Here is a 72,089-nt window from a genome sequence, read left to right on the forward strand (position 1 = left end):
AACAGGTGGGCTGCTAAGGTATTTAAATACTTGTACACAATGAGCGTTGGCTCACAATGGTGGAAAAGAACTAGGAAACTAACCAGTAAGTATGCCACATATGAGGCCAGAGAAAGAAAAAGCACTAAACGACAGATTAAAAACGTGGAAGGTAAAAATTGGATTAATGCAATGGAAAAGAAACATGGTCTAGCACTATATCGATACTGGAAAAGGCAGATCAGGAAGGAAGCATTCTATGATAATTCAAGAGGCAGTGCCCTACTTTTGGAAGCTAGGTGAGGATGTCTTAGAACACGCAGCTACAAAAAGAAATTTAACGAATAAGATGACACATGTGCTGTGTGTGGTAAATCTATAGAAACAATTGAACACCCCATGTGATGGCAACCATCCGGATGTCAATGCAGGCACACTCACTCTTCCTGAGACCCTAAGGTTTAGAGAACAATGGTGATGTAAATAAATCTAAGGTGGAAGTTAGCAAAAAGCAGTTGGAAGATTAGTGGCTTAAAAGCAGAGAGTGACATAAGGAAGAGGAGTACGAAAACGTATTTAAAATAAATGGCGAATCTTAAGAACAATTTACAGCACAGTTAAACAAAAATAAACAACAAAGATGAGCACGGTGCAACTGCCACCACCCCTTGTCAAAGGGAACGTCCCTACCTTCCATCCATCCATTCATACATTCAGAGTGACTCTAGTGCTATTTAGTGCTACCAATCCGCCGCCTCTGTAATGTCAGGGCTTGCAGACACCAACTACCACAGGAATGCAGCATTCCTCTCAAAATTACATTTCAAACAGTTCTAGCATGTTTCTCGGTTTCAGAGCTGTGTATACGTTTATTCAAAGCAAAAAGCGATCGACTACGGCGAATATAATATCGTCGATAAGCCAGTGTTAATGGGTCCTTTCAGCGGCCTGGGGTCCACTTTGCGTATCACTTCGCCTAGGTTCTGCGGGCACATGCCAATGTATGTTGACTTGGTCATTCTGTACTTTAAATTCATAGATCGCCGGGAGTCCTCACATCACTCTTGGCGCAGCTGTGCAGCAACTAAGCGATGCGCCACTGCCCCGGCAGATTGCTGCTTCAAACAGAGCCACCGTATGGACTTGTTAGACCCAGGTTGCTCTCCCTGAGCAACCTTCGTGACCAATCATAACTGCCAACTGTCACAGTGGGCAGATTGTGATGACATCACAAGTTGTGACCTAGGTGGCACGAGGGCCACTTTTTTTTACGCTTAAAACGCCGACATCAAATTTTTTCCAGAACTGAAGCATTAACGCTTACGCGCTAAGTCTGTAGACTGTCCCTTTAACCACTCTGAACAAGGCCACTGACTAGAAGCAGCAGCTCAGGAGTGCACATTACAATCAGGTACAGACTGAAGTAGTCCGAAGGGTCATGCAGTCCGATGAACACTTTATGGTGGAGGTAGCAGAGCAGCTGTGCCTACCATCCTGGTGCGGATGTGTGCCAGCTGAGTTCTCCTCGTCTGCAAACATTCATTGATGCCTAAATTGTCCAAGATGGTGTACGTAACCTGAGTCTACGAATGCGCGATTACAGTCGTGACCTCAGGAGCACTTGCACTTTCACTAGACGCGTTTTGGAGCGCATGTTTGGATCGCATGTGGTAGGCCAGGTTGGACCTCCTGGCGAGCCGTTTATTGCAGATGCTGCACTCGAACGGTTTCTCGCCCATGTGGGTCCGCATGTGGCACCGCACTCGCGTTCCGACGGAGAATTTCTTGTCACACATGGGGCAAGTGACCAGCTTGCTGTGAGTCCTCTCGTGGGTGTGCAGGTTCTGCGGATGGGCGAACGCTGCCGGGCACATGCTGCACTTGAGCGGCTTCTCCCCCATGTGCGACCGCCTGTGGGCATCCAGCGCCTGCTTGCAAGCGAACGCTGCAGGGCACAGGTCGCAACTGTGCGACTTTTCACCTGTGTGCGTGCGCATGTGGCGTACGAGGTTTGCTTGCTGGGAGAACCTGTAGTTGCACAGGGTGCATCCGAAGGGCTTCTCACCCGTGTGCGTCCGCATGTGGTTGTCGCGTGTCTTACTGTCCCTGAACGCCGCCGGACAGGCGCTGCATGCAAACGGCCTGTCGCCTGAATGGGTGCGCATGTGGATGCTCAGGGTGGAGCTTTGGGCGAATCTCTTGTGGCATACGTGGCACTCATGGGGCCTCTCGCCCGTGTGCGTCCGCTTATGCAATAGCAGCGTGTGCGGGTCCACAAACGCTGATGGACAGAAGGGGCACGTGTACGGCTTCTCGCCCGCATGGACGCGCAAATGACGTCGCAGCGGTGTGCGCTGCGTGAACGACGCGTCGCAGATGTGGCAGGTGTGCGGTTTCTCGCCAGTGTGCGTCCGCCGGTGAGCCCTCAGCGATTCGGCCCTGGCGAAGGCCGCCGGACACATGGAGCACTCGTGAGGCTTCTTGCCGGAGTGCACCACCCGTAAGTGGCGTGTCAGCGCATCCCTGTCGACCAGTGTTTTCTGGCAGACGGGGCATTTCTGTCGCCTAAAGTGGGGTGGGACCAAGCTCAGCTGGGCCATATTCTCCAACAGGGACTCTGCAACCGCGGCGCCAAAGCCATGCTTGGAGCCCTCCTGGGAGGACCGCGATCGAGTCAGCATCGTCACAGCAATAGCGTACCCCTCGGCCGCTGTCTAACAGACAAGGACGTCAGCCTGGTTCACGAAGAAAGGCACCGGAACTTGTCCAACATCTTCCGACAAATCTATGGCATGGTGCTGCACACCCCGCACATGTCTTTGTCTTTCCTTGCCCTGATGATCACTGGTGGGTCCTGCACAAAAAATACACTTTGCTGAATGAAGGTAGTTTAACGAGCAACTAGCAAGTTTGTTTAAAGCATGTAAAGGTTAAAAAAATTGCTAATATAGGAAACGTCCCCCACACATTAAACAGACTACGGGCACAGAGCTTGGCCTGTATCGATACATTACCACATTCTGATCAAAAACAGGCTACTTGAAGAAAAAATAAAGCTTTTACAAGCTAAAAAAATGGCTGGGGTTCAACATGGCCTCAACCTAGTTATAGGAGCAAAAGCTCTAAGCACGGTCTCCACTGTCTGAAACCAAATATGATCACATACATGGTCATATACTACCATAGCTGGGGCATACCACCACACAGTTAAGTTCTGTTTGACCTTGTGAGGCATTGAAGGTCATTGTCTCATCCACATCAAAAATGGAAACTACCCTGAGGATTAGAGCTCTCGCTCTAGAAGGTCAAAAAATGAAATACAGGCACCATCCCCAGTGGCAGTTTCCGCAAGCCACTAGCTGCATGTGTCAAGACATTTTAAAAACTTCTTTTAGTTACGGATCCCAGAGGCTAGGCTGTGTCGCCACTAATTTCAAACGGCATTTAAGGAGTTCTTTCTGGCCATGACATCACCAATTCGAATTAGGTGGTGGAAAAAATTTTAAACCCAATTTTCTCAGCACTAAATCAATGTTTTACTGCCAGACAAACACGATATAGCCAGAAAGGGCCGTAAAGCCAACAAAATTTGGACACAGGTGTTCTCACCGTCCCTACCAACCTTTTATTTAAAAGGCGCAAGTTGTGTGCTTGTCTGACATGCACACAGATGGCAAAATTTCTCTCCAAGCTACTCTGGGAACTGAATGACATCACTTTCAAGCCGTTTCATCAAATAGTTTTGTGGAAAAAAGGGGCGTACAGTAGTTTATGGGGGTTTAACGTCCCTAAGAGACTCAGGCTATGAGGGACGCCGTAGTGAAGGGCTCCAGAAATTTCGACCACATAGGGTTCTTTAACATGCACTGACATCGCACAGTACACGGAGCTCTAGAATTTTGCCTCCATCGAAATTCGACCACTGCGGCCAGAATCAAACCCACGTCTTTCGGGTCAGCAGCCGAGCGCCGTAACCACCGAGCCATTGTGGCGGCAGGAGCATACAGTTGTACCAAATGACTGTAAACAGACCTACAAATCCTTACCTCAGTCTTTTTCACATATTAGAATTAAAAATTGCTTCAAGAAGTATTATGAGGCAGTTTACTGCCAGAAAAGGCCCAAGAGCTCAACAATTGTTCAAACTTTTTTTTCCCACAAGATGGGTCTTGTGAAGCTGTACACACGCACTCATAAAGTACATAGAACATCAAGGAGGCCTATTAGGAGACCATAAAAACACACTGGTACCATTGGAGAAATGGTAAAAATGTTCACAGTTTTACGTTTGCCAGCACATGAGGCGAGTGGAACATGTGTCCCGCTGCAGCACAAAGGGCTAGGGGGACATGTCAAATAAAATAGTCAAAGCGGTTAAAACTTCCTTTTTCCTCAATCCTCAGGTCTAACGCTGTCTCATGATGAATTATTATAACAGTATAAATTTAGAAAATTAAGTTTTTTTTTTATGTGTGGCACTTAAAAATTGAGCGAACTGCACTTCCAATGGTACCGGTGTATTGCAGATTATGCAGGTTTCTGATGACTGACCACCATCATCTTAGCACCACCATGAAGAAGAGAGATCAGATGGTTGCAACTCCACTACTTCTTTTCCATGATTGCTATCACTCATTCCCTCAGCATTTCATAATGAGTGATAGTAGAATGATCTTTTTAATGCAGAAGGAATCCTGAGACGTTCTGTAATGCAATAATAAACTCTAGATAAACAACCATGCATAACTGGCAACAAGGAAGCTATACACATTGTAAAAATAAAGTCAGCCACCTTTCCTGTTTTAGAAATTCGAAAGTGATGTTGTCATTCTTTGGGCCAGCATGGCCGTAGACGATGTAGCTGGCCATGCACGTACGTGTTCAAGCAATAGAAAGCCTTCGTCTGCTTGATGGAGCTCACTGTCAAGGTCACCCCCACTGGAAGAGTTTTTGGCTTCAAGCCACAACAACGGAGAAGCCACGCTCCAAGAAACAAAAGGCAGCCATCTTGCTTCAAGTCGCCAACCCTGAAGCAATAAACGTTTGCAACATTTTAAAGTGTGACCAAATGGAGAAAAAGGATTACGACGCACTCACAGAGATGTTCGAGAAATGAGACATACGAAAGGTACATCTTCTGCGTAAGGACCAAAAAGGAAGGTAAGCCGTTTCAAAATTTTCTACGAGATCTGCAGATCGAATCCCAAACTTGTAACTTCGGCTGCCTTGTGAACTCAGTAATATGGAATCAAACTGTTTAAGGAATCCCCGAAAACAAGCTTAGAGAACGGTTGCTATGTGAAGAGGACTCAACATTAGAAAAGGTTTGGTTTGGTTTTATGGGGTAACATCCCAAAGTGACTCAGGCTATGAGGGACGCCGTAGTGAAGGGGTCCGGATAATTTCAACTCCCTGGGATTCTTTAACGTGCACTGACATTGCACTGCACATGGGCCCGTAGCAGTTCGCCTGTGTCGAAATGTGACTGTCGTGGCCAGGATCAAAACTATGTCTTTCAGGTCAACAGCTTAACCACTGAGCCACCGTGGCAGCTTGTTAAGAAAAGGCTCTGCAATTCTGCAAGAAAGCTGAACAGCACAAGAACAGCAAGAGGCGTTGGAGACCATTGAGCAGTTGGTCGAACCGATCTGCAGTCAGAAAAATGCAAGAGCAAGTAAGTGTGGCAGATGCAACAGGCACCACGAGCCAAAGAGGATAATTGTTCAAATAGCGCAGGCGGTAAAAAAATTCCGATAAGTCACCCTCCCATTTCAGGAGTATTGCGGAGATCAATGCACGATTTATACTGTGATCAATTTTGTTCCCGTGGTAATCACTTGTCGCGCATACTCAGTAGTGGCTAACCACAGGTCATGGTTCCAGCCAAAGTAAACAAGCTCTGAAAGTACGCATGCAAGAACATAGGTGGTTGTTCAATCAAATCGGTAGAAATCTTGGGCTCTTAGAGAATCATATACGTATATCACCTTTCCAAAACAGTATGTAGCGTCGACACCTTCAAATATTACTGACGGATGCCTAAGCAAAACACTAATTTCGCTACATAACATATATGGTGCAGCAGATCGGCCCGTAAATAATTTCTTAAAGCGGGTGATTTCCATACGCTGATGATATCAGGTCAGTGATGTCACGTTCAATCCATTCAAGTTTCAGAAAAGAAAACGAGTACAGTGTAGACATTGCAGGGATAAATTGGTTAAACCGACGATTCGCACTCTTGTAAATTTATATCGCACTGTTATCACTTGTCGCGCGTTCTCAATGAAAGGACGCAGAGGGAACAGACAGGGACGAGCGCTCGTCCCTGTCTGTTCCCTCTGCGTCCTCGGTGTTTTAGCACTTCTGAAAATGTCAAATCTGCACCAACTAGCCCGATCCGCTACCAATGAAAGGGTACTGCAGATGGTTGTTCATGGCGGAGTGGATGTAAGCACGCGTTAACTGGTGGATGGACACTCATCATGGCAAAATTCTAGGTTCCTCTCCAGCTGAATCACATGTACGACCTTTTTCAAAATGCATGTGGCGTCGGAAGCTATTAACAATGAATGCGGTAGAAAGCAATGAATTAAAATTGCATATGTGGCGTAGGTGAATTTGGCACGTAAAATGTATGTAGGTGTATGCTATAAACCACCAAGGATTTAACCGAACTTGAGTTTTCTGTCTCCTCCTCGTATATTCAGTTTGCAGTCCATATTTTTTCTAAATGCTGATGAGGCTATACAACAGCAGCCTATACTTTCGTACTTTCTCGAAATTTGTTAAACAATGCCTTCAATATTTCCATAAATTAGTACCTTACCATTTTCCAATATTCAAAATTTTTGTTTGAGAATGTTAAACATGTATATTCGTGCATAATGTTAACTAACATAATTTTATATTCAAGGAAGAAAGGACGGGTCTGGGCTGTGAAACTGATTCCAGCTACGTGCCTTATTGCATTTTCTGTATTACAAATAGTTTATTAAGGTTTTTTTGATGTTCCCAAAACCAGATGGCAGTAGTCTAATTAGTAATTAAAGTTGGAATTAAGTAGGAGTGCATTCTTAGGAGTTAAGTTGAAGTAGAGTGAAATAAACGGTAAGTTTTTATAAACTAAGGTTGCTCAAATGCAGGCGAAGTATAACACTTGGGAAGGCGTATCTGTTTCATCTTGAAGTCTCTTAGCCAATATAACTGTATGATAACAGAGCTAATTTTATTCTTGTTTGAGTCGTGTTCATGGTTGCATCTCACTCTGCCAGCCAGCTTCATTAGTAGTTGAACGGGCAGTGCACACCCTTTGTGAACAGTGACCATGAGCTGTTGCGAACATAAAAAGGAGTATAGTTGAGATATGCGGCAGAATATTACTATACAGTACTAATTCACATCACCTTTGTTCATAAACAATATGCAACTGGAATACATCAACGCACTAGGATGTGCAGGCCTGCGGATTGAGTATATACTAGCCTGAATAGATTCAAAATATTTTGCAGCACTTCAATAGCGCGATTAGCCAGCAAAAGCGCCCACGCGCCATAGCATTTCACATACGAGCGGCCAGTGCACCAGATGAGGAGCGGTTGGGTCGCAGTGCCACAATCGCGCAGCGGAGGCAGATAGGAAACACCCTTGGTGCGCAGGCCGTACAAAACGTGCACCGCTGCCGCCACTCAAGCCCGGCCGTGACGGAGCGTGGCCTTCGCGATCTGCACCGGCGGCGGCACAGTTGATCGTGGAGGCCACGCACGGATTGGCAAGAGAGTGAGGAGGGGAGATGAGTTGCGAGGAGGGGCGGGATGGCGATCTTGGTAGGCATGTTGCGGGGGCGGATGAGGCTCGGGAAAACATGCCGCGCGCACAAATCGGTCGGAGGCAGGTTATCTCGCATCGCAGCGCTGGGTTTACGCCGTCCGTTTGCTATAACTGATCAGCAAGGCTCAATGACGTTCGTTATACGTGTGATTTTTTGCCATTGAAACAATGTATATTTTGACGGTCGTGCAAGTCTCGTTCGTTATAAGTGAAAGTTCGTCTTAAGTGGGGCCATTATATGCGGACTCGACAGTTATATCAGATTCGACTATCTTCAAACATTTATTTAGCAAGTAAACGAGCTAGCTGTTGTGACGTTCCTTGTGTGTGCTACGAGGGTCCACGTTCGACGGCGCGGCGTAGACGGAGCCCCCAGTGGCGGCAAAAGCACTCAAGGGAAAGCAATTCAGCTGGAAGAGAGGAGATCGGCGACAGCCGGTCTCGTTTTGGAAGCAGCCAACACACATGTTTCCACTGTATATGGCTGCAAGCAACTTGAGTGGGATTGCTTTCGGGCCTGCCGCCATGGACCGCACGGAGAAGACCCAGGTGACAGCTGCGTCCAATTACCGAGCCATACTCGTTGAGAGTGAACGATTAAAACGAAGGGGTTTAAGCACAACCGGACCCCTTTCCATAGTGTCGGCGCGTGTCGAACGGCGCCGCCGCCGCCGCGGGGAGACGGGCGTTATCTTCCCCAATTGCCGTGATCGTGCCGGGGACAAAGGGCCTCGTTTCGGCGGGCCTGGCCCCGTGACAAGACGGCGGGCATCATCACCAACACTCCCGAGCACATCCTAGGACAAGGGACCACTTTCCCGGCCTTTTAGTGACCTCGCGTTCCGGCCTTGAGTGGCGAGTGTCATTTGATGGAGAACGGAGGTCGGTGACCCGCGGGAACCGTCAGCGGGCCAGAGACCGTCTACCACAGCCGACGCTACCTCGACGACAACCTTCTTTCCCTCGGACTCAACACGTGACGGGGGCGAGACCATAAGTGCGGTGGTGTGTTTGTGCGCCCAAGTGAAAGCCCTAGGCCCCTCCCACTCCGGCGGGGGCGTCCTCAACCTAGGGAATGTGGGGAATAAGAAGGATATAAAAATCGACAAGGAGTACGGAAGAAACAACGCTCAGGACGACATCGTTCGCCAAGGGGGCCTTCAGCGCCGAAGCCCGACGGCGTGCAGCTTCTGCCAGCAACCGTTCGAGCTCAACTCCGGAGCCCCTCCATCGTCCCCATGAAGTCGTCGGCACGTAAGCTCGGACACCCCAGCCTCTGATGTATAATCATAATCATGTATAATTATTGAATATATCTGTTTGTTTAAACTGAGCCATACGGTGTCTCTCTGCCTCTCCGTCCCGAGTGGACCAGCGCATTATGCGGGGTCGTCACACTGGTGTCACGAGTGGGGTCTCAAAAGCAAATGTCCTCTGAATGCTGCAACATTCATGACTTCAAAACTGTAATCAAAAGGGAATCACGGGACTGATTGCGGGACTTTTACCCCCATTTGAGAGGCTTGAGGCACCAAAGGGCTTGAGCGAAAAAAAAAAAAAAATGTCTGCATCTGAGGGAACTCCCACTCCACAGCCGTCGCTCGGAGCAAGCATGCTGGCATTAGGAAGCGTCATTCCGACGTTTACGGGAGATAAGACAGGGGTTCCAATCTGCGATTTCTTTTCCATGCTAGAAGAGATTGAGAAAATGGGGGGATGGTCCGATGCTCAAATGCTGGGAATGGCGAGGTGTAAGATGGCAGGAGCTGCTCATGATTTTGCATGGCGAGACGAAAAAGTAAAATCCACAAAATCATTTGCGGGATTTCAGAAGCTCGCGTTTGAGCATTTCGACACTGAACCACGTCACGTGCGGGTACAGAGGTTCCGTGACGCCGGACAGATGGTAGGGGAGGACGTGCGAACGTTTGCGTCGCGGCTTCAGCGCCTAGCACGCGATATGTTAAGCAAAGAGGAGGAAGGAGACCAGCTAAAGAAGAAATACGCGGAGGATCTACCTAAAGAGGAAATGACCGCTTTGTTCGTGGCTGGTCTGCAAGACCCTGTGCGCCGGTTCGTGCTCTCGCGCAAGCCGAGCAATTTCGACCAAGCCGTGGCGGCCGCATTGGATGAGGAACGAAATGAGGCGTTAACGACAGCCGCAGCAAGAGTACGCTTCATAGAGAGAGCGGTGCTCAACCCTGAGGTTGCTCTCTTGACAGAGCGGTTAGATCACTTATAACAGCTGCTATCTCAGCAGGTGGAACGCCAGGTTGAAGCGCGCGCTCAACAGCGCCCATTCGCTAGAAACCGGAGACCGCCACAAAGCTACAGGCGCGGTATGCGAGATTTTGAAGAAATCGTATGCTTCGCTTGCCAGGGTCGCGGACACATCGCCAGGTTCTGCCAAAACGTGCGCCGTGGGGAGCCACAAAGAGAAGCAGGCGAGACACGCCCTAAGCAAGCCTACAGCGGGGCTCCAGATACCAAGACAAAAAACTAGATAGTCCTCCCCATCCTGAGGAGCGTGGGGAGGGAGCAGTGGATGATGAGGTGGTGGTGGTTTGTGTGGCCGACGAGGCACGCCCTGTTGTGCGTTGCAAGTTAAATGGTTGTTGCATAGAATTGTTGATAGATACGGGGTCAAAGGTGACATTGCTTAAGGAGAGCAGTTTTAACACGCTTCGAAGGAAGGGGGACTGCGAGGTGTTGGAAGCGTCTGGTGGTATGGCAACCAAATTTGTAGGCATAACGGGGGATCCTCTTGGCATAAGTGGACTCTACCGGTTACACTTCTCTCTCGGCGGAATTGCATTGGAGCACCCCTGCTACGTATGCCCGGACACGGTGTCTCTGCCAAACGGAGTGTCAGATATATTAGGGCAGAATTTTTTGAGAAAAGGGAAGGTAGTAGTCTCATTCTCCGAGGAAGAGGTTAATGCGGGCGGCTCAAAAGTTCCGTTTTTGAACAGGAGAGGGGCTGAGATTCGCATTACCGATATTGACACCCATCAAACAGTGGGATCATGGGAGAAGGTATATTCGCGGGTTGCCGTGAGGCTGGTCGATGAGGCGGTCGTCCTTCCTTGGTCGGAGCACATTTTGTACGCGTGTGTGCCTTCAGATGTAGAGAGCGGCGCCGTGGGAGTGCTTGAGCCGGTCGACTCTCTCAGCAATGGCCTGAAGGCAGCCGCGTGCCTCGTGACAGTTAATGACGCCCACAGAGTGCCCCTACGGGTGGTTAACTGTAGCCAGCAGCCACTGAGCCTTCCCAAGAACAAAACATTGGCTTTCTTCACCTCTGCGATAGAGAAACGTGAGCCCACCGATACGGTACTCGCAACTGTAGAGCATGCTAGTCCTTCGGCTGCTCCAAAGGCGTCGTTCGATCTTTCTCACGTAAAATCCAGGGAGAGGGAGCCTCTGGCTGGTTTGCTGAACGACTACTCGGAGGTATTCGCCGCGTCCAACCTGGATTTGGGCTGCTGTGGCGTTATAAAGCACAGGATAGAAACCGGCACTTCATCGCCCGTTTACCAGCGTGCGTACAGGATTCCTTACTCCCAACGTGAGGAGGTGGAGCGGCAGATGCAGGACCTGATTGATCGCGGCATTGTCGAACACTCAAAGTCACCCTGGGGAGCACCAGCACTATTGGTGGAAAAGCCAGATGGCTCGTATCGATTGGTAGTGGACTACTGGAAACTAAATGCCGTAACTCGCATCGATCCATACCCCATCCCCAATATACAGGAGACGCTTTCTCAGCTGGGCTCTGCCAGGTACTTCACGGTAGTGGACATGGCGGCGGGATTCTGGCAGATAGCAATGGATCCGGCAGATGCCGAGAAAACGGCATTCAACACGCCCTCAGGGCACTATGAATGGAAAAGAATGCCGATGGGTCTGGCCAAAAGCCCTGCTGTCTGGCAGAGAACCGCTGATGTTATCCTGGCAGGTCTTCTGGGGAGGCTGTGCTTCGTGTATATGGACGACATAATCATATACAGTGATAGTTTTAAGAACCATTTGCTCGATATTGAGCAGGTTTTGGTGCGACTAAGAGGAGCGGGTCTCAAGCTGAAGCCATCTAAGTGCCAATTCCTCAAAAACGAGGTGAAATACCTCGGGCACGTTGTTTCAGCTGACGGCATGCGACCGGACCCTGAGAAACTAAGGTGTGTCTCGGATTTTCCATCCCCGACTAGCGTCCGCCAGGTCCGGCAGTTTCTCGGCCTGATCGGTTACTACCGAAGGCACATAGAGGAGTTCGCTAAGCTCGCTAAGCCGCTCACCGCCTTAACAGCCAAAAATGTCGCCTTTCGCTGGGACGAAAACGCGGAGGATGCTTTTGGGGCCCTGAAAAGGAAGCTAATGAGTGCACCGCTGTTGCGCCACCCGGATTTTAATTTGCCCTTCGTTATGGCCACAGATGCGTCAAAGTTCGCAGTTGGTGCCGTGCTATCTCAGGTTATCGAGGGCAAAGAACATCCCGTTGCTTTTGCTAGCCGACAGCTGAGCCCCACAGAGCAAAAGTACGGAGCTACGGAAAAGGAGTGCCTCGCCGTTGTCTGGGCAGTAAAGCACTTCAGCTGTTACATTTACGGCCGCAAATTCAAGCTAGTCACAGACTGCCATCCTCTGAAATGGGTGATGAGTGTCAGGGACCCTAGCTCGCGACTCGCTAGATGGAATCTACACCTGCAGGAATACTGCTTTGAAGTGGAGCACAAGTCAGGAAAGACACCTGAATGCTGATGCACTCAGCCCGCACAGCTGCCGTGGCAGCTATAGATGAGTTTGTCCCCGTAGTCGACCCCGCCGAATTACGCACAGAGCAGTGCAAAGATCCTGACATGAAGCGAATAATCGAAAGCTTAGAGGGCGCACCGTCTCACCCCGAACAGCTAGGTTATTTCATTGGCAAAGACGGCACCCTGTGTCGGCGCACGAGGCCAACCAGGAAAGGGAGACCAGAGAAAACCGCTTGGGAGAGAGTCGTCATACCTCGGTCGTGGACAGAAAGGGTTCTTCGCGCGTTTCACGATGCGCCATGCGCCGGTCATTTTGGCGTAGCGAAGACACGCAGGCGTGTGGAGCGTTTGTACTTTTGGAGTGGCATGCGACAGGATGTTAGAGACTACTGTGCGAAGTGTCATTCCTGTCTCGAAAGAAAAACAACCAAGGGACGAAGACCAGCTCCAATTCAGCCGTTCCCTGAGGTTTCGGCTCACTTCGAGCGGACAGGTATGGACATAATGGGCCCATTGCCCACGACCACTTCCGGAAACAGGTACATTTTAGTATTTGTCGATCACCTTTCAAAATACGCGGAAGCGGTAGCACTCCCAGATCAGAAGGCAGACACGGTTGCAAGAGCATTTGTCGAACAGATCGTGCTCCGACATGGACCCCCGAGGCAACTCTTGACAGATCGGGGGAACAAACTTCGTGTCGCAGCTAATGAGGAGAGTTTGCGAGCTGCTTAAGATCGCTAAGAAGCAGACAACACCGTACCATCCGGCTTGCAACGGCGCGGTGGAGCAACTGAACCAAACCGTGGCCGGGTTCCTGTCGCATTTTGTTTCGCGCGACCAGCGGGACTGGCATTTGTGGTTCCCGTATGCAATGTTTGCCTACAATTCCGCAGCACACGAGAGCACGGGCGAATCGCCATTCTTTCTTCTCTACGGCCGAGACCCGGACCAGCCTAGTGAAGTGCCAGAGGGCCCCCGTCGTGTCCCATACGCTTCACTGGACGACTATAAGGTTGAGCTAGAATCGCGCTTGCAAGTGGCGAGGGACATCGCAAAGGAGGCCTTAAAGAAAGCGGCGAAGCGCAGGAAGGAGGTGCACGATCGCAGTGCTAGAGACGCGCCGTTTAATGTGGGGGACAGCGTGTACATTGAAAACTGCCAAAGGCAGATTGGGCTAGCTCGTAAGTTCCAGACGAAGTGGAGAGGACCGTGCGAGGTTGTCGAGAAGCTTTCTCCGGTAAACTTCAGCGTCCGAGACGTGAACCGGCGCTTGATAAGGATACACGCAAATCGCCTCAAGTCGGCACCGGTTCAGTATTCACGAAATGAGGAAAGGGAAAGCGCGGATTTTGATGGGGACAGAAGTGAAGCAGAGCGCGCAGATAGTTGCAAGAAACGCCCTCTCCTGCATTTGTTCGGCAGGCGCCAGAGGTGACGGCTGGAATGCCACCGGATTTACTTCATGCATTGCTAGAAGAAGAAGAAGCGCGCGAGGTTGCCGCGCAGATAACGCCAGGAGAGGCTCCTGCCACGAGCCCTCGCGAGTCTCAAAGCAGACAAAGGGTCACAGACTTATTTGGTATGACTCAAGAAGGCCGATATCCGCTGCGAAATCGGAAAGCTAAGTCAGACTAATGGCGTAAACAGAGCGGAGTTGTGAACTGGTTAGAATTGTGTAATGCCGCAGCTCATAACATTGCTATGTGCTTATGTGTTAAGATATCGGAGTTGGTAGCTAAACCTTTCTGTCATTAAGTAACACCTTCACAGGAGAGCATGCGGAGCGCATGCAGAATCCGCATGCAGAACCTGCCCTACTTCCTTTCGTTATCTATATTTTTGTCTGTGCCGTGATCGTGCTAGAAGTGGGAGCTACTTTGTAACTGTGGTAAATTTATTTTGTCCAGTTTGGACTAGAAAGGAGAGGCTTGGGTGCTGAGTTTCATGTTTATCTGTAAAAGAAGATCAGTGCTGCCCCTGGAGACGCCAGTTATGACAGCTGAGGCATATGGTGTTGTGCAGTGGTGTTGAGTGCAGCGAAAAGTGTTTTGTCGGACGCACTGTGCGAGGCAATTCAGAAAGAGAAGGGGAGCTGCATGGACTCAAATGTTCGGAAAACATTCTTCTGGAGGGTGAGCGAGTGTGACGTTCCTTGTGTGTGCTACGAGGGTCCGCGTTCGACGGCGCGGCGTAGACGGAGCCCCCAGTGGCGGCAAAAGCACTCAAGGGAAAGCAATGCAGCTGGAAGAGAGGAGATCGGCGACAGCCGGTCTCGTTTTGGAAGCAGCCAGCACACATGTTTCTACTGTATATGGCTGCAAGCAACTTGAGTGGGATTGCTTTCAGGCCTCCCGCCATGGGCCGCACGGAGAAGACCCAGGTGACAGCTGCGTCCAATTACCGATCCATACTCGTTGAGAGTGAACGACCAAAACGAAGGGGTTTAAGCACAACCGGACCCCCTTTCCATAGTGTCGGCACGTGTCGAACGCCGCCGCCGCCGCGGGGAGACGGGCGTTATCTTCACCAATTGCCGTGACCGTGCCGGGGACAAAGGGCCTCGTTTCGGTGGGGCTGGCCCCGTGACAAGACGGCGGGCATCATCACCAACACTCCCGAGCACATCCTAGGACAAGGGACCACTTTTCCGGCCTTTTAGTGACCTCGCGTTCCGGCCTTGAGTGGCGAGTGTTATTTGATGGAGAACGGAGGTCGGTGACCCGCGGGAACCGTCAGCGGGCCAGAGACCGTCTACCACAGCCGACGCTACCTCGACGACAACCTTCTTTCCCTCGGACTCAACACGTGACGGGGGCGAGACCATAAGTGCGGTGGTGTGTTTGTGCGCCCAAGTGAAAGCCCTAGGACCCTTCCGCTCCGGCGTGGGCGTCCTCAACCTAGGGAATGCGGGGAATAAGAAGGATATAAAAATCGACAAGGAGTACGGAAGAAACAACGCTCAGGACGACATCGTTCGCCAAGAGGGCCTTCAGCGCCGAAGCCCGACGGCGTGCAGCTTCTGCCAGCAACCGTTCGAGCTCAACTCCGGAGCCCCTCCATCGTCCCCATGAAGTCGTCGGCACATAAGCTCGGACACCCCAGCCTCTGATGTATAATCATAATCATGTATAATTATTGAATATATCTGTTTGTTTAAACTGAGCCATACGGTGTCTCTTTGCCTCTCCGTCCCGTGTGGACCTGCGCATTATGGGGGGTCGTCACACTGTTGAACAAACAGCAGAAAAAAGCAAGCAGTGGATAACAAAACCAGCAGCCACATAGCCGACAGTTGGAGGAGTGGCTGGGGACAGGGCAAAGCAATGGCTGTTGGTTGGTGCGGGCTGTGTCCATGTTCTGAAGGCATTACAATATCTGGAATGTCTTTGCAGAGCTCATCTGAATGTCACCTGAACAGGATGACATCGAAACACTTCGTCCAGCAGCGCCAGTTCAGCAGTCTAATGACATTCGGTTCGAAGTCATTCGAAACACGTGTGGCAGGGGTATTAGTCTCTGTGCAAGTGATCTTTTTGGCCTGGTGCGTCGAGTGGAAATTGTAGCAAACCCTACAGATCTCAATGCTGAAGTCAAGGTAGAATTTCCCAAATTATTCTATAGCCAAGGTTAAATTAAAAAGCAGCTGAAATGTTTTGTGCGCCTCCATGAATTTTACTGAAACTTCCAGGGAAAATTCTGCGCAGTTTTCTGGTCATATGTGCCAAATTTTTCAGCCAGGTTCAAAATTTTTCATTCTGTGCCCTCAGTCAGGTGATTTCTATGGGCAACCTTGTATGTGTGATGTCACAGTTTAGCGCATTTGTTGACGTTCACTCTGAATTTGCAAAAGGGCAAAATTTCGTGCTTGTTTTTGGTTACGTCAGACATAAGGACTCAAGCTGTCGCTTACAGTCCCCGTTTTAGCCAATCGAAGCATACATGATGTTTTGGAACAACATCCGTAACATCAGAGGTTAGTACGTCGTGATTTCACAGTTTGGCTGAAGCCCTGTTTCGGTTTCCTAGTTGCTGCTGTTTTAAAATACTACAACTTGATGTTTTGAAAAACAATTTTTTGCACCGAGGAGAAGAAACTCTGAATAATGTGATGCGATTATCAACTCAAAATGTCCAAGAACCCCCGGAAATGCCCTTTAAGAAGAGGTACAGCATGGTGCTCAAAGAAGGCTCCCAGCCAGTCATCAGAGGACCATAGCACGCCCTGCACATGCTACGAAAGCCAATCAGACCAGGAATTTAACACATGGAGGCCACTGGCATCATCCTGAAAACAGACGAACCAACCGACTGAGAAAGTCCACTAGTAATAGTAAGGAAGAAAGACAGTCACATCAGAGCATGCACGGATCCATGGTACACGAATGAATCACTTAACCCATATATGCCTTGCGTCCTGCATGTAGGACACTGCTTTTTTTCATAGTAACTCAAGTTTATTGTGTACAAGATTGTGACCACTAGCGTAGGTTCAAGAGGGTCTCAACTTATCTTGTGCAAAGGTTGTGCTGTGTGCGTTCAGAAAATCCACCAGTCTTCTCTGTATGCCATTTTAAAAATTCAACTCAATCGACTACGATGTAATTCTACGAGAAGAACAAATAATTTTTGCACATCATCATATGGAAACCACTGTGTGTATTGAGAAATGCAATTTCAACTCTTTCTTACCGCAAAAAAAATGACTGATTTGAGTGTTTTAAAATGAAAATTATTCCTTCAAGGAGTCCCAAGTGCACTGCGCATTGTCAGGTATCGAACTGTTGCTTATTGGTTATAGTATTTCCAAACGAAAAAAACAAAAAAAAACGCTGGAATTGCATGTGCGAAACTCTTCGGAAAATTAGTGGGTAATTCTGCCAGTAACACATACACACAAAAAAACAATACAAGCGAAACAAAAATAAGCCGCTGCACTGAGCTAGAAGTTGATTACAAAAAAACTTGAAATATACGAAACATTACGCATGTTCTTAGATAGCATTCCTGCAATTTTTAGCTACATACATAATACAACGCACTTTTCATTGCCTTTCAAGTTGGGAGAATATGACAGCTATGCCACTAGAGAAAGCAGTCAAGTGGGGACATGAAGTTTAGATAGGTCTGGAATGTTCTCCATGTTACACTTATTCTGAGGTCTCTTCTTGTTTCGTTTTTATAGCAGAGTGTGCAGTTCCTCTTCTTCGACATATTTCTTTTTTTTTTTTTTCAGTTCGTGGTGAATAGGTTCTATGGGTGAAAAGGGGCGTGGCCTTCTTTGACATCATCATAAAATCTGCTCGTGCATTTGGAAAAATATGTTGGCAGTACATTGTGAAGACCCTAAAACACCAAATCATTTACGTATCAAGCACACTACATAAAATACAGCGTGAACCTTAAACTAAACATTGAGCTGACCCACCACTGGTGCCTTTAAGAAAAAAGAACAGAACTGCATCAGAGCCAACTAAAGTGCTCAGAGTTGCCTTTTGCCTTTGAGGAGCCCGTGGCGAAATGGATGCTATGATAGCCAACTGACAAACAATGTTTCATTTTTCACGTCACCTCCTCCCATTAGAAAATGAAAAAAAAAAAAAACTGAAAGCAAAGAGATGGTGTTATAGAAGAAAACTAGATGGCACAGCTTGTTCAGGAGTGCCAACTTGAATTTTTGATGACAAGTTTAGAACATCGGTCATATATGATGGACTGTGGCGCAGTAAGAAAAGAGTCAATGTCTCGTGCTTTATGAAATGTAACAGGTAGTGAATATGTCTAGTATCCAACATTGTAAGACAGCTCAAAATTCTGTGTTGAGAAAAAATTTCGAATCGAGGCAGAGCTCACTAAAGCACGCTGCTTCTCATGCCTAGACTGTATGGTTTTCACCAGATCCCTCAGACTAAAAAAAAAAAAAAAAAAAGCGTCCTGGATCTGCTTTTTCTGTACGTCCTTTGGCCACTATCAGTTTCTGTGCCTGCTATTTGGCATAGCCAGCGCGCCAAAAATCTTCCAAAAGGCCATGTCCAAAATATTTGACAACCTCCAAGGCATACACCTGTACAGAGTCGATCACACTTGTCTAGAGCGCTCGGGTGGTGTGCTGCGGAGTAAATGAAGTGAAATCTTTCCCCAGGTGCTTTTCTAGCGGGAAGGCGCTGGTGCCTGTGAGCTTCACGTGTCTATTCTGCTGCTCTCCAGCGCAACCATTATCATTGAAAGTCAATACCTGCTTCAGAATTCCGCTTTGTTTGCCCCGGGTGGCACCTCTCGAGCACTCTAGACAAGTGTGACCGACTCTGTACATTGATGAAATACTGGTGTGCGGTGCAACTAGATAGGACCACAACTCCCATTTGAGGAAAGCCCTGGAATGATCACAGACCCATGGCCTGTCTCTTAATTCCAAAAAGTGTAGCTTTGGCACACAAGAACTTCTTTTTCTGGCAGGTGACAAGATCAGTGAACAGGGTCAGCTGCCAGATCAGAGCTCAGTAAAAAGTATTTTGATGATGCCTCAACCACAGGACAAAAGAGACGTTCAGCGAGCACTGGGTGTTTTAACGTAGTCTTTTTAACAATTAGAGAACGTTTCTCACAAAACTGTATATTTTTTATAGGAAAACATTGTTTTCAATGAACATGTGCACTCGGACAAAATGAAGTGCCGCAAAGCACGAGAACAGTTGGTGTACCATTGGACTGTCAGCAACAACCTTGTGCTAAACGATACGAAGTAGGCTTCTGCGCAATGCATGGATGCTTTTTCAACCATGTGATTGCATTAGGCCAACAGAGGCGCAAGTGGCACTGGGAAAACAAATGCATAACTAGGAACCGATAAAGTAATTATAGAGTGCACAACTGCTACTGTGCATGCAAAGCAAGCACACAGTAATCCTATTTACTTGGGTGCTGGTACTTCGCTACCTCCACTGTATAGGGGAGGAATCCAAAACACGCCGCCCGCCGGCCCTCTAAGTTTCATCTTTTATACTGAAAACTCATGCCAGCTTCATGAGCCAGCTTCACCACCAGACTTGTTTTCCAACTAAAATCGGCCAAAAAGTTGCATCTGCAGAAGGCACTCATTCTTTGCAGGCAGAAAAAGAGGGAGGGGCCCCTTAATCTGAGTTGCTTTCAGATGGATGCCAGCTGCTTTCAGGAAAACACAAAGAGAAAGGCCCCCCTTTCTCTTTCCCCCCTCCCAACGCCTAAACCGAACAACAAACCCACTATATACAGCTCAGGGACAAAGGCCCGCCTCCTTCACTTTCCTGCATAGCCTTCGCTGCAGGGCCTCAGAAAGCTGTCCGGGAGTGGACGATTTCCACACCAGAGTGGAAATTGAAAGGCAGTAACTTCCTACCATTGACTTTGTTCCTGACTATGATTTACTAACTTTCGTCTTGTAGGAAGTGAAAGTATTGAGGTGGTAATAAAAGGCACTGATGATGGACTTCCCAGTAGCCACAGCACAGCTGTCCTGTAAACTGACCCATTATCTGTCCCATGGGGCACTCCAGCAACAATGCTGTTTTGTTCATTCGCTAAAATAACATTCTGGCAGCAGCAGCGGACACGCACACAGCATATCAAGATATTGTCTTCAATTTTTTCAGGTACTAGACGCTGGACGGCTCTTCTGTACGCTTTACCGGTGGTGCTCTACCGGTGGTGGCCTTGGCAGCTGCCTTGCCTCTTCCGTTCTCCTGGCACTCATCGCGACGCCGCTTTTACAATTTCCTGCAGCATTTCATCGACGTACTGCCCAGTGTCATCGTCAGAGGATAACCGAGGTGGGCGTGTCTGGCACCCACAGTGAGCGCCACCTGGACTATCGCTTACCTGCAGCCGTGCGAAACACGTATCTTCACATTCTGGCAGCAGCAGCGGTCACGCACACAGCATATCAAGATATTGTCTTCAATTTTTTCAGGTACTAGACGCTGGACGGCTCTTCTGTACGCTTTACCGGTGGTGCTCTACCGGTGGTGGCCTTGGCAGCTGCCTTGCCTCTTCCGTTCTCCTGGCACTCATCGCGACGCCGCTTTTACAATTTCCTGCAGCATTTCATCGACGTACTGCCCAGTGTCATCGTCAGAGGATAACCGAGGTGGGCGTGTCTGGCACCCACAGTGAGCGCCACCTGGACTATCGCTTACCTGCAGCCGTGCGAAACACGTATCTTCACATTCTGGCAGCAGCAGCGGTCACGCACACAGCATATCAAGATATTGTCTTCAATTTTTTCAGGTTGGTGCTTGTTCGTATGCTTTATTGTAAACGGCATCGCGACCTTGCCGTCGCTGCTGCTGCCAGGTGTGTTGTGGTGTAATTTTTGTCGCCTCTAGGACTAACTTTGTCGGGTGCTTTCGCCGAGCTCCTCAGCGCGAAAATGGACAGTGCAAAGGATGCCCTACAAGATTTCAGGGCTCTCGGGGATAAGCCTCCAGGGAGCATTAAGGAAGTAGCGAAGATTCTTACCGAACTTCTAACTAAACTTGATGTATTTGCATCCGACATGAAAAGCAGCGTCGAAAAAATGGGCGGCTCAAGCACTGAAATTCGCGCTGAGCTCTCTGGCATTAAAGAGTCAATTGACTTCATGAATGAGGGGTTTGAAAACTTCAAGGCAGATGTGGAGGGTTTTCGTCGGGAGCTTGCGGAAGTCAAAAAACAAAATGAACATTATCAGAAAACAAATGAGCTTCTGAGAAATGAGCTGCAAGAGACAAAAAAAGAGATGTTAGAGCTAAAACAGTTCACCAGGAACATAAATCTTGAAATCAAGGGACTTCCGCTTGCTCCGAATGAGGACCTTGTAAACTCTGTTCAGAAGGTGGCTTCTTGCCTGGGTGTCGCACTTGCCGAGTCTGACATTGATGTAGTGCATCGAGTGCGCTCTAAAGATAAGGATAAGCCAAACGTGGTGGTCAAGTTTGTCACAAGGTCTATCCGAGATAAAGTGCTCAATGCAGCTAAAAAGACCAAACTGAACACGAGACTGCTTGGTTTTGAAGAACAAGAACCCTTGTTTGTTAATGAGCACCTGTGCGTTGAAAACAAAGTACTACTATCTAAAGCAAAGAAAGCAGCTAAGGACCACAACTGGAAGTTTGTTTGGTTGTCACAAGGAAAAATTTTGATGCGTAGGGCAGACAACTCTACTGTTCTGCACATCACAAGTGAAGGTGACTTGGCCAACGTTGTGTGACTTTTCTTTTTTTTCTGTCGTTCAGATCTTAGCATGACATTTTTCCTGTTTCTTTTGACATGGCTTTTACGTTTCAACAAGTTGACGATTTGATGCGTGATAAAAGCTTTTCAATTTTGCACTGTAACGTGCGCAGCATACGAAGTAACCTAAATAACTTGATTGTACACATGGCAAGGTATGAATCCTGTTTTGATGTAATAGCCGTGAGTGAAACGTGGCTTAAGCGTGATGAAGTAGTCTCTTTCCCGGGTTATAAATTTTTATCCCAGCCACGGGATACACGAGCAAGGGGAGGTGGGGTAGGGATGTTTGTCAGAGATAGTGTCTCCTACCAGCTAATGGGAGTGGCGTCTGTTAGTTTTGACTGCATTGAAACCCTGTTCATAAAACTTCAGGATGGTTTGATGGTTGGTGTGGTTTATCGGACACCAAACACATCGATAACGGAGTTCCTTGAGAAGTTTGAAATGATTCTAACAAATTGTTTTCATGGGCGTCGCTCTAATATTGTCATAATGGGCGATTTCAATTTAGATCTATCACATGGAGTACAGAACAGCTACACTTTCCTTCTCGAATCATTTGCCTTACGTAACCTTATTACAGAACCTACCCACGTAACAAGTACTTCAAGTACTCTAATAGATCACGCCCTCTGTAATATTGTCCCAGGTGTGCTTGCCGGTACCTGCGCTGAGGTGGTAGCCGACCATTCACCCATTTTTCTTGTAATAGAAAAAGACCTGCCTCTACAAGCGCAGTTGACGCAGTGTAAAATTCGTAGTAAGATAAACTATGTAGCACTGCGTGAAACATTAGAACAAGCCGACTTCACTACGGCATATGATGAAAACGTCAATACTGAGTGTAAGAACTTTTTAGACATCCTTAAAAATGCCATTGAACAGAGCTCTCTGCCGAACACTAATAAATACAGCCAGCCAACGTGTCCTTGGATGAATACTGAAATATTAGCCGTGTTAAAAGATAAGGACAAATGGTATCGCAAATGGAAGCAGTTGAGATCAAACGAATACTACCTAACTCAGTATAAGCGCTGCAGGAACTTGTCTGTATCTCTTATGAGAAAAAGAAAAAAAGAATATTATTCATCACTGGTGAAACAGGCGCATGGAAATACAAAAAAAATTTGGGATATAGTGAACAACGCAATCGGCCTGCGATCCAGTACGGCAAAACTCCCTGAGACAGTTGACGAAGACACAGTAGAATCATTCAATACCTATTTTACCTCTATTGGGCCTACGGTTGCCGCGCAAGTTCATGCTGACGCACCTACCGCGAAGATGCCGGAACGTGTTAATAACAGTTTTGCTTTGCCTGACATAGACATAGAAGAAGTAATCACTGCAGTCGGCAGCCTTTCAGCCGGCAAGGCGGCAGGACCTGATGCAATACCCGTTAGACTGATCAAAAACAACATTGATATACTAGCGATCCATCTACTACACATATTTAACCATTCATTTGCAAACGGCATATATCCTGACGAGCTGAAGGTTGCAAGGGTTGTACCTATTTATAAAGGCGGTGAGCGATCTGATCCGCGAAACTACAGACCAATATCGGTATTAAATGCAATTAATACAGTTTTTGAAAAGGTTCTTTGCAAACGTATACAAAATTTTCTAAATAAATATAACATTATATGTCATAATCAGCATGGATTCAGGCCCCAAAGGTCAACGTCATCCGCAGTTCTTGTTCTTTCACAACTTATAAATTCTGCACTGCATAATAACAAGCTGGCCATAGTAGTATATTTAGACATATCAAAAGCTTTCGATACGGTTGATCACACAATACTACAACAGAAATTGGAAACCTACGGTTTAAGAGGGAAAATTCGTGATCTAATTAAAAGCTATTTTACAGGACGGAAACAATATGTTGTCATGAACAATTTAGCCTCACTACCGCAAAGCATTAATCTAGGTGTGCCTCAGGGCTCCGTGCTTGGGCCGCTATTCTTTTCCCTGTATATTAATGACCTTCCATCAACGCTGAAATATTCGAAAGCTGTAATATATGCTGATGACACTGCACTGCTTTTTACGAACGTATATCTGTAACTATCGACAACACGACTCTGCTGAGGGTGCCTCAATACAAGTATCTTGGTGTCCTGTTCGCGTCTGATATGCACTGGAAAGAACAAATTAATAATGTTTGCTCCAAATTAGCCTATGGTTGTCATGTTTTACTAAAGGCCAGGGACTGCTTTGATCTTCCAATTCTGCGCGTTCTGTATTTCGCCTTTGTGCACAGTCAATTATCTTATTGCCTGGAAACGTGGGGTGGTACATATAAAACATACCTAGATCCTGTTTCTCGCCTTCAAAAACGAGCTATTCGTATGATAACTTATTCAAATAATACACACCCCAGCAGGCCACTCTTTCAGCAGCTTCGTATCTTACCCCTATCAATGGCATATAAACTGAAGATAGCTGAAATAGTAAACAATGTAATAAAATCTAACAACCCCCTGCCCCTTAGTTTATTTAGATTACCAATGAAACAAACAAGAGCTGCAACTAACAATCTATTTAATTTACCACCTTGTTACAATATGTACGGCCGGAGACTCCTAGAATACAGTGGAGCCCATGTGTGGAATGAAATCCCGAATGAAGTTAAAGAAAAAAATAACTTTTCAACATCTTTAAAACACTATTTAAATTTCATGGAAATATAGGAATCAATTGTGTGTGTTAATCTTGAAGTTTTTTATTTTACACGGTCTGCGGTAGTATTGTGCTTGTGTTGTATTTGGACCCCTCACTAGCCGTAAAGGCTATGGGTCCAACCAACAGTTTGTGTACTGTTTCTGAGAATAAAGAAAGAATAAAAAAAAAAAAAAGACAAGAACGCTGAGGTCGCCTTGGATTGTACACAAAGCATGCCTATGTGAGTGGGCTGGAAGAGCTGCATGGTTTCCTTCCATTTTTTTTTTTTTTGGAAAAGAGGAGTTGCGCCTGCAGCCCAAGTCAAGTTCTCACCTACTTAGTGGTAGGGAGACAAAGGATGCCCATCAACCACTTTTGTCCTCCCTCATTCCTGAAACTTCACTTTTACCCTCACGTACATTTCCCCATTGCAGCTCAAAATAGCAGGACAACCAAGGTGTGAAAAATGCTGCAGGCATGAAGGGCTGCCATTTAGCTAATGGAAATTATTACCTACAAACTTTAACTGCAGATTAAAGAACTCCAGGGGAGTGTTAAGGAAATAAGAATGACGATAAAATTAAGCTGGACACCACCTTTTCTTGTTTCCGTAAACGCATTCAGCTAGTGCCATTTATCGCAATGCCACACAAGCGTTCCTACAAAGGCATAGTTTAGTTAGAGGAGTGGCCCTCTTGGCCAGAAGTATTTGCTACATGCCTCACAGCCCACTTGCGGCTTGGGGATGTTGAAATCCACATACAGTATATTACATCCATTTTTATGGGTAGGGTTTTTGGTGTTTTTCTCACCCTTTGTGACATTACAGTCGCCGACCGAGAACTCGAAGGGACCCGAAAAATGGTCCAAATAATCGAAAAGTCCGAAAAATTCTTAAAGTACAAAAAAATCACTTTATTGAGATGAAATCGGCTTAAAAATGTCAATGATTTTACCTTGCGGAAAATTTCTCTTGCTGGCGAGGATTTGCGCCTGTATTTGCGCCAAGGTTGTGCTTTCACTGTACACGCTAGACAGCAAGGTCACCGCATTTAGTTGGAATACTTCCCACGCTTCTTTGACGGACCCGGCGGGGCCATGTTGTCCACAATCAGAGTGTGCATCACACCGCTCGTTAAACACAGGCAAAGATAAGGCACTTTTCTTTCAAAGCGGCGGAACTGCCGGACACAATCACAAAACGGCGAACAGATGCAACTTCGTGAAGACTGATCGCCACTCGGTCAATGCGGTCAGAGAAACCCAAGTGACGAAACGGCGAATGGCGAACATATGAGACCCGCCGCGGTGGCTCAGTGGTTAGGGCGCTCGGCTACTGATCCGGAGTACCCGGGTTGGAACCCGACCGCGGTGGGCGCGTTTCGATGGAGGCGAAACGCAAACGCGCCCATGTGCTGTGTGATGTCAGTGCCCGTTAAAGATCCCCAGGTGGTCGAAATTATTCCGGAGCCCTCCATTACGGCACCTCTTTTTTTTTCCTTTCTTCTCTCAGTCCTTCATTTATCCTTTACTACCGAGATGTGAGATAAGTCCTGCACAATTTCCTTCCCAACAACCAATTTTCAATGTATGGGACTAGCGATAACTGCCCGCTACAACGTCGGCGACAAAAGCAAGTTGGCGGCGATGACAATCCGGCTGCCACCTCGAAGTGACAGAGATCGCAGGGACCTCTACTGGCAACAATGAGGTACCGAAAGTGTGTCAAGCCAAGCCAACTGCAGCATAAATCCACCTCAATCCAAAATGGCGCCTTTTGCGCTGCTGAAAATCCGATAAGATGGCAGACTTTGGCCCACTGGCGCTGAAATTAGTTCAAAAAATCGAACTTTCGGACTTTTTAAGTTCGAAATATCCATCGTGAATATGTATGCGGTTCTATGGGGAGACTGACGGTGCCTCATCGAGGTTCGAAATATCCTACAAGTCCGAATTACCCGTCAGCTACTGTATTTGGGAAGCTATACTAGGCACATCACTGTATCGAACCCCTCTCGGTGATAGCATGTTTTAACTTGTGTTTCACTTGTGCTACCTCTATTTCAATATTTTCTACAGCCCTTGTGGAAGTAAGGACACAGGTTTCTTGCAGTGAAAGTTCAGTGTTGGAATGGATAAAAAGCAATTTTTTTCAACCTCGATGGGAACAGTCGTACATCTTCATTGAGCCACAGGTCACGGTAATGTGCTTAATCTGCCATCACGCTGTCTCTATGCAGATGGAGTACAACCTGCGAACCCATTTCATTCGGTTTCAAAACATTCACAGCCTCTCTAAACAGTTCAAAATTTTCTCTGTACCCTTCGCAGTGTGAGTCAACGATCTTGAGTCCGCGTCGTAGATGGAGCTTATTGAACTTAAGCAAGCACCATATTACGACAGAAGATTGAAGGCGAAGGTGTCCTGGAGTTTTACATATGGAGGGGAAAGGCAGTTTACATTTGGTAGCAAGGCGCTGGAAGTGATAAGAGAAAATGTGTACTTAGTGGAGATAGTGACTGCAGATACGGATCAGGAGAGTGAAATAACGAGAAGGATAAGAATGGGGTGGAGCGCACATGGCAGGTTCTCTCAAGATCATGAATGGCAGTTTACCAATATCCCTCAAGAGAAAAGTGTACAAAAGCTATATTTTACCAGTACACACCTATGAGGCAGAAACGTGGAGGCCAACGAAAAGGGATCAACTTAAACTGGAGACCCCAAGCCCCAACCACAAGACATGACAACCAGAAAACGACGCTGTCTGTCTCGATGCTATCGACCTCACGACTAATTACTGGCCAGATGAGTGCACCACAATGGACCTCATCCCAGCCATTCAGTAGGTCCATGGGCTTTGGCCTCCAGATATTGGTGAAAGTTGGACCTGAATCTCCAGGGCAAGTGTTTATCACATCCGCTCATTCAATGCGGTGGCAAGTATTCCATTCTCCTCTGTCTTTCTCTTACTATCCCCACCGTCATTTCATCCCTCGGAAATGAAGTCTTCGAACTGGATGATCACTCGGTGGCCCCAGGTAGTGTATGAAGATGATAATGAAGCATGCAGTAGTGTGGGGCAGAGCACTCGTGCTAGGCCCGCCGGCCATTAAAGCATGTCTCGTTGTGTCATCCCGTTCCTTCGCTCCATACCAATACCATATTTACTCATTTCTAGCATGCACCTTTTTTCTGGAAAAAATTGCCTAAAAACGACATGCGCATCAAAATCAAGTACGAAAAAAAGCTACGGCAGCAACATTCTATCATCATCAGTATCACAAAATGGCAGCTTGGAACCTTCTTACACAATGACATTATCAATAGTGCCTACCTATACTTGTAATTGCTGAAGTGATTTACGGCACTATGAAAGGTGGAGCTCCATTGTCCAATCAGGAGCAAGGAAGACAACAAATAGTCCCTCAAATATTTGAAGAGACCAATCTTTAAACTTTTATTGCAGTGTTAAGATGATAGTCCAGGATGGTGTTTTGAAAGTACAGTCAAAACTCGATTTAACGAAACCCGATTTAACGAAAATCTCGATTTAACAAATGTATCCTAATTCCCCCTCAGACGCCCATAGGGTTCAATGCTTTGACTAACCCGAAATAACGAAACCGATTCCGTGATCTGTCCCGATTTAACTAACCTTTTTTCGAGAAATAAAGGTGAAAAAGTGTTAATTTTTGGTCTATTTTGTAGACAGCACCCCAAAATTTATTGATTGCGAGTCAGCGGTAACAGCGCGGAGCATCTTCATCCCGTCGCTTTTTTCAAACTGCGCGGCGCAAAACGAGTTTTAATTTTGAGTCGAGCTCACGAGATGGCGCCAGCAGTAAAAAAGTTTCGTGCCACATTTCATAGATGGCGCTGTTGCAGGGACGCTTTTTTTCGGAGCTCCAGCGACTACGTCTGAAGCTAAGTGCCTTTTGGTGTTTGCGCTTGTACATGCTTTCGGGCAGTAGTTTTAAACGGAGTTAAGGGTAGAAAGGCTAGCGGAAGTGTGTGTACCGAAGGTTTTTGCGTAGAAATTTTGGAAGGCTTTTACCTTGCGTATTGCTGAAAGCTTTTGGTGTAGGATTTTTGGCGGGCGTTTACGTTGCGTAGTGCCGAAGGTTTTTGTGTAGGAATTTTGGTGGGCTTTTACGTTGTGTAGTGCCGAAGGTTTTTTGTGTAGTAATTTTGGCGGGCTTTTACGTTGCGCAGTGCCGAAGGTTTTTGTGCAGGAGTTTTAGCGGGCTCTTACGTTGACTAGTGCCGAAGGTTTCTTCTCTAGGAATTTTGGCGGGCTTTTACGTTGCGTAGTGCCGAAGTTTTGTGTAATATTCTTGGCTGGTTTTTACGCATAGGAATTTTGGCGGGCTTTCACAAGGCGTAGTCGGCCGGACGATGGGTCGGCAAGCTAGGAAAGTTAAGGAGGACAAGGACGGGGAGTTAGTACAGTGCCAGGAGTGCGACCGTTGGTGTTACTTAGATGAGACAGGGTTCGGGAGCTTAGCCGAGGCGGATGAGGCTAGCTTCGTGTGTAAGATGTGCAAGCGGTTTGGGGACGCCGTTCATGCGTTAAAAGGGGAATGGGAAGCTGGGTTTAATGCACTTAATGTGGACCGGCAGGTCGAACGAGAGGCACGGATTAAGCTGGAAGCTCAGGTCGCCGATTTGATTAAAAAGGAGGAGAATAATGCCGCCCTGTTGAAGCGAATGGTGGGCGAGATTAAAGAAGAGCGGGAAAAGCGGACCCAGCTAGAAAAACAGGTTGAAGCGCTCAGGTCGCGGCCGGCTGGGCACCCCAGTTCAGAGAAGGGTCAGGTGGGGCACGAGGCTCGTCGATCGTACAGTGCTGTAGTGCAGCGAGCATTGAGTGAGAAAAATGAGAACGAAATGAAAAAGGTTAAAGCGGGCATGGAAACTCGCGACAATAGCGTACAGCGGCAGGAGAGTCAGCTAGAGCGATCCGGAGGCCAACAGATGGAATTAGGAAGCGAACGTTTGGGGCGCAGGAGAGTTCTGGTGGTCGGGGACTCGAATGTAGCAAGGGTTGAGGGAGGCGTTCTGACGGCAGTGAAGGCAGACAGGCAGGTGCAGGTGGAGGCTCAGTCGGGAAAGTGCATGGTGGATGCAATGGCCAGAGCCCGGGAGGTGGTGGTGGGCAGCATGGATGGCGAACACCTTGTGGTCATCCATGCTGGTCTCAATGATGTACTGCAGGGGAGGAGCCAGAATCTTGAGACGCAGTTGGAGGTGGGGATGCGTAGGCTTAGAGAGGCCTCTGAGAGTGTGCATGTGACCATATGCACAATCCCAGAGGTCCAGAGGCAGGCTCGCGAAACGGAAAGGAGGGTCGTGGAGACTAATCGGGTAATTAGGCTATTGAGTCGACGACTAAGATACGAGGTGATGGAGGTCAACAGGGAAGTGTACGAGGTTAGGCCCCACCCTTTTGCACAGGATGGCATCCACTACGGTGGTGCCACTGGCAAGAAGGTGGGTAGTAGGATAGGTCGCCAGGCAACAGCTTTTTTGGGGGGACCCAGAGCTCTGAAGGAACCAGTGTAGAGAAGGAAGAATTAAGATCAAACGGACAATGGAACCATAGGGGAAGAAAGAGACGCAAGCGCCAGGGCCAAGTTAATTCAGATATATGTTTCATTAACATGCAAGGTGGCAGGAATAGACTGAAATGGGAGGAAATAGAAGAACAGTTAAGACAGGAGGAATTAATGGTATATGGTTTAGCGGAAACACATCTTAGAGACATGGAGCAACCACCCTGTAACCCAGACTACGCATGGGAATATTGCAATAGAACAGAGGGCAGCAGAAAGGGAGGTGGAATTGGGGCATTCATTCATAAAAGTATGAATTTTCAAAGGGTTAGACTGGGATGCAGGGAACATTTATGGCTAAAAGGAACAGTGGCAGGCAAGCAAACACTCCTTGGCTTTGTATACCTGTGGACAGGGGTTAATGCCAAAGAGGAAAACAGGAAAATGTTAGAATGTATTGCAAGCGACATTGATGAGCTAGGAGGACAGGGCGAGATAATTATATTAGGCGACATGAATGCACACATAGAAGACCTGGATGGGTACACGGATTCGACAGGAAGCATGCTGCAGGACATGTGTGACAGGCATGATTTAGTTGTATGCAACAGCACCGAGAAGTGTGAAGGACTCATAACATGGGAGGCGGGGAGTCTGCACTCGACGATAGATTATGCACTAATGTCACAGAGGATGTATAACAGATTGGGGGTAATGAGCATAGATGAAGATGGTTCCAGAAGTCTAGGTAGTGACCACAAGCGTATCAAGATGAGCTTCAGAAGAAAAAGCAATGTAGGACTGAATCAAGATAAACAATAAGGGGGAAATTTTTACTCAGAAAAGCAATTGGAAGTAGCAGCCAAACAAATCGAGAAAGTAATTTTTGAGGATAGTGAAACAGAATGGACTTATACCAAATTAACTCGATTACTGGAGCTAGAGCTAGCTAAGGTGCGAGTAAAGCTAAAAGGGAAAAGATGCAAACCCAAGAGTTGGTGGGATGAGGAGGTCAAGAGGGCAATAGAAAAGCGCAAGGAAGCATCCAGGGAACACAGATATTCCAAGAAGAGGGGGGAACCAAAACCTGAAGTAGACAGAAAATGGGATACCTTCATAAAGTGTAGAAGGGACGCATCCTATTTGATTAATGAGAAAATTAGAAGAAAGGGTGCCCAATGGATGTCAAAAGTAAATAAAAAGGATAGAAAAGCAGCCCAAAAATTCTGGAAACATCTAAATGCAATGAGTAATAAAACTAGGCTAGAACAAAGGTTTATTGTTACAGATGAGGGTATTCGACTAGAAGGGGATGAAGCAATAAAACACATAGGAACAAGGATGACGGAAAAATTTTCAGCAAAGCACGTGGTACATAATTTATCGAAGGAGGATAGACCGGTTACAGCAATAGCTTCACTTGAGCAAGGAGAGTGGGAAAGGGCAGAGAAGAAGGTTCCTAGTGGCACATCAACAGGACCAGATGGTATCCCGATTATGTTGATAAAGAAGTTAGGACCAAAATCCAAGCAAACATTAATACAGGTAGTGAACAAAATGATAGTGGATGAGAAAGTTCCCGATGAATGGCGATTAAGTAGAATGAACATGATATATAAGGGAAATGGGGACAAAGCAGACGTAAGTAACTATCGCCCCATAACAGTGACATCTGTGGTTTACAGGGTGGTGATGCAAATTATAAAGGATAGACTGCAGGCTTGGGTGGAGAACGAGGGGGTGTTAGGGGAACTACAGAATGGGTTCCGGAAACAAAGGAGGTTGGAGGACAATCTATTTTCATTGACACAGTGTATAGAAATTGCGGAAAAGGAACATAGGCCCTTATTGCTAGCATTTCTGGATATTAGGGGAGCCTATGACAACGTTACTCAGGAGCATTTGTGGGACATATTGGGCACATTGGATGTGGAAAATGGAGTAATTAATCTTTTAAAAGATATATATATAGGTAACAGAGTGCTCATAAAATGGGAAAAAAATGTATCAGGGCCTGTAGAGATACAGCGGGGGCTTAGACAAGGATGTCCTCTGTCCCCTTTGTTGTTCATGTTGTACCTGCAAGGTTTGGAGGCCAAGCTAGAGGGGAGCGGACTAGGTTTCAACCTATCTTTTTTCAAGCAAGGGGAAATGATTAAACAGACATTACCGGGACTAATATATGCGGACGATATAGTGATAATGGCTGACAACAAGGAAGACCTGCAGAAGTTGTTAGACATATGCAGTACAGAGGGAGATAGATTAGGCTTCAAGTATAGTAAGGAAAAATCTGCAGTCATGACATTTAATGAAGAGGGCGGCGAGCATAGAATACAGGAGTTCGTGCTAAAAGTAGTGAATGAGTACAAGTATCTTGGGGTGTGGATAAATAACAGTGTTGAGTATCTGACAGAGCATGCAAAATATGTAATGAATAAAGCTAGTAGGAATGCAGCTGTCATGAAAAATAGGGCACTGTGGAATTACAATAGGTATGAGGTGGTAAGAGGGATCTGGAAAAGGGTGATGGTCCCTAGCCTGACCTTCGGGAATGCGGTCCTGTGTATGAGGCCAGATGTTCAAGCAAGGCTGGAAATTAGGCAACGGGGAGTAGGGAGGTTAGCTTTGGGAGCACATGGCAATACACCAAATCAGGGGGTACAGGGTGATATGGGATGGGCGTCTTTCGAGAGCAGAGAGGCTAGCAGTAAGATAGCATTTGAGGAACGATTGAGAAGGATGGAGGAAAAGCGGTGGGCTAGGAAAGTTTTCAGATACCCTTTATATAAAGAATGTTGACACGAAATGGAGAAAGCGAACTAGAAAATTGACAAGCAAATATCTGGACAGCAGTAAGGGGGCAAATCAGCAATTATCGGTTAAGAAAAAGGTTAAAGGAACAGAGAGAGCTTTGTGGAAAACAGGGATGCTGACGAAATCGGCACTGGAAACATACCGGACCTTTAAACAGGAAATTGTCAAAGAAAATATCTATGATAATTGTAGGGGAAGTTCTTTGTTGTTTGAGGCCAGGATGGGAGTTTTGCGGACTAAGACATATAGGGTCAGGTACAAGGAGATACACACTTTGTGCATTGCGTGCGGAGAGGAGGAGGAAACGGCTGAACACTTGATACTTTTCTGTAAAGGGCTTCACCCTACAGTGGAAGGCAGCGGGGCTGACTTACCCAAGGCATTGGGGTTTAGGGATAGTGAAGGGAAAGTGGATTTTAAGAGGTTAGAAGTAACCAAGCGAAGGTTATCTGATTGGTGGCTAAAAGCAAGACAGGAGTAAAATTTCACAAGACATGGCTAGGTGGCTTGAGCCACCGCCCGATGTAAAGGGTTCAGCCGTATCCATCCATCCATCCATCCATCCATCCATGTTTTTTTTTTGTGTGTTTGTGTGTTGTGCTCTGTGTTCGCTCTTGTGCGGATTTCCCCGTGCCTTTGAACGCACGTCTTTGTCAAGCTCAGCTTGTTAGGCCTCCATCAGTCTAGCCTTGCTATCGTGAACGCGGACGTGGTGTGTGTGAGCGCGCTTGCCCTCCTGACTAGCAGATGGAGCCCTGCAAGAAACGAAAAAGGCTTACCCTGGACGAGAAAGCGGACATAATTCGTGCTGTGACAAGTGGACAGAAGAAATGTGACGTGGCTGCATCACATGGCATTCCAGCGAGTACTCTCTCCACAATATTGAAAGGGAAAGATGACATCCTCCGCGCCACTTCGTCGGGGAATCTCTCGCGCAAAAAAACGCTGAAGACCACTCCTCAAAGCAAAATGGAAGAGGCCCTCTTCGCCTGGTTTATGGATTTGCGAGCGAAGAATAGTATTCCCGTGAGTGGAGACCTGCTCCAACAAAAAGCTCGCTCTTTCGCGTGCTTGCTGGGCGACGAGTTCAAGGCAAGTCCCGGCTGGCTGTCGCGCTTCAAAGAACGACACGGCATCGTCGGGAAAGTGCTTAGCGGTGAAGCGAGCAGCGTAAGCATGGCTGTAGTCGGCTACTGGCAGTCTGAAAACGTGCCCGACATTCTGGGGAAATATGCCCCCAGCGACGTCTACAACGCCGACGAGAGCGGTCTATTCTACCAAATGCTGCCTAAAAAAACACTTGCCCTGAAGGGGCAGGCGTGCCACGGCGGCAAACACAGCAAACAAAGGCTGACTCTTTTGCTGTGCGTCAACATGGACGGCACCGACAAACGAGACCCGCTTGTCATCGGAAAGAGTGCGAGGCCGCGCTGTTTTAAAGGCACCAAAAAGCTTCCTGTGAAGTACGTTGCCAATTCAAAGGCGTGGATGTCGCGTGCCATTTTCGCTACATGGCTGAAGGAATTTGACAGCGACATGTGTCGCCAGAAAAGGAAAGTGTGCCTGTTGCTGGATAACTGCACGGCCCACTACGTTGCAGAGGTCGAGCTGACCAGCGTGGAGCTCCGCTACTTCCCCCCAAACGCAACGTCCGTGGTTCAGCCCTTGGATCAAGGGATAATTAATAGCGTGAAGTGCGCATACAAGCGTCGAGTCGTCGACAGAGTTCTCCTCAACCTGGAGCTGAAGCGCGAGACGAGAATAGATATTTTTATGGTGGTTGAGATGGTGGCGGCGGCTTGGAGAGCATTGAGGCCGTCGATAATTGTCAACTGCTTCAGGACTGCCGGTTTTGGTACACTAGGCCCTGAAACTGCCGAAGCTGGTCCGGACTGCGCGAGCGCCGTGCACGAGGATGAAGATGCCTGGGAACACCTTCGCTCAGTGGATGAAGTTTCTCAGACTACGTGAACGCCGACGCAAACGCAGTCACAACGGAAGTTTTGACTGATGCCGATATGTTGCGGCTTGTAGGAAGCGTGGAGGGAGTGACGGCTGAAGACGCTGCCGAAGCTCCCGTGCCGACACCAGGTCAGGTGATGGTTGCTCTCGATCTGCTGCGACATTTTTCCGGCGCACACGAGGGGACGGAAGACGCGCTGGACGCACTTCAGACCTACGAGAAATCGGTGCGGCCGTTGCTCACAAAGCGCACGCAGGCAAAGATCACCGACTTCTTTGGCGGAAAATAAATTTGTAGTCCCCTCGGGCCTTTCTTGTCGAGTAAGAATTTTTGTTGTTTCTTTTCATACGCGCTAGCGGCGCCGGTCGTGGTGTTGGCGCTACCCACTCGAAAGTAGCGCGGGGGGTCATGACGATGACCATACGGACCCCCAAAGATTGCACTAGTTGTGTGATTACCAACTTTGGCGCCAATTTGTCATTAGCTGTGTGGCTTGCCGTCCCGTCGGCGGTATTTAGGGAAGATTGTTGCGCCGCTAGCCGAACCGTCCTTTGGGTCGGTGCTACCGGCGTGAATTCGTCACGCGCGAGTGCGACGAAAAGTGAAAATGGTACGTGCTAACCAATACGACCGCGATAAGCTGGTACGGTTTATGCGGATGCAAAATGCATTATGTTCAATGGGTGCTCAGTCGGGGACTTGACTTTACTACTTTAAAAACGAAAGTACTGTTTAAGCGGGTACGTTTTAACGAGGTTTTACTGTAATCGAATGTACCGAATTATGTGCCCAAGAAATGCCTCATTCAATTTAACGAAATAATTCACGGCTCCCCTCAACTTCGTTAAATCGAGTTTTAACTGTACAATGAGCATTTCATTCACAGATTAAATTAGCAAAGATTGCCCACATGAACACAGCATTGCAGAGGCCGGATGTGAAGCTGTGTGCCGCCAATCATAAACATGGCATCTACCGAGTCAAAGGAGTCTCCTGTCCACAGCAGCTGGACATCGGTGCTCTTTCCTTCCCAGTGATGGAGCCACCAGTCGCGGGGTGAGGGGCACAGAGGAATACGCTTTGCAAAGCATGCCATTCAGATAGGCTCAGAAAGCCGCAACCTTCATAGCACTGCAAACGACTTGTGAGGTGGAGTATAGCCTATCACAGTCATGGATACCGATAGGCCTCACGAGCATCTGAAGTGTCCCTTCAGCAAGACACCAACCTGGACGAGAGCCAACATGGAACTGTTCATGTGAAGACGGTCGAAGTTCACAATGACATCAGGTTGAAAAAAAAAAAGGTAACGCTGTGTGCGGACGCTTTCTAAGCACATACTGGCGTAGCCGGGCAGCCCCGTACCAAGTGCCCAACCACTGCCAACGCTCCCGTCCAGGCGCACAGCATCTTCGTGCTCTGCCAAGCTTACCGAGCTTGCCAGCGTTGCCGGAACTCGCATCAGAAGACAAGCAAGCCATGATGTTATCAATGCGCAGCATCTTGGAGCACTGCCAAGGTCTGCACTGCAGACACCGGCAAGGGCGCAAAGAACCGAGCTAAGAAAAGCGAACGCTTCAGAATAAGCTAATCTTGTGCATGAAGGCAAGTGGCAATTGGGTGGCCCTATATGCGTTTGGTGCCTCTGAAACTTATGTGCATGATGCGGATGCAGCTGTTGAGGCAGAAAGGCCTAATGCGGATGGAGTTTAAAGCCAGTAGATTCTTGATTACAAATTTTCTGAAAAGGATAGATTTATGGCACGAAAGTGAACAGGCAGCTGCTAGAAAGATGACAAGCAGGTGGCACGGTTTGCTTCATCGTGACAGAGCAGCTGCAATAAAAGTTGGTTGTTCCAAGAGAAACATTCCTTTCTTTACTGAAATATGAAAACCTGGTGCGCATTAAAATCGACGCTGCATTAGATTCAGGTAACTAAGGTACTTCGATGCCACAGGGATGGACTGAAACATATTTACAAAATCAAGGCAGAGCACGGAGAGCCAATGTGCCAAACTTGCCACCTGGACTTGAATGTTAGTTTAAATCATATGCTAGCATGGCATTTTTTTTAACGCCTCTAGAATAAGTTACACAATGGCAACAAGCTCAGACACCGTGTAGGCTTAGGCTTTGCAAATTTTATGTTTCAGAGCGAACATGTCTGGAAGTTTTTCTCACGCATGGAAACACATACAGAGAAGTTGTGTCCCCTTGCAACATAAACAGCTAGCCTTCCAAAACATGCAACGGACAAAACAACTTTCTAATGCCCTCAGACAAAAAAACAAAGCTTGCCTAAGGAACCGCTTGAAGCTGCCTTCACTGGACCGCTGCCCCAGCCACATGTGAAGGTCTAGATACCAAAGGCCACCACCCAGCATTACTGTTGAAAATTACCTTGGTGCTGGTGTCACGCAAATAGGTGGCATTTAAAATGGAGGAATTTTCATTATTTCTGCCAATTCCCACCTTTCCCCAACTGTTAAACCTTTACCCATCACTTGAGAATTTCCATATGGAATCGTTGCCACTACACGCAAAAACATCCACATTCACTGCATTACTGCCCAAGACACAGAGAAGTGCAACTCACAGATCAGCAAAACAGAGTGAAAAGCACATACCACAACTCACGAAAAAAACATGTTTGCACCTCACTCTCTTCAAAGGTGTAGACAGTGTGCTGCTAAAACAGCAATGTGGCTAAAAGCACCAGAAACGCAAGCACTGAAAATTAGTTAAGAACTAAAAACATCTACACCATACCTGAAATGCGAGCCACGCCCCTCAGGAAATCTCAGATGATGAGAGAGAAGAGATGCTAGCTGTCCTCGTCCCTGCATGAAATTTTACGAAAAGAGAATGAGGGTCACAGAGCAGGAAAAGCAGAAATGAGGCCACTTGCCATCTCATTTCCCAACTGCATGTTTTTATTTTTCTCATCAAACCGTTACTTTCAGCTGTCCCAGGTATAAAGTCAAGCCCTCTTATAACGGCCATAGTTACATCTAAGGGTTGGACTTTTTGTGTTTTATTTTTCAAAAACTGGGCTAACTTTCTTCAATGTTTATTTCAGAATGCAAGGTTCCATTTTTTCCAACAAATATTTTTTTCGATGAATGAATTACTGACTTTTTCAGTGATTATCTAAAACTCCCTGCTTTGTCACACTAGCAGGGTCATGAGGGTTGGCTGACCAGTAATTTTGCACTTGAAGGTGTGCTTGTAGAAGGATCTGCTTTCGTCATTAAAAAATAAACACAACTTTAACGAGACAGCCGGCAGTTAAGAACAGAAGTGGAATTTACTTCTAAGAACTAGGTTGACAAGATTACTCTGGGTTGTCACCCTTGGTTGAGCGAGAGGACAGGGCATCACGTGGTCTGCGTTTTGATGGAAGCTATGGAACTGTGGCTCAATCGTCGCGGTAGCCTAAACATGGCACTTTTCATGGACCATGCACGGTTTCGTGTTAGTGTCCTATACATGCAGCTGATTAACCTACTTAACCAGCTAACTGCTCTAAGCAGGGCATGATAGTGAACAAACAGTGCTTAGCTATAGTCGGATACAACTCAAGAACGCAGTGGCTTTTCCCCATCAAGAGACCCCCTTCCAGCCAACGGCGTCAGCCGACCCTCATGACCCTGCTAGTGTGACAAAGCAGGGAGTGATAGATGAAAGGGGACAATCCCTTTCCTCTATGGCCAGGGAGAGACCACTCTCTCCACAGTGACGCCGCTCCCTTTACTGTCACTCTAGCAGGTTCATGAGAACTGGCTGATGACATTGGCTGGAAGGGGGTCCTTGGACGTGGAAAAGCCACTGCGTTCTTGAGTTGTATCTGACTATAGCAGGCGGTGAGAAGGTGGTGCTTCCCAGTCTACAGACGAGTGTAAACAGCCGAAAAAAATGTCTCATATTGTACAACTGCGTGGCTTATACAACAATGCCACCTTCTCATCATGCATGCCCCTGGCTTCCTTACTTAGTAAATTTTCAACTTTGAGTGTAATGCATACTCAACAGCCAGCTAGCTATGCCTCATATGCCAAGAATACTGACCATTTTCGGTTAAAACTGAATTTCAAAAACTAAATTCAGCGTATATTTATCGGTTTTTTATCGCTTCAAACCGAAAAGTCCAATCTGTAGTTATAACTACTACTTACTTATTACGAACAAGGGTATCTGAGCAACTGCTCAGATACCCCCGTTCGTAATAAGTAGTAGTTATAACTACAGATTTTGCTCAGATACCCTCGTTCGTAACAAGTGCATCTCAAATACAACAAATGACCGCGGCAGCTCAACTCAATTAGGGTGAACAAGGAGGCGCTGTAATTTCAGCCCCACACTTGCATGACCCACACTCACCGCAAACATGGAGACCAAAAAGCATTTCCTAGCTTCCGTGTCCCCCCCCCCCCCCCCCCCCCCCTCCCTCACCCACTGCCAGTTTCAGAACAATCTCTCTTGGAAGACGCACATAGATTATATAACCAACAACACTAATCGCATGCTACATACACCACAATTTTTATCTTTCTTCTAGTCCTGTAAAATTACTTCGTTATAAATCATTAGTTCGTACTAAATTTGAATATGCTGCATCTGCCTGGGATCTCACTCAATAGACGCTTGTCTATCAACTGGCACGGCCGCTCAATGGAAGCGGCGCACTTCATGTGGCCCATCGCATTGCGCTTCAATGGCTGAGGAAGCGTGTGCTAAGAGAAGGTACAATTTCGGCCGTCATTCTTCGTGGAGGCGCTGCCACTCCATGACAAGGCGCCGCCGGGACGGGCAGCCTAGAGTTACTGGAGGACGGCCACACGTCGCGGAAGGAATGCACTGGCTGTGTTGCCACATATTTTCGGTGTGACTGCTTTGCATGACCATGTGGTTCTGCTAGCTCTGCGTGCACGTGTCATCGGTGCGTGTCAGCAGTGGCCTCAGCGCATGTGGCACCATGCCACGCAACTGCTGCGTGAAGCTGTGCATCACAAATGCAAGAAAAGATCAGAATAGCTGTTACCATGAGTTCCCATGTGATTCAAAAACATCGAGCAGCATGGCTGAATAATGTATCTCTGGAGGGCTCGGGCAGAAAAGGAAGTCAGTGGGAGCCGAGTGACAAGTCACTGGTGTGCTTACTGCACTTCACAGATGATGACTACAGGAAGAACACAGAACTGAGGATCCTGCTTCCGTCAGCCATCCCTACTGTGTTCCCGAACTACCTGCATTACATGCAACTAGCAAGTTTGAAAACAGTTGACGCTGTGCTGATGGCACAGTGGCACAGCTCAGAGAACTTTAGTTGAGTGCGACGGCTCCAGGGAGAACCGAAATGTGAGTGGATCTCACCTTTCTGATTGTAACCATGATGTCGCTCTTGAAGTGAGCACAAAAAGAGCGGTGAAAGTACCGTGTTGAAGGAGGATGCATGCCAGCCTACGTTGGAAATGGGTAGCAAAAATGTTTTGCAGGTTGATGAGGCTTGTCAGACTGCGTTTAATCTCACGAGCATGATGGAGGATGCAAAGAGGACTGAGCACATACTGAAATCGAAAATCACTCATCAAAGCTGCAAAAACTGCAAGCCGAGCACGACAAAATGAAAGAGCGCTTGCAAGGTTATGAAGAAAACAAGGCAATTCAGGACAAGTTACTAAAATCAGCCAAAACCACTCTCTTCACCAGAAATCAACTTGTCAAGCAAGAGACAGTGTACAGTGAACCTGTTCTGAGAGAGTGCATACTTTGGAAAGCGCGCTCAGGCACGTTCGATCAAGAGCTCTTTTAAGCTGCACCGACCTGCAGAAGTATGTTTGCCAGTCAACAGGAGAAGTTGGAGTGACATCCCTCATCAAAGATCGTCGTGTGAAGTACGAAAACCACAAGAGGCTTACTGCTTATTAATCATTGATGAAATGTCTATAGCCCAAAAGGTTATTATGAATGCTAAATCAACAAAGTTTTTGGTGATGGGCTCTGCAGAGCTCTCAACAACAATCCGTCAGGTGGCAAACCATCTGTTGTGTTTTGTTTTGAGAGGTTTGTCGATACCTTACATGATACCAGTGGATTATTTTTTCACCCGCTGTCTGAAAAATGACAAGCTTCATTCAATGACCATGGAAGTCATGCACTCAGTTGAATAGGTGGGCTTTCGCATTGCAAGAATTGTTGCGGACAAACACCAAATCATTGTTGCCCTGTTCAAAAGCCTTTCCGAGGAAAGCGCACTTTTACATGTGATGCCTCACCCTCTCAGGGAAAGTGACCTCCTTTTCTTGGTGTTCAACCCAAACCATTTGATAAAAGATCTCCGCACGAACTTCCTCGAAAAACAAATGGTAGATGAGGGGCAGGCCAATTGAGGTGAATTCTACTTGAAGGTGTCTGACATTAAGACCCAACTTCTAGTGAAACCTGTTACGTTCCTCATGCGGGCTCATGTTGAGCCAAAAAACCTTCAAAAAAAGAAGGTGTGCAGGGCAACAGATATATTCTACCCGCCTGTGATGGCTACACTTCAGTACCTCCAGGACAATCCACAGTGCCATCCTGAAGCATGTGAGTTTCAAGATAGTCCCGCCACGACCCCTTTTATGAGAATGATATCAAAATGGTATGCCTTGCACAACATCACATCAGTGAAGCCAAGGAGACACCAAGAGGAGCCATTCTAACTGTCGGATGACAAGCGGCTCTCTTGATTAGAGTTGGACTTTGTTTGCTAAGTCGAAGACATTCAGGCCCAAGGAGGCACATCGAAGCAAAGGCTAACCAAGGAAACGAATGAAGCAACAACCTTGACAACCAGATCAACAGTGGCGCTAATTGAGTACCTTCTTGATCACATCAAGTATCTTTACAACAATGTGTTCTGTGTGCCTTACTAGTGCATTGCATTTAACCGAACCTTTTATTTTCAGCTTCTGATGAGTCCTAACATAGGCCCTCATCAGCAATCCTGCAGAATCGCTTTTCAGTGGCCTAAGGCAATTCAAAAGCGAGAACGACAAAGCTGATGCAAGGGCTACAGTTTTCACATCAGAGAAAATACTGAAGGTATCATAAATAACCAACGGAGACTATACACATATTTTGCCATGCTTTGTGCAGGTTGGCATCTTAGAAGGAAGCATCAAAGTCTGCAAATGCACCTCCAAACTCTGAGATAAAGCCAGCTGTAAAACTTGGCATTCAAGATTACAAAAGCCATACCTTGCCGGATGCTATCACATCTACTGTGAGGGAGCTTTCGAGTGAGCTTGGATTCATTCATGTGTGATGTGAACCAGCAGCTGACATAGAGTCAGCATCAATTGCAAACTTGGCCGATTACCTTACCCGTGCATGTGAGGAGAAGGTATGAATATTTTTACAAAATTGCATGAAACTTTTTTTTACTTTAGCTGTTGTTTTCAGTGCCTACCTTGTTTTCATTATTTTATATATAACCGAAGTTTAAATCTTTAGTGTGTCACTAATTTTATTTTTGTTAGTCCCCCTTCTTTTTCAGGTGCCTTGTGACTCCTGCAAAACTACTGCAGGTCACAAAGCCAACTGAAGCAATTTATGGTCTTATCAAGAATCTTGATGATGGACGCCTGAGGTAGCTCAGTGGTTAGGGCACTCGGCTACTGATCCGGAGTTCTCAGGTTCCAACCCCCCCGCGGCGGCTGTGTTTTTATGGAGGTAAAACGTTAACGCGCCCGTGTGCTGTGCAATGTCAGTGCACGTTAAAGATCCTCAGGTGGTAATTATTTCGGAGCCCTCCAATGCGGCACCTCTTTCTTCCTTTCTCCTTTCACTCCCTCCTTTATCCCTTCCCTTACAACCCAGTTCAGGTGTCCAATGATATATGAGACAAATACTGCACCATTTCCTTTCCCCAAAAAACCAATTATTATCATTATTATTACGCCTGAGGTACCCGAAAATGGAAGTAGATGTGTTGTGCAAGCTTACATGCACATTTGTTAGCAAGGTGATAAAGTGACCAGAGTTCAGAAGCAGCAAGCTATGTAACATGCTGGTTTTATCCCTTCTTCCCTATTTTGAGCTATGTCTGGAGCTTATTTGCAAGAGAGAAGGCCGCAGTCACACCAAGGATCTTTGCAAAGCGTTTCTAACCAAACTAATAATTGGCTGCAAACACTGTCCCGAGTTAAACATTGCAATATGCAATAAGTTATTACAGTGGCCGAAACACCCGTAACGGAATGGGTTATCGCTCGGCAAAGCGCAAGTCTACGTGAGAGTCGGAAAAGCGCAGTGGTGGCGACATGCCGCTATCACGCTATCAAGAGCAAACTTGCATTTGGCATCACCATAATGTGTGAAACGCAACTCACGAATCTTAAAGTTATCAATCACCGACTGCGCAGACGCCTAAACAAAAACACAGCCATGGCCACTGCGTGCAACTCTCCTCCCGGACTCGTCATGAGGCGGTGCCGCCGCGGCGGTGGCGATGAGAACTGGGCGTAACACAGCTCTTTCGGGCGACGCGACGAGCCGCAGCTAGTGCGCCTCCATTGAGCGGCCATGCAAATGTCCAGAACAGGGCGGCTCGTTTCATTCTTTCAAATTATAGCCACAACTCCAGTGTCGCTGCTATGAAAGCAAGCTTATCATTATCCCTGCTGTCAAAACGTAGAAAAGTATTCAGTCTTTACCTATTCCATTCTTAACCCCCATTCTTAAAAATAAAATGATAATACTGCATTAAGTTTTCACATCGCATCAACCATTGCCTTAAATTTGGTATTCCTTCATGCCCCTTTTACAATCCATTCAGGCCAAATAGGTCAATAAGTTGGAATCACCTTCCGGGACCTATCTTTGAAATTTCTGATAATTCTGCATTCAGGTCTGCAGTGACTAACCTGCTGCTGTCATAAACCCAGGAAACTGCACCACTGTCATTTTAACACAATAGTGTTAAGGGCCCCGTGTTGCAGAAAAGCCGATGTTGGCATTGTCGTTGCTGGCATTGTAACTTGAGAATCTACAAATACAAAATTTTGCGGGGATAAAGGGAACCGAACCCATGTCCTTCAGACTGTGAGGCGAGCACATTGGTTCTAACAGAATAAAAGTCAACCTAGTGAATGCATTGTAGTTTTTGACTTCGTGAAGTGTCTGTGTACTGAAGCGCACAAGAGTAATTATTAGCATGCGAATTTTGAAACTGGACCCAATAACAATTGCATTCTACTCTATAAAGCATTTCAATTGACTGCCATGACCTGTGGCAAAGCAGCGCCATTTATGCTGTAGAGATGAAAGTAAATGCGCATAGTTAGCGCTGAGGTACGATAGGCAGTGTTATGACCATGTTCGGTTTGAGTTTGGGCTTATAGAGTTCTACGTTCCAAAACAACTCAGGCTATGAGGGACGCCATAGTGAAGGGCTTCTGTATTTTCGGCGACCTGGGGTTCTTTAACATGCACTGACATCGCACAGGGGTTGCAGATTTGAATTCGGAGGACTGGCAGATGAAATCATTGAAGACGTCAACTGGTCTGAACGCGGAGCCTGGTGATAGCAGAACGGTTTCGCCCCTGTGGGCGGAAGTGTCGGTGCAACCCTTCGCGACCTCTTCGGGCTTCAGACTTCAGGCAGGCAGGCAGCGGCGACCCGACCTGTGTGCGTCATGTTTTGTGCGATGGTTCATGGAACCTGTACCGCCCGAGCACCTGCGATGTATGCGTCCATGTACGAATGCGATGCCAACAGAAATGCAGACCTCCATTACAGCCCCTCTGTTTTTTTACTACAAACTTCCTTCCTTCCCTCATGCCATGGTTGAGGTGTCGACCGATATGCAAGACGGTTACTGCACCTTTCTTTTCCTCTAAAATCACAATCACAACGGAGACACACAACGACCCATTTGGGGAGCAGAGCCACTGCAGCCCATTCGTGATCTCTTTGAGCGGCAGAAGGGCTGTTTTGAGAGGCCTCGTAGAGACTCCAAACGATTTGTCCAACGCGCAAGGCGTCGCACCGAACAGGCGATGGTGTTCCATGGAGTCCCTAGCAGCGCTGCAACATATGCTGTCGCGTCTCACTCTTAAAAGGCGAAGCTTAAGCGTCCTCCAATTTTTTTCACTTTTTTGTAGTGAATTTTTTGATCCAGCCAATCTTTCTAAAACAGCCGTTCTCTTTGTTCTGTATATACGCATGTTAATGCTTTTTGAGTGCGATACCTTCTATAGCTTTCTTTTTATCATCCTCACAAAAGTTGTCGTTATGCCGTGTATGCTCACCTGGTTTTTTTATATTTGTCTTGTTTTACTGTTCTGATACAAACTTTTACTTTTTCAGTGAGACTCATTTAGATTTCATTATATGTATATATACTGCTGTATTTTTGTTTCACTTTCGTATATAACCCACTCTCCTCTGTAATGCCCTTGTGCCCTGAGGGTAACGAAATAAATAAAGCATGGCATCCTAAACAAAAAGCAATAAAAGGCATTGAAACCACCGGCTAAGCTCACACAGACAAGCTGCAGTGATGCACAGGTGCCATTTCATGACGTGAGCGCGAATGAGCGCCAGCACTGAAAGCGAAACTGCGCACAGTCAGTGATGATCAACCAATGGCAGCTATCCGAGAACTTGACTGCAAGTCACATGATATACCTTGCTGGCCCAGCTGGTCACATGGTGTGTTCTCCAGTCGATCCTCCAAATTCTATGCTGCTGAGAGGTGGAAGCAGCACGCATACAAGAAGCAACACAACTGATGCATTCTGCATGCAAGTATGTTGCAGTAGCTTCATCGCTGCATCCACAGGGGTGGAAGCAGGCTCCAACTTTTTGGAGCAGGCATGGGAGCAGCAAAAGTCTTATTTTGGAGCAGCTTTGGAGCAGCAAAAGTCCCATTTTGGAGCAAGTTTGGAGCAATTTTTAGGCTATTTTGGAGCACTTTGGAGCAGAATGGCGACATTTAAATGCGACTGAGAGCAATTTTGTTTGCAACTGGACCAAAAATTGCATAAATATTGATCACGGATCCCACAGGCCAGAATTCATGAAAAGGACTGCAATTGTTCTAAAGATATTTGCTACAGTTCATGAAAAAAAAATAGACATGTGGCAGCTACAACAAACAGTAGCAGCAGTACATTAGATGTTATTAATTTCAGTTCAGAAAAAGAGAAAACAACAACATAATGGCGACAGTTTTATTTGTGTCAACAAACCCAGAGCACTTCAGTGCAAAACCACCCCATATATGACAATGACAATAATTAGCTGTGACAATTAAGGTTAACTATTTCAGACTAGTTTACTACTGAATGTATAAGAGAAAGCAAGTAAAAATTGCATCAAAGGTGGTAACTGGCTTGCAGCAAATATAATGACTAGAAGCAAAGTGGACTAGAACTAGCTACTGCCATATAAAATGCAAAGACCTTGCCGATTAACATTAGAAACATGAAAAGAGCTCTGTAATCGGTTTGCACAAAAACATCACATAACGAAGATTCAGTTGGCCTTCATAGACTGGAGAAGCAAAGTGGACTAGAACTAGCTACTGCCATATAAAAGGCAAAGACCTTGCCAATTAACATTAGGAACATGAAGAGATCTCTGTAATGGGGTTTGCACAAAAACATCACATGAAGATTCAGTTGGCCTTCATAGACTGAAGAGCTGAGTCAACCGTTTTGATTCGTTCTATCACAGAAGGCAGTTTAGAGTTCACATCATACAGCAAAATATTGCCACTCTCTACCTTGTCCATGTCCCTGTCAGCCACACCTTTGGTTATAAGCTCTTGTGCACTTGCAAGTAGAGCTTTGGGAGATGACAGTCGCTGCTGGAGGCTAGACTTCTCGTCCATCAGCTTATTTCGCTCACATACTTCTGTTGGCTCCTCCTCCTCATGCTTTCGCTTCTGGGACGTTGCTGTCTTTTCTTCTTCGATTCGCTCCCGGTACACCTTGTAAGACTTTTCGACATTCCTGAGAATGTCCCTGGTCAAAGACACCTTTGTAGCATCTCCACTGTACCGCTTCATGAACGCCTTGGTTTGACGAAGGCTGGAAATGCTTGTTATGGACAAAGTACTTCGATGGTGGAGTGCTTGTTTGTTCTCACTAAATCCTCGTTCACAATCGGCATTTCCGTGAGGTAATGAAAGGGCTGCTTTGACAAGCTTAGTAATCCTTGGATACTTAGCCTGACCAGCAGGTGTCTGTAATGCAAACACACTTGACCAATGGGTGACCACATTAGGAGACAGTTCCCAGTCACTGGTTTCGCACATAAGCGAATTCCACTCATCAGTGAGGGATGACACATCGCAGGGTGGAATGACCTGAGGCAGTGCGTTAGCCACATAGCGCAGTGACGATGTGAAAGAATTCCCTTTTGTGTCTGGGTTTAAAAACCTTAAATGAAACAACAGCTTGTTGTCCAGTGGCAGCCTCGTGATCAGGTACTTTGCACAAGCTATGTAAAAGGCTCTTGCCTTGATGTAAAATGCCTTCTTCTCAGTAGGATTCCACAGTTTCATTGACTGCTCCGTGTCGAGGCCAATTTCAGGTTTTGCCTTCCAATTTTCAGAGGACTCTACATCAAGTTCTTTCAGTTGTGAGCCAGTAGCACCTGCAAATGACTCTTGGCGCAGAAACCTCCCAAGGACCTGTTTCACGAGAACCAACATCTCATCATAGAAAACATGCAGGAGAGGGTCCTTGCTTTGGAAGAGCGTTTGAAATCTGTCAAATATCTGAGCAGCGTTTTGAAGGAAAAATAACTTTGCTCGCAGTGTTTTGTCACAAAACGCAGATGACAGACGACCGTGCCTCATAGATGAGCACCTTGGCTGTCCAGATTTGGAGAAGAATGCCTTGAGGGCATCAAATGACTTTAGTATCCGCTCGACACTAGGAAGCAGTGTCAGCCATCTGCTGTTAACGTGCCGCAAAAACTCTAGTTGGGGCAGTCCTAGATCACTCAGCAGCTCCTTCATGTCCGCGTGCCTTGTGGCAAACTTGAAGTAGTAGTGAACATCAGTTGCAAGAGACTCCACTTCTGCACAGAACATATCCAGCCCAGCAGCAAAAGCGTTGTGAACTTTGTGGAGGCCGCATTCACCGATGTCAACCATGTCTGGGCTCACTTCCTTCTTTAGCCTTCGCTTAAGGCTTTTCATTACGTTAGGGCCATCACTGTAAAAACATACCATGTTCTTCTTGCGAACGTCACTGAGGGCATCCTCAATGCAGGAAAACAGCTGATCAGCGCTCGCATGGCCCAAATGGAAGGACTGGAGATGCTCCACCACAACATTCTCAGTGCTGGTAGAGTAGTAGCGGACAAGCACGTCCAGCTGCTGCACCTTGGCCTCAGGGATTGGGGACTCATCAATCATGATGGTATAGAATGTGTCGGGCATGTCAAGCTCTTGGATTACTTTTGCCTTGAAATATGGCCCCAGGCCATCAGAAATAATGTACGAAAGTTTCTTGCGTCCACACTGGAAGCCTTTCGCTGTTTCTGAATCCGGAAACATGTGACGGTATGTCGCTGTTGCTGCGTCTCCATATGTGTAGGGGATGTTGTTTGCTACCACGGAGAGGGCAAAAAGAGTTTCTGCTCTTGTGACCTTTTCTTGAAGTGACGTTGCAGTCGCACTGTGTTGGTCCAGAGTGCTTTGAACCTTTGAACTCTTGGTAAGAACACCTTCTGCATTGCGATTTCTTTTCGCTTGTGCAATGTGCTTCTGAGAGCTCGCATGGCGGTATACCGCTGCAGTGCCATGTTGCCCGCAATGCACAGTGGTGCAGCAAAGCGTACAAAAGGCATCGCTGTCCTTAGAAGTTGGTCGACACCAGAGTGATATTAAATCTCCATTGGAGTCCTTTTTCCTTAACACATCGGTGTTTAGCTTAGTGCACCGCTCTAGACAAAAGAAAAAAAAAAGCCACGAATCAAAAACTGTCTTCAAACAAAACCAGCAACAAGTGTCAGTTCGCTCACCACAGAAACAAGTATACAAATAGGTTTGATACCAAAATTTGTCCCACTCAATCCACTTAATTGCATTATTCCAGTGAGAACTATAAAGAAAAAGGACCTGCACTGTTCGCCCGATTGTCACATAACACTGCGCCGAGAATTCGAGCGACAGGACTTGCTTGGTAAACTTTAAAGCCTTTCAGTTCTGCATAACTTTTTAATAGCCACAACCAAACCACCAAAAGAGTGCAGCAGAATCTCGAATATACTGTGTCAGGACCAAGGAGGGGCCTAACTTACCCTATTCACTCGCATAATTTGCGCCCTCGCGAAAATGCGCACCCGGAATTTATTACACAAGCATATATGAAAAAAATGCAACAGAGTGCACGCGGGTGCACGCAGTGGAAGATCGGAGCGAACGCTTTGCCGTGTGCGGCTGTGAAAGGTGAGAGCAGCGTGGGGTCGCCGGCCGCGCCGCTGTGAAGATGTAACCACGCAGCTGGCCAGGCCAAGCCAAAGCAATGTCATCACTGCTGCGTGCTAAATGCGAGCTTGACGGGTAGTAAGCCCGGTGCCCATCCCTTAGCAGCTCCACGTGTAAGAAGTTCGTAATTCGTTTGTTAAATTAGTTCCGGTAAAGAAAATTCTATTCGCGCGCTGTTTACCCAGCCCACTCGCGCTGGCGGTTGCGTTCCAATACAAGGTGTCCGGAATCCAAAACAACCGAACCTCTGGTAGTTCGGTTTGCCGCTAGTCAGCCGGGCCTATCGCCAGGACGCCGTTTATTTCCACTGGCTCCGGACTGCTGGCTCTGCGATTGTATCGTTGCGCGCTTATTGCTTAGAGCTGCGAACGCGGCATCATACCATCCCGCGGGGATCGCGAAATCTCCGCATCTCTTTCTGGAGTTCTAAATTACTGAAAAAAGCGCACAAATGATGCGAGTGAACGTCTCGTTGTCCGCACAATAAATACAGCTTGCTAAGTGAGGTAAGTTCACAATACCGCCCACACTCAAACTATATTACCAGATAATAGTTAAAAGTACTTACTTTTACTCATGCTTGTGCAAGCCTCTCGTGACTGCCGTGCCGGCCGCCACGTGCAGGGACACCAGCGAACTGAGCTTAGAGGAAAAATTTTCCTCCCTCCATGGAACCGAGCGAACCCAACTGTCGATGCCAATGCAGTTGCTTCCGTTTCGTAGGGAGCACCCAGTGTTGCCCAGCCGACATTAACACTCGGCTAAATTTGGCTCTGTATACTTGCAGTGGGAGTAAATTGCCGTTTAGGCGCAGCTTGGCGCAGGAGATCAAATTGGCACAGAATGGCGCAATTGGCGCAGCACTTCCACCCCTGCATCCATAAAAGTTTGTCACAGGCTGGAGATGGAGACCTGGAGGCCAAGCTACCACCAAGCGCCATGAATGCTCACGTCATAATTAGTAAAACTGCTCCCCTAAAGCAAGCTGTTGGCAGAAATGATTTCGGTTGGTTGGTTGGTTTATGGGGTTTAGCGTCCCAAAGCAACTGAGGCTATGAGAGACACTGTAGTGAAGGGCTCCGGAAATTTCAACCACCTGGGGTTCTTTAACGCGCACAGACATCACACAGTACACGAGCCTCTTTTCGCCTCCATCGAAATTTGACAGTGGATCCCTTCTTCGGGCAATGTCACGTAATGTGTCCTGGCCCATCTCTTCGAATCGCAAGACCAGTGGTCTGGTAGCTTGAGGTTCCTTGGTGAATATCATTGTAGACGGACGTTTTGTCAGAACTGAACAGCAGATGTGTTTTGGTAGAGGTCTTACTTTAAGGACATATGCAGAAGCCAAAGCAGTTGATCTAATTTCAAATCGGGGTTGATTTGTTTCTACATAGAAGTTAAATATGGGGGATATTCTCACAAGACAAGCAGGCCTGAGTAATGTATTGGATCTAATTTTTTTAGGTTCAACTGCCTTGCTGAACCGTACATAACGCACCCAAAATCTAAGGAGAAATGTAAAAATGAGTGAAATATGCAGAAGGCATGCTCTATCAGATTTTGGCAATTTTCCTTCAAGGATGTTCAGAGATTGAGGGGCTTTCTTTTTTAATGCGTTTAGTGCATCAGAAATGTGAGTTTTCGTCAAACATTATGCCTAAAAACTTATGTTCTTTTTTTCACTGGTGGTATGTTTCATTCAGGTGTAGTGTGGGGTTGTTCTGCAAGCCTTTTTTGAGTGAAAAAAAAAAAACGGCTACTGTTTTTTTTGTGGAGAAAACTTAAAATTATTTTTGTCTGCCCAAATCGCTAGTCTGTTCAGTGTGAGTTGTATCTGTCTCTCGCATGTTGATGTGCTGGAGGATGTGCATGCGATTTCATAATCATCATCTGCATGGGTACATCCACTGCAGGGCAGACGCCTCTCTCATCTCTCTCCAATTAACTCTGTCCTTTGCCAGCTGAGCCACCGTATGAACATAAACGGAAAACATGATGGACTTTGGAATTATTTTCATTATGAAATTCATTTTTACAATAAAGAGCGTGGCACTTAGAATGCAACCCTTGTGGTACCCCATTTTCCTGAATGAATTTTCTCGAAAGGATGGAACCTAGGCATACAGGAAATGAATGGTCAGAAAGAAAGTCTTCCATACAGTTAAGCACCCTGGCATGGATACCTAAATCCACTAGGTCCTGAAGAATCTCAAACCTCCAGGTGGTTTTGTAAGCCTTTCCCAAGTAAAACATATGGCCAGACAGTATTATTTGTGTCTGAATGCTTCATGGACTGTGTTTTCAAGATGGACGAGGTGGTCATTTGTACAACAAGCTTTTTTAAATCCACATCGGTGGACGTCAAGAAATTCGTGCAATTAAAGCATAAAAATATATTTAATATTTAGCACACTTTAAAAACGTTTGGCAAGGCAACTCGTGCGAGCTATTGGCATGTGCCAGCTGCCGACCAACTTCGAACTGCACGTACTAGTCTTAAAAGGCACCCCAGCTAGCACAAAAGAAATCCCTGGTGTTCCAATTTAAAAGCAACAAGCACCCTTTCTCGCCGCTGAAAGTGATTGCCAGACACACAAGATAAGGGTCTGCTGATACTGTGCACCAATTCCTGACAGCCGAGCTAATCAGTTATACGAGCCGGCGTTAGAAAGCATTGCGGCATGGTTTGCCACGTTGTCATGCCTTCCATTTACCTGACAGCACCTGTACATACAGAGCATATAGATCAGTGTTTGGCTGAGACATTCAGTAATGCCAGTAGCTCTGCGGATGATAGGCTGAGGTCAGTTTGTGTTGTTTGGAACACAAGTGGATGTCATCGACAGCTTTTGAGAGAAACCAGGAGCCTCGATCCATATATTGGTCATGAAGCACGATAGATATCTAGAAAAAAAAAAAAAGTCTGCAACATCGGTAGCGCAACTTGCGGCTAACGACTCGTGCATAATCAGTGACACTGGCAATGCACTTACCACCTCAGCGGAATGTTTGGAAAGGTGCAAGAAGGTAGAGACCAAAGTGATATAAAGGTCCCCGGAAATGTCAACAGGTTGACAGAACAAACTGGGCCTAAAGAAAGGGCCGCGCTCCCGATCGTACGTGCGTGTCACGCCAGGATGGCCCATGGTGTACAACTGCAAGACGCCAAGCAGGGCCAGCGGAGCACCGCAAGCAGCAAATAAGGCACGTCGAAGTGAATGGTGCGAAGATCGGGCATGGTAGAGCGCCAAATACAGGTAGGGATTTTAGTTTGCAGAGTCGAAGCCATTAATTAGCAGTTGTATGATGAATCACGATGCTGTTCATGGGCGATGTTGATAAAGTCTAATACGGCAAAAAGGCAGTGAACAAAATTGGTCTCACTCGAGTCACGCTACTCCAGGTGACAAGGAAAGCAGCCTGCAATGGGGAGCAGACGTCCGGATTTGTGCGTGATGGCGAACAAATACCACATTTATTCGAATCTAGGTCGATAGTTTTTTTCAAACAATCATATTTCAAACTCTAGGGTCGGCTTAGATTCGAGGATTTTAAAAAATGCGCCAGTTTTTCATTGAAACTGCTAAATATGGTGCACAGCTAAACATCTAGAAAAGTCAGTATCGCAGCCGCTACTAGCCAACCGTACACAAGCGAGGTCGCCATTTTGACTTGTGTCGTGTCGGCCGTATCGGTGCGCGGCGTGGTGTTATCACGATGGCACAAAGCAGGAGATGCCATTACAGTGCCTCTTTCAAGCAAAAAGTTGTGATAGCCACAGAGGCATCGTCGAACCTTCAAGCCAGGCGGGACTTCGGCGTCGACGAGAAAAACGTTCGCCGTTGGGGGGGACAACAACAGCAGCTTTTCACGCGCGCCGCAGCGAGGATGGCATTTAGCGGACCAAAGAAAGGCCGTCACCATGAAGTGGAGACAGTTTTGGCCGACTTTGTTCGGGCGCAGAGAGCAGCTACCCTTCCAGTGACAACAGAAGCGCTCCAAGCGAAAGCTAGGGAACTTTTGAAGGAGCGAGGCCTAACACCAAAGGATTTCAAAGCCAGCCGTGGCTGGCTTCAGAAATTCATGAAGCGCTTTGGCTTCAGCCTCCGACGTCGCACTTCAATCAGCGATTTTGAAGAAAAGCTGATAGCTTTTCAGCGCTACGTGCTGCGAAAGAGAAGTGGCAGGCTCCAAACTTGGGTCAATGGGCAATGCCGACCAGACGGCTATGTATTTTGATCTGCCAGTGGCGTACACTGTGAATGAAAAGGGTGCCAAAGAGGTGAAGGTGCGCTCTGCGGGCTAAGAGAAGCAGTGCGCAACTGTGATGCTGTGCTGCACAGCTAATGGACATAAACTCCCTTCTTATATGATATTTAAAAGGAAGACACTGCCTGCTCGAGAAACTATCCCAAGAAATGTCATTGTGCGGGCAAATGAGAACAGGTGGATGACGGGTGCGATGGTGGAAGAGTGGGTTAAGATTGTGTGGCGACGGCGTCCAGGGGCCCTTCTGACAAAGAACTCGCTCCTTGTCGTTGACTCTTACCGTGGGCACTTGACCGACAACATGAATGCTGCCCTTGCCCAAGCAAACACGGACCTTGCCATCATACTGGGCGGCATGATGGGCCAGTTGCAGCCACATGATGTCTGCATCAACAAAACTTTCAAGGATCGTCTGCGGAAATATTACATGGACTGGTTGACTGACGAAGGCCACATGCTAACAGCAACGGGTCGCATCAAACGTATATCGCTGTCGCAGCTGGCGGGCTGGGTAGCTGCAGCGTGGGACGACATCCCAGGTACTTGATCATGTGCGCCTTTAAAAAGTGCAGCATATCTAATGCGCTTGACGGCACCGAAGATAGTGCACTGTTTGATAGTGCACTGTTTGAAAGTGACAGTGACAAGGAACACAGCGACGAGTAGCAGCGACGACGACGTTGAATGAGCTCTGCACGTTCAGATTCAATAAATGCTGTTTGCATTTTGTGAACGCTGTCCTCAATTTTTTTGTTCGGCCTACATTCTAGGTAATATACTTTTTTTTGTTGGCTTCGGACTTTAGGGGGTTGGCTTAGAATCGGGCTCGGCCTAGATTCAAGTAAGTAGGGTAGCCTTGTATGCACAAAGCCTGATGACTATGTTGGACCATGCCGCCTGCTAGCGAAGAAAGCTATCAAAGACCATGGTGGGTTGGTCAGAACTGTGACATTCCTACTGAACAGAGAACAGCAAAATTCAGTAGCAGCCCACACAAGCACCGAACACTAACTTCCGTGGTATTTTTTTTTACTCAACAGCCGACATAACCAATGACGCGTTCATGGCTCTGCTGTTGTAAAGCTTGGACAGCACCGACCCAGTGTATGCAGGCGTCGGTGAGAACTTGGGCAAAGGCTGATGCATTAAAATGTCCTAACCTTGGCGGCAAGGTCAGCAACCTGACGAGCGATGAAAGACTCCCACTTTGGCAGGGCCCCAGAAAGAACTTTTTGCTTCTATGAGTGAACGGCATATATAAACCGCCGAACTGTTTAACGGAACACCAGGAATACATAAGCAGTTCGACGGGGTCAAGGAAACAGCCACAGGACACTGTTGTGAAAGCAAGTAAATGAAGATGTGTCATAACACAACGCACACCATATGCTGCAAAAATACAATGAAAACAATATTTGTGTTATTTGAATAAGGTGAGCTGAGGCTGTAAAGACATTTCGACAACTTGAAGCGATTAAAGTGATAGTCTTATCACCTGCTTGAAACTTACTGAATCATGAATGCAGTAAATGGTTTCTTCATGCAAAAAGAACAAGAGAGCATTACATTTTTTTTTTTCAAAACAGTAATTAGAAAATAGCACAGGGTGTTGTAAACCTTCAACAAATCCCCCGTAATGGGAACCGACACTCAATTTTTTTTAACTCAGCTGATGGCATCTGTGTTTGTTTTAATGCATTCCACTGACTGCCAGACAGGATTCCACCATACTCTCAGGTTCAAATTGATAATGAAGAAATTGAGATCGCAAACTTTTTGTTACACAGATGAATATCCATACTGACAATGTGAAAATTAACAGTGCAGGACGATTAAATTGACAAGCAATGTGAACAGGTTTGGTTTATGGGGTTTAACGTCCCAAAGCGCCTCAGGATATGCGGGACGCCATTGTGAAGGGCTCCGGAAATTTCGACCACCCGGGGGTTCTTTAACGTGCACTGACATCGCACAGTACATGGGCGGCGCCTCTAGAATTTCGCCTCCATCGAAATTCAACTACCGCGGCCGGGATCGAACCCACGTTTTTCGAACCAGCAGTCGAGCGCCATAACAACTCAGCCACCGCGGCAGCTAGTATTTAAAACCTATCAAGGCTAACTTAAATTTTATGCTACTACGCGGATCCACCATTGACACAGCTGGTCAATACATGCTGCTTCTGCAGTGCGCAGGCATGATGTAGCCGCCAGTAGCTGCGGCAGCTGCATTATGCACAGGCAGGCAGAATCTGTTTTACCTACCATGCGAAAGTCACTGCTGACATCAGCGTCACCGCATCTTCATGACGTCACGGGGTGAAGGAGGTCTATAAGAAACAAAAAAAAAAACATTGTTGTTTGCTAAATATGTTAATTTTGCAAAAAAATGCGCTCGAGGGATAACCTTTTAATCACCAAATTAATTCCAAAAAAAAACGTACCAACTAACAAATTATTTAGAAATTATTGGCAAAAGTGACTTGTCAGGCTTAAAAACAAGCTACAGGTGCAAAACGCATTTCAAGGACAACTACCACCCTTCAGATTTGAAAACTGCAACCAATGCAATTACCGGCCATAACTTGTCTTTGGCAGTGGGAGCAGTGCAACATCAGGCCGGACAAGTGTCACTCGTCTCTGGGGACGTTGGTACGATCTCCCATCAAACAGTACAGCCCTGGGCTGCTGGTTAAAGGGTTAAAAAACGTCGCTCTGCAGAGGCTATTCACCAATGTGCAAGAGCAGCTGCCAGGAGCAGCGCACTGAAACTGCTCTAGTGCGATGCCTTGCAGTGAATAAGTTCCCCAGCAGCACACTGCTTGAAGGAGTCTTACAACCACTTCAGCCCTCCGGTACCCAACCTAAATGGGTCCAATAAGAATGCATCCAAAAACTGCCTAATCTCTCTTTAAAGAATGATAGCATGAAGGACTCAAGTGAACTCTTTACACTGCAGGTGGATTCTCCTTGTCTGAGCAAGTAACCACTCTTGCAGCCCGATGCTCCCATTCTGCTGTATGTTTACACCGGTCTGAAGTGACACTTAAGTTTCTTCATCTCTCACTGAATGATGCTACAGTCAAGGAAAGGACAACCCTTTTTTTCGCTGCATTTCATTGAAGGGTTAGAACCTCCTCTTTTTAATTGGTGCAAAACGTTAATTTACATCAAGACAAGCCATGACACAAATGCAATGACTCTTTCACTGCAGCTTTTTTAGTATGAAACGGCAGTGTCGGACAACATGCAGCTGCAGGAAGCCCAAGCCATATACGATCTGCCTATAAGCTATGCACAGGACATGCAGAGCTTATAAGAATCAAGCTCCCAGTGACCAAAAGTCTAGAGAAAGCGTTTTCCAAATAAAAGGGCTCGGTTACTTTCTCCAACAAAAAAAGTGCAGCATTACCTCCCTATGTTTTCTTGCTTGAAAAGGTTAGCCTCTTTATATTTCATACGCACTCATATTTTCATACTCTGAGTGGCAGCATCTTGAAGTTTATTATTAAAGCTTTTTACAAGGTGTGCTGTAGAGAAGGCTGCAAGTTTCCTAGCTGCAGAGTACGTGGAAAACAAAAGCTACATCATTGTAACGCAGCAGAAAGCAATCACTTTTCTGTGCTCAGTATGCCACAACTAGTATCTAATAAATAATGTGTGCCTAAGAAAGATAGGATGGGTAAATAGTTTGCTACCCAGCCGAAACACAAGAAGCTGCTCTGAACGCTCAGATAGCTAGCATGAAGCGCAATTTTGAAGTTTTGTGTCTGCATGCATCTTTGATCGCAGCCGTGCAATGTGCGGCGAAAACTCGCACAGTCTACGTACGCACGAGTGCACCCGCAACACATCTTTACATTTAACATCAGAGTACAGTCGAATTAGTTCCGACATGAAAGTGTTTATATTTTAAAAGAATTCGCGTCCCAAGCGATGCTGTCGACCATGTGTTGATTCAATGTTCACGAAGCAGAATGGGTAACAAAGGCATTAGGCGCACCATTTCCTGCATCGGTACTACGTTCAGTACAAAAGAGTTCTAAAAATGATGAAAGGGCCACATCATGACCAGCATTCGACAGCAGCGCGCAGCAGTTTTCACTCTTCCTTTGTTCAAATCCTTCCTGTGCAGCAGAATGCGCTCAATAAAAAGCAACACAGTCCCCCAACTCACGACTTTTCAGTCTGAATGAGCACTCCGTCGAACGACAAAGCCGGTAGTCAGACACGCTGCGCTGAAAGACGACAGAAATCGGCAGGAGCGATGCAGCTGCTCGAAGGACAATTTGGCGCCTTCCTCCGCCGACTCCTCTCGACGGAGCCTCGTTGGCCTCGTCGCGTCGTATTACAAGCGTTTGCGGGTCGGTAGGCTGGAAAAGCTGATTGGTCAAAAAATGTGACGTCATGGTTGTAACGTCATGGTCACGCGATTTTTAATGACGTCATGTTTGGTTGGGGACAGACACATTTTCTTTAGGTTTTTCTTGGAATTCCCCACGTTTCTCCAACGCGCGCGGGATAAAAAAGAAGCGCATCTTGCACGTGTCTCTAGTTAAGCTAACTGCGCCGCTGATTCCGTATTGACCATTCCTGCCGAAGAGGCTCCAGGGAAGTCTGCCCTGTCTGCGTTTGATTCTGTTTACTTGTTTACTCGTTTTGGCCAGCGGCACGCGAGTACATGCATCTATAATCCTTATCTGTTCCGCGAATCCGCCACCGTCTGTTTCTGTACTAGACGCCGCTCTGCCTTGAGGGCGCCTATTCTCCCCTCCTGCTCCTCGTTTTCCTTTTCTCATTTCTCTTTTTTTTTCTGCCCGCTCCCCACGGCTGCTCGGTGGACAGGGGGCGACAGCGCGGATTTCTTTTTCTCTTTATTCTCTTTCTCCTTTGAAAAAACGCTCTCCTTCGAGCAAACAAACAGATCACACAAGAGACAAACAGCGAGGGACCGGACTCCTCTCTTCGACTCAGGGGAAGGAGTAGGGTTGTCAAAGGAACAGACGAAAAAAAAAAGGGAGGTGGGGGGGAATGGAAAGCAGAGGTTAGAGACAGTGGGGGCGGAGAGGGGTGAATTGTCCGCAAGAAAAATGGGGGGGGGGGGGGGGGGGGCGCCAAGAATTATAATGGGGGGAAGCTTCCTTCGGCGGAAGCGAGAGGTTCGAACACGAGGAAAGAAAATATCATAAACAAGAAAACAGCAAGAAGAGAACAAAGAAACGGAAAACAACACTGCGCGCATATGCCTCAGAGCGCGATGCGCTCCCCGCGGGTGCGGCTGTTAACAGTTAAAATGTAAGTTACGGCGGCGGTGCGGCCGGCCAAACGCACCGCAGAAACCCGATCCCGCAGCCGGGCGCCGCAAAGCGCAAATGTCTCCGCGCTGCCTCGCGTCAGAAGGGCGCCTCCGCCCCGCGTTCCGTCGCGGAGACAAAAAGAGGGCTCCCTCCTAGAAACTGAGAGAGAGAGGACAGTAAAGATAGAAAATGGGGAACGAAGGCACGAAATCGCCCAAGTGTCCGTTATTGCAATGGGTTACTGTCCTATATGGAGCATCGCGCTCTACTATCTGCAAAGTAGGAAAAAAGAAATAAAGAAAAAAAATATATAAGAATATAGAAAGTAGAGGGGGGGAATAGGCAATATGCTTTGCTCTCAGAACTGTTTTCTCTGGTCATGAGCAAGAAAGAATGGCAGGGGGAGGAGAAGGGCAGCATGTGGAAGCGAGCACGCAAATTGGCATGACCTCAGGCGATGCAGTCGGGGTGCTGTGAATTTCAGTAGGGCTAGGACTATGATCTCTGAAGTGTGGAGAGAGTGCCAGGGTTTTCATTCATACCGGCCTGCACAGTATTAAACTGATATATAAAGTATGATTCTCGCTGCTCACGCTCACGGGTATTTTGGAAGCCGCTCTGTAGCAGCGTAACTTTTAGTTTGTGAAACTCGTGACCTTCCTGGGAAAGGTGTTTCGACAGGGGGAGGAGAGGAAGAGATCTGGTGTGCGCGCGGTGGTTGTTAATTTAATTCGGAACGACTTCTCGGTTTGTCCAATGTATTGCATCTGACAATCGCCACACTCGAGCATGCATACTACGTTACTACTGTCACAGTTCAAGTTTTCACGGATGGAGTGTTTGAAGTTAGAGTGTGTGCTTTGAGCTAGTGTTGTCCGCATGTGCTGGCAAACTTGACAGCGATTCTTCCTGGAAGGTAGGCAAACCACAGGCTTTCCCTTATTGACAGTAGAATGAACTACATAATTCTGTATGCTTTTTGGTAGTCTGTAGGTAACCCGTGGAACTGTTGGAAAAATTTTTGACAGTCGATCGTTTTGTTCGATTATGTTGAGATTTTTTTTTAGAATTTTGTTGACATTAGGAAGGTTGTTTGCGAAGGTTAAGACGAGGTTAGAGCGGTGTTCATTTGCGGTTGCTGTTGGGGGATCCCCAAACATTTCATTACGATCTGTTGCTTCCGCTTTCCTAACGGCATCATCAATAATAGAGGCCGGATAGCATCGGTCCCTCAGAACCTCCCGCATACGGCTAGAATTTTCTTTGAAGTCTTCTGGTCGTGAGCAGATCCGCTTGAATCTGATGACTTGGGAATATGGAATTGAACTTTTGCAGTGGCGTGGGTGGCAGCTCTTGTAATGAAGGTACTGTTGTCTATCCGTGGGCTTTCTATAGAGACTGGTGATTAAGCTACCTTTCTCCATTAGAACTGAGACGTCCAAGAAATTAATTTGACTGGTGGAGTAACTGTGTGTGAAACAGAGGTTTGGATGTATGTCGTTAAATGCTGAAATAAACTGGATGAATTGGTCCTCGGTTTTCGTCAAAACCATTAATATTTCGTCTAGGAAGCGTTTGTAAAAAGCCGGTTTTGTTGGGAACGAGCGGATAAACTCCGATTCAATGCTATGCATATATATGCTGGCATAGTTTGGCGCCATTTTCGTTCCCATAGTGGTACCACTCGTTTGTAGGTAAAAGGAGTTGTAGAACTTTCGAAAGAGTTGAGTATGAGGACCAGATTAGTAAGTGCAGCGATGGTACTTTGGCTAGGAGCATCAGCGCTTGTGTGTTTTCCATAGGATGCGACCAGAGCTCGGATGCCATCATCATGCGGTATGTTGGTGTACAGAGACACTACAGCAAGGGTAACTAATATATATATATATATATATATATGTGTGTGTGTGTGTGTGTGTGTGTGTGTGTGTGTGTGTGTGTGTGTGTGTGTGTGTGTGTGTGTGTGTGTGTGTGTGTGTGTGTGTGTGTGTGTGTGTGTGTGTGTGTGTGTGTGTGTGTGTGTGTGTGTGTGTGTGTGTGTGCGCGCGCGCGCGCTTGCAAAGTTGAGAAACGCTTCATTTAGACAGATTTATTTTGAGTCGACATTTCGGACAGAACCTGTCCTTTCTCAAGACTGAAGTTACAGCGATCTTCCTCCCCTTCTTAATGAGTTGGAATTGGCACACATGTCCGCCACATGAACAGAGCAACAAACAATCGGATTCTGGAAAGAAGATGGGCACAAAAGAGAAATACTAGAAAAGGAAGAAAGAGAAATGAAGAGAGAGAGAAAAACGCGCTGTCGCCCCCTGTTCACCGAGCAGTCGCGGGGAGCGGCAGGAATTGTCGAAGTCGCAATTCTTCGCAAGTTCGCGTAACTGAGCAATATAAACCTCTCACCAGGGTTCTGTAAACATATCTTGAACCGCGGTGGCGTTCTGTCGTGGCTGAGAACAGACGGTCGCAAGTACTGAGCGCGGTTTGAAACGCATCTTCGCCTTTCGTAACTTCACTTAATTGAGGCCTCCTTCGTTTTAAAATTGCGCTCGTGGTGGAAGGCGTTCCGGAACGGCACTGACCTTCGACGCCGCGCGAATGCAGGAGCGTAGCTTTGCGCCGGGATGCAGCAAACTCAGGCGCCAGACGCCTCTAAGTAAGTAGAAAACAGTGCCTTCCACTGGTTCCATGGTATTGGTGGCTGGCCCGGGGTTCCCAGGAATGTACGAGGGGGCGTAAGATCCCGTGAAACTCATAGCAAAGGTTTACCTCGTCGGCACGTTGTTGTATTGTAGATGCAAGATCGAACGACACACCGGAGCGAGCGATGTCATGCTGACGCCAAGTTTCCGCCCCCTCTTTACTTTTCCTTCGTCACGTATACGTGGTGTCAAGCAACATGCATGTGACTGAAACTGAAACTCTGAAGAAGAGAAACTGAAAGTAAGAGAACTGAAACTGACAATAAGAGAAGAGAAACTGAAACTGCCGCACAGTTCATTACCTGATGGACACAACGGTATCACGTATTACTTAACGTCTTCATAACACCGCTGTTTGTTCTTCTATAGGATTAGCAGCATTAGTATATGTCTGCTATTAATGACACCCAGGTAATGAACATGATTTACCAACTTAAGTAGTGTTGGTTCTGGTGTAACGCACGAATAATTTATAGGCATGCCTTTGTGTATACGTCAGAAATAAAATTGTGAAGCAAGCCTTGAAACTGCCTGTGCATTTCTCATAAAAAAGGAAAAAATTATCTTGCTTTCATAGCATGAGTGTCATCTATATCAGATGTGATTGTAATCTTGAGCTATAACTTGAAATGACCCGTACTAGCTGCCATCAAAAATCACTTTTTTAATTGTTCAACAAACCTCATAAATCATTTCTGTCACGAAAGGAGTGAAATGCTTCACTTATGTCTCATTGCTTTGGTACAGTCATGGTTCAATATGCAATGTAAAATCTGATTTAGGAATACTTTTGTTACTTGTTGCACGGTCTGTTCCTGAAATTCAGCACATCCGCCAGTGTTGCGTTCCCGCGTGCTTTTTTTTTGTTAATTTAGTACAGGTGAATAGCCACCGGATTCTTCGCCGATCGCCTAGTGTGGGTATGTGCCATCTTTTGATAGGCTAACAACAACAGCAACATTGGCCACGCTATCAGCTTCGGCAAGTTAGGTTCACGCAAGCTCCGCTTCAGGTTGCTCTGATCTCCATGCAACGAGTTGCTGATACGCAGGCTGACCCCGTCTTCTAGTACGACCATATTTACCCGTCCCATGGGAAACATATGCCCGCAAATATCCTAAATGGTCTTCTTTCTGAACACCTACACAATTTTCCTCACCATACTGTTCTCTCCACTGATGCCTCCGGCAGCTGTGAGAAGGCGGCGATTGGGATATATTCGCAGGATCTGGCTTGGAGCTATTCCGTTCGTATCCCTGATTATACTTCTATATTCTTCGTAGAGTTTTTGGCTATTGGTTTGGTTCTTCTCAAAATTTTCAGACATGTAGCACGGGTTCTTATTCTTGCAGACTGCCTTTCAGTTTTAGGCTTGATGTGCTTGGGTATCGGTACCGAGGTCTTCACCGCATGACGATGAACTCTGCAGACGACGGAGGGAAGCCTTCAGGAGGGTTGGTAAACTTGAAGGTTTATTTACATATTTACAAGAGAAGCGGGGAGACCAAAAGTCAGAGATGAAGTGCCGTGAAACCAGCCAAATCGCGGCTTAAATACTGTGGATATTCCCTAGGCACCTAGCTAGGGAAACCGGTGGCTGATCAAGCGTCCAATGGGCAGACACACTCTTCATTGTCTCTTCCCTAACCCCGTGACCGCTCCGCCCCCACAAACACGTGCACAGGCGATAAGGAATCCTGGCGCCTTGAGGTCCTGGAATGCTGTTTCCGACCGGTTGAGCAGGTGCATAAGGTCGTTGGCTTAGCAGGCGGAGACCCCCTCCGTGGGAAAGGGGCGTCCAGGAATGTGGTTTCCGACGTGTTGACCATGTGCGTCGTTGGCTTTGTAGGCGGTGATGCGTCCTGACGGCCCCGGGCATTCCAGAGGGTAAGATGAATCAGCCGTGTCCGCCCCCGCTTTGTCTGGCCGCACGTGCAAGCGAGCGAGGCGGGTCCGGCGCCTTTGTTCGCGTCTTACTGCCGGTTCACGTGAGGGCGCAGTTCGGGAGCAATGCCGCATTCCATACTCCGGACGAAGGGATGAGAGGCCTTTCGTCACAGCTCACCGTCGCCAGGAGCCGTTCCTAATCCTCTTCTCAGGACGACAGCACCTTTGGTCAAACATAGTTCGATGGCGCCTGCCGGGCTCGTCTGTTCCCGCTGTCGGGGCCTCCGATCACAACAATCCGTCCGCCGCCAAGAAGACGCCACGAAGTGGTTGCAGCTGGTCGGTGCACCACGAATGGGCGTCAGAGTCCCAGTTGGCCTCGTAGTAGTCAGTCCACTTGACCTGCACAGCTGGCAAGGGTCCTCAACGGAGCATTAGCGATCCGGTCTGAGCCAAGCCCCTACCTCCGGATAGGCAGCACGCGGCCAGCCTCAGAACATTGCCAGGTCTTTAATACAGAGCATTATGGCGGCAAATTTTGGATGACTTAACCCTCGCCAACAGCTCACGCCCGGAAGTCTGCTGAACCAAAACTAGTTCCTCTTTGTTTTTCCTTTTTTCGCAAAAGACATGCGTCTGAAATTTGGTAAGAAACTTTTTTTTTCTTTTCCGGCAATGAGGTAGGTACGGAGAAGCCAGAAAAAAAAAACCACCAAAAATGATACGGTAGCCTTTCTCGAGCCTTAGGGCATTTTACGCCAGATTATGCAGGAAAGCTACGACTGAGACCGTCGGCATTCTCGTTTTCCCGCCCTTTTCGGTAGCGGTAGCCCGACTGAGTCACTGGTAGAGGACCGACTACGTCCCCCACCAAACGACGGAAGGGTTCGCTAATCACGGGCACTAGCTTCATCGGAGCCTTCCTTAAATCCCCTGGCTTTCCGACACGCTGACAGGTGTCGCAGGACTTTACAAACTGCTTGACATCCCTGACGCAGCCAGGCCAATAAAACTCCTGTAGAAGCCTAGCTTTAGTTTTCTTCACTCCAAGGTGGTAAGACCAACCCCCACCATGGCACAATTTAAGGATGCCTGCACGGTATTTCTGCGGCACCTCGAGCTGATCGAACTGGACCCCATTTGAGTCCTTGTACTCGGCGTTGCATCTGTTCCTGCCGCGAGCTTCTCCGCTCGTCTCAGAAGCATCGCCTCCTGCGTTTGCCCCTGCCTGACCCGTCGTGGGAGAGCCTTCGTTCTTCCTACGATTTACTTCAGCTGCAATCTCGCGAGCCTTCGCACGAGTGAGCGCCTGGACGGTTCGATCGCCGAAACTACCACCCTCTTCCTGGAGCATCTGCTCCGACCGATTTGAAAAGAGGTACGGAAATTTTTCCGGCAGATTCGGTGATACCGCTGCCTCCGTTTCCAGAACGCCAAACGGGCCCTCAATTCTAACTCGTGCGATCGGCAAGCATGCGCTATTGTGATGACCCCCATAATGCGCAGGTCCATACGGGACGGAGAGGCAAAGAGACACCGTATGGCTCAGTTTAAACAAACAGATATATTCAATAATTATACATGATTAAGATTCAGAGGCTGGGGCGTCCGAGCTTACGTGCCGACGACTTCATGGGGGCGATGGAGTGGCTCCGGAGTTGGGCTCGAGCGGTTGCTGGCAGAAGCTGCACGCTGTCGGGCTTCGGCGCTGAAGGCCCTCTTGGCGAACGATGTCGTCCTGAGCGTGCTTCTTCCGTACTGCTTCTCGATTTTTATATCCTCTTCTCCACACTCCCTAGGGTGAGGACGCCCACGCCGGAGGGGAAGGAGGGGGGGCTAGGGCTTTCACTTGGGCGCACAAACATACCACCGCACTTATTGTCTCGCCCCCCTCACGTGTTGAGTCCGAGGGAAAGAATGTTGTCTTCGAGGTAGCGCATAGCGTCGGCTGTGGTAAGGCGCGCTCTGGCCCGCTGACAGTTCCCGCGGGTCACCGGCCTCCATTCTCCATCCATCAACTGACACTCGCTCCTCAAGGTAAGGCGCGCTCTGGCCCGCTGACAGTTCCTTTGTCCTGGAATGTGCTCGGGAGAGCCGCCCCTGGAACCGCCACGCCAATTGGGGAGGATAAAGCCTGTTTAACCGCGGCGGCGGCGGCGGGTCCGGTTGGGTCCGGTTGGGCTTAAACCCCTTCGTTCTGGTTGTCACTCTCAACGAGCATGGCTGGGTAATTGATGATGCCTGTCATCTGGGTCTCCGTCTACGCCGCGCCGTCGAACGTGGAACCTCGTAGCACACACAAGGAATGTACCTCGTAGCACACACAAGGAATGTACCTCGTAGCACACACAAGGAATGTACCTCGTAGCACACACAAGAAATGTCACACTCGCTCACCCTCCAGAAGAATGTTCTCCGAACATTTGAGTCCACGCAGCTCCCCTTGTCTTTCTGAATCGCCTCGCACAGTGCGTCCGACAAAACACTTTTCGCTGCACTCAACGCCACTGCACAACACCATATGCCTCCGCTGTCATAACTGGCGTCTCCAGGGGCAGCACTGATCTTCTTTTACAGATAAACATGAAACTCAGCACCCAAGCCTCTCCTTTCTAGTCCAAACTGGACGAAATAAATTTACCACAGTTACAAAGGAGCTCCCACTTCTAGCACGATCACGGCACAGGCAAAAATATAGATAACGAAAGGAAGTAGGGCAGGTTCTGCATGCGCTCCGCATGCTCTCCTGTAAAGGTGTTACTTAATGACAGAAAGGTTTAACTACTAACTCCGATAACTTAACACATACGCATATAGCAATGTTATGAGCTGCGGCATTACACAATTCTGACCAGTTCACAACTCCGCTCTGTTTACACCATTAGTCCGACTTAGCTTTCCGATTTCGCAGCGGATATCGGCCTTCATGAGTCATACTAAGTAAGTCTGTGACCCTTTGTCTGCTTTGGGACTCGCGAGGGCTCGTGGCAGGAGCCTCTCCTGGCGTTATCTGCGCGGCAACCTCGCGCGCTTCTTCTTCTAGCAATGCATGAAGTAAATCCGGTGGCATTCTCGCCGTCACCTCTGGCGCCTGCCGAACAAATGCAGGAGAGGGCGTTTCTTGCTAACTATCTGCGCGCTCCGCTTCACTTCTGTCCCCATCAAAATCCGCGCTTTCCCTTTCCTCATTTCGTGAATACTGAACCGGTGCCGACTTGAGGCGATTTGCGTGTATCCTTATCAAGCGCCGGTTCACGTCTCGGACTCTGAAGTTTACCGGAGAAAGCTTCTCGACAACCTCGCACGGTCCTCTCCACTTCGTCTGGAACTTACGAGCTAGCCCAATCTGCCTTTGGCAGTTTTCAATGTACACGCTGTCCCCCACATTAAACGGCGCGTCTCTAGCACTGCGATCGTGCACCTCCTTCCTGCGCTTCGCCGCTTTCTTTAAGGCCTCCTTTGCGATGTCCCTCGCCACTTGCAAGCGCGATTCTAGCTCCACCTTATAGTCGTCCAGTGAAGCGTATGGGACACGACGGGGGCCCTCTGGCACTTCACTAGGCTGGTCCGGGTCTCGGCCGTAGAGAAGAAAGAATGGCGATTCGCCCGTGCTCTCGTGTGCTGCGGAATTGTAGGCAAACATTGCATACGGGAGCCACAAGTCCCAGTCCCGCTTGTCGCGCGAAACAAAATGCGACAGGAACCCGGCCACGGTTTGGTTCAGTCGCTCCACCGCGCCGTTGCAAGCCGGATGGTACGGTGTTGTCTGCTTCTTAGCGATCTTAAGCAGCTCGCAAACTCTCCTCATTAGCTGCGACACGAAGTTCGTTCCCCGATCTGTCAAGAGTTGCCTCGGGGGTCCATGTCGGAGCACGATCTGTTCGACAAATGCTCTTGCAACCGTGTCTGCCTTCTGATCTGGGAGTGCTACCGCTTCCGCGTATTTTGAAAGGTGATCGACAAATACTAAAATGTACTTGTTTCCGGAAGTGGTCGTGGGCAATGGGCCCATTATGTCCATACCTGTCCGCTCGAAGGGAGCCGAAACCTCAGGGAACGGCTGAATTGGAGCTGGTTTTCGTCCCTTGGGTGTTTTTCTTTCTAGACAGGAATGACACTTCGCACAGTAGTCTCTAACATCCTGTCGCATGCCACTCCAAAAGTACAAACGCTCCACACGCCTGCGTGTCTTCGCTACGCCAAAATGACCGGCGCATGGCGCATCGTGAAACGCGCGAAGAACCCTTTCTGTCCACGACCGAGGTATGACGACTCTCTCCCAAGCGGTTTTCTCTGGTCTCCCTTTCCTGGTTGGCCTCGTGCGCCGACACAGGGTGCCGTCTTTGCCAATGAAATAACCTAGCTGTTCGGGGTGAGACGGTGCGCCCTCTAAGCTTTCGATTATTCGCTTCAGGTCAGGATCTTTGCACTGCTCTGTGCGTAATTCGGCGGGGTCGACTACGGGGACAAACTCATCTATAGCTGCCACGGCAGCTGTGGGGCTGAGTGCATCAGCATTCAGATGCGTCTTTCCTGACTTGTGCTCAACTTCAAAGCAGTATTCCTGCAGGTGTAGATTCCATCTAGCGTGTCGCGAGCTAGGGTCCCTGACACTCATCACCCATTTCAGAGGATGGCAGTCTGTGACTAGCTTGAATTTGCGGCCGTAAAGGTAGCATCTGAAGTGCTTTACCGCCCAGACAACGGCGAGGCACTCCCTTTCCGTAGCTCCGTACTTTTGCTCTGTGGGGCTCAGCTGTCGGCTAGCAAAAGCAACGGGATGTTCTTTGCCCTCGATAACCTGAGATAGCACGGCACCAAATGCGAACTTTGACGCATCTGTGGCCATAACGAAGGGCAAATTAATATCCGGGTGGCGCAACAGCGGTGCACTCATTAGCTTCCTTTTCAGGGCCCCAAAAGCATTCTCCGCGTTTTCGTCCCAGCGAAAGGCGACATTTTTGGCTGTTAAGGCGGTGAGCGGCTTAGCGAGCTTGGCGAACTCCTCTATGTGCCTTCGGTAGTAACCGATCAGGCCGAGAAACTGCCGGACCTGGCGGACGCTAGTCGGGGATGGAAAATCTGAGACACACCTTAGTTTCTCAGGGTCCGGTCGCACGCCGTCAGCTGAAACAGCGTGCCCGAGGTATTTCACCTCGTTTTTGAGGAATTGGCACTTAGAGGGCTTCAGCTTGAGACCCGCTCCTCTTAGTCGCACCAAAACCTGCTCAATATCGCGCAAATGGTTCTCAAAACTGTCACTGTATATGATAATGTCATCCATATACACGAAGCACAGCTTCCCCAGAAGACCTGCCAGGATAACATCAGTGGTTCTCTGCCAGACAGCAGGGCTGTTGGCCAGACCCATCGGCATTCTTTTCCATTCATAGTGCCCTGAGGGCGTGTTGAATGCCGTTTTCTCGGCATCTGCCGGATCCATTGCTATCTGCCAGAATCCCGCCGCCATGTCCACGCAGCTTGAAGTACCTGGCAGAGCCCAGCTGAGAAAGCGTCTCCTGTATATTGGGGATGGGGTATGGATCGATGCGAGTTACGGCATTTAGTTTGCGGTAGTCCACTACCAATCGATACGAGCCATCTGGCTTTTCCACGAATAGTGCTGGTGCTCCCCAGGGTGACTTTGAGTGTTCGACAATGCCGCGATCAATCAGGTCCTGCACCTGCCGCTCCATCTCCTCACGTTGGGAGTAAGGAATCCTGTACGCACGCTGGTAAACGGGCGATGAAGTGCCGGTTTCTATCCTGTGCTTTATAACGCCACAGCAGCCCAAATCCAGGTTGGACGCGGCGAATACCTCCGAGTAGTCGTTCAGCAAACCAGCCAGAGCCTCCCTCTCCCTGGATTTTACGTGAGAAAGATCGAACGACACCTTTGGAGCAGCCGAAGGACTAGCATGCTCTACAGTTGCGAGTACCGTATCGGTGGGCTCACGTTTCTCTATCGCAGAGGTGAAGAAAGCCAATGTTTTGTTCTTGGGAAGGCTCAGTGGCTGCTGGCTACAGTTAACCACCCGTAGGGGCACTCTGTGGGCGTAATTAACTGTCACGAGGCACGCGGCTGCCTTCAGGCCATTGCTGAGAGAGTCGACCGGCTCAAGCACTCCCACGGCGCCGCTCTCTACATCTGAAGGCACAAACGCGTACAAAATGTGCTCCGACCAAGGAAGGACGACCGCCTCATCGACCAGCCTGACGGCAACCCGCAAATATACCTTCTCCAATGATCCCACTGTTTGACGGGTGTCAATATCGGTAATGCGAATCTCAGCCCCTCTCCTGTTCAAAAACGGAACTTTTGATCCGCCCGCATTAACCTCTTCCTCAGAGAATGAGACTACTACCTTCCATTTTCTCAAAAAATCCTGCCCTAATATACCTGACACTCCGTTTGGCAGAGACACCGTGTCCGGGCATACGTAGCAGGGGTGCTCCAATGCAATTCCGCCGAGAGAGAAGTGTAACCGGTAGAGTCCACTTATGCCCAGAGGATCCCCCGTTATGCCTACAAATTTGGTTGCCATACCACCAGACGCTTCCAACACCTCGCGGTCCCCCTTCCTTCGAAGCGTGTTAAAACTGGTCTCCTTAAGCAATGTCACCTTTGACCCCGTATCTATCAACAATTCCATGCAACAACCATTTAACTTGCAACGCACAACAGGGCATGCCTCGTCATCATCCTCATCATCCACTGCTCCCTCCCCACGCTCCTCAGGCTGGGGAGGACTATCTAGTTTTTTGTCTCGGTATCTGGAGCCCCGCTGTAGGCTTGCTTAGGGCGTGTCTCGCCTGCTTCTCTTTGTGGCTCCCCACGGCGCACGTTTTGGCAGAACCTGGCGATGTGTCCGCGACCCTGGCAAGCGAAGCATACGATTTCTTCAAAATCTCGCATACCGCGCCTGTAGCTTGGTGGCGGTCTCCGGTTCCCAGCGAATGGGCGCTGTTGAGCGCGCGCTTCAACCTGGCGTTCTACCTGCTGAGATAGCAGCTGTTCTAAGCGATCTAACCGCTCTGTCAAGAGAGCAACCTCAGGGTTGAGCACCGCTCTCTCTATGACGCGTACTCTCGCTGCGGCTGTCGTTAACGCCTCATTTCGTTCCTCATCCAATGCGGCCTCCACGGCTTGGTCGAAATTGCTCGGCTTGCGCGAGAGCACGAACCGGCGCACGGGGTCTTGCAGACCAGCCACGAACAAAGCGGTCATTTCCTCTTTAAGTAGATCCTCCGCGTATTTCTTCCTTAGCTGGTCTTCTTCCTCCTCCCTGCTTAACGTATCGCGTGCTAGGCGCTGAAGCCGCGACGCAAATGTTCGCACGTCCTCCCCTACCATCTGTCCGGCGTCACGGAACCTCTGTACCCGCACGTGACGTGGTTCAGTGTCGAAATGCTCAAACGCGAGCTTCTTAAATTCCGCAAATGATTTTGTGGATTTTACTTTTTCGTCTCGCCATGCAAAATCATGAGCAGCTCCTGCCATCTTACGCCTCGCCATTCCCAGCATTTGAGCATCGGACCATCCCCCCATTTTCCCAATCTCTTCTAGCATGGAAAAGAAATCGCAGATTGGAACCCCTGTCTTATCTCCCGTAAACGTCGGAATGACGCTTCCTAATGCCAGCATGCTTGCTCCGAGCGACGGCTGTGGAGTGGGAGCTCCCTCAGATACAGACATTTTTTTTTCTCAAGCCCTCCAGTGCCTCAAGCCTCTCAAATGGGGGTAAAAGTCCCACAATCAGTCCCGTGATTCCCTTTTGATTACAATTTTGAAGTCATGAATGTCACAGCATTCAGAGGACATTTGCTTTTAAGACCCCACTTCTGACACCAGTGTGATGACCCCCATAATGCGCAGGTCCACACGGGACGGAGAGGCAAAGAGACACCGTATGGCTCAGTTTAAACAAACAGATATATTCAATAATTATACATGATTAAGATTCAGAGGCTGGGGCGTCCGAGCTTACGTGCCGACGACTTCATGGGGGCGATGGAGTGGCTCCGGAGTTGGGCTCGAGCGGTTGCTGGCAGAAGCTGCACGCTGTCGGGCTTCGGCGCTGAAGGCCCTCTTGGCGAACGATGTCGTCCTGAGCGTGCTTCTTCCGTACTGCTTCTCGATTTTTATATCCTCTTCTCCACACTCCCTAGGGTGAGGACGCCCACGCCGGAGGGGAAGGAGGGGGGGCTAGGGCTTTCACTTGGGCGCACAAACATACCACCGCACTTATTGTCTCGCCCCCCTCACGTGTTGAGTCCGAGGGAAAGAATGTTGTCTTCGAGGTAGCGCATAGCGTCGGCTGTGGTAAGGCGCGCTCTGGCCCGCTGACAGTTCCTGCGGGTCACCGGCCTCCATTCTCCATCCATCAACTGACACTCGCTCCTCAAGGTAAGGCGCGCTCTGGCCCGCTGACAGTTCCTTTGTCCTGGAATGTGCTCGGGAGAGCCGCCCCTGGAACCGCCACGCCAATTGGGGAGGATAAAGCCTGTTTCCCCGCGGCGGCGGCGGCGGGTCCGGTTGGGCTTAAACCTTTTCGTTCTGGTTGTCACTCTCAACGAGCATGGCTGGGTAATTGATGATGCCTGTCATCTGGGTCTCCGTCTACGCCGCG

The 72,089-nt window shown here is 47.8% G+C and overlaps 2 protein-coding genes across 2 annotated transcripts; both read right to left on the reverse strand.

The window, feature by feature from the left end:
• Window positions 1–820: 820 nt before the first annotated feature.
• Window positions 821–57,923, reverse strand: LOC144096713 (uncharacterized). Its single transcript, XM_077629555.1, has 4 exons — window positions 57,754–57,923; window positions 55,842–55,906; window positions 37,586–37,656; window positions 821–2,833 (listed from the first exon to the last, which is right to left on the reverse strand). Exon 4 carries the CDS (start codon window positions 2,658–2,660, stop codon window positions 1,563–1,565), a length of 1,098 nt encoding a protein of 365 aa, XP_077485681.1. The 5' UTR covers window positions 2,661–2,833; window positions 37,586–37,656; window positions 55,842–55,906; window positions 57,754–57,923; the 3' UTR covers window positions 821–1,562.
• LOC144096712 (uncharacterized) lies at window positions 45,640–50,197 on the reverse strand. The gene is made up of 2 exons (XM_077629554.1): window positions 49,874–50,197; window positions 45,640–48,761 (listed from the first exon to the last, which is right to left on the reverse strand). The coding sequence occupies exons 1-2, from the start codon at window positions 49,881–49,883 to the stop codon at window positions 46,480–46,482; spliced, it is 2,292 nt and encodes a 763-aa protein (XP_077485680.1). The 5' UTR covers window positions 49,884–50,197; the 3' UTR covers window positions 45,640–46,479.
• Window positions 57,924–72,089: the final 14,166 nt, after the last annotated feature.

This window comes from Amblyomma americanum, chromosome 7, assembly GCF_052857255.1.
Source record: "Amblyomma americanum isolate KBUSLIRL-KWMA chromosome 7, ASM5285725v1, whole genome shotgun sequence".
NCBI classification, from domain to species: domain Eukaryota; kingdom Metazoa; phylum Arthropoda; class Arachnida; order Ixodida; family Ixodidae; genus Amblyomma; species Amblyomma americanum.

What these genes read in the sequence shown, in the direction of transcription:
- LOC144096713 (XM_077629555.1), bottom strand. Translation starts at nt 2,660, where the DNA reads ATGCTGACTCGATCGCGGTCCTCCCAGGAGGGCTCCAAGCATGGCTTT.